A 72,089-nucleotide genomic window follows, 5' to 3' on the forward strand; every position below is an offset into this window, starting at 1 on the left:
TATCAAAGGAATTTCCACTGCTATTACATCTGGTGGTAGAATATGGTACTGCATATTAATCAAAGATAACTCACGTAACTGCATTTAGAATGAGCTGGGGAAATCAGTAAGAGGTTAGACTAATCAAGATAGGAAACACAAATGTCATGAACAGCATGCCCCACATTACCCACATGGGCAAGCTTCTATTTGCTGCTTGGCTGCCAATAAAACACTTCTTATTTCTCTGTCCTGGACATAGTAACTTGGTAATTAAATCTTTATTTTTCTCTCTTTTATTCCCTGTCTCATTCTCACTTTCAGCTGATCAATTTCTGCTCTCTCTTTCTAAGGCTGGGTACACACTACTGTGTTTTCAGACGATTATTGGGCCAATCAGACGATAAACGTCCGGTTGACCCGATATCACAGTAGTGTGAACCCTGCAACGAGGTACAGTTATCGTTCCAATGCCCATCGTATCGTTGAACGAGATTTTTAAACTCAACTAAAAATCTTGTTCAATGATGGAACCAGAAATGGAATGACAATTTACCTATAAGTAGGAAGCAGCATTGGACTTGGGCTCACCTATCAGTGCTGGTTCATACTGTGATGCCACACGGGTAGAAGTGCCATTCCAGTCTGGCTATGGGGAGACCATCTACAGTTGCAAAGAGGCGGCCCAAGCTCTGATCAGAACGGTTCGGGAGGTGGATTTAAGGAAAGGACAACATATGATGCTGGTCAACTAACTGACAGGCATGGGTGTAAATACTGGGGTAAAAGGGATTTTATGTAAATTAAATAAACGCTAAGTGGAACCTATGAATTTTCTCTCATCTATAATGGCCATTCTAAGAAGCCAATGATTCCTAACCAAAAAGGGGGTACTGGTGTATATAAATATATAATATATATATAAATAAATGATGATGATGATGATGGTGTCTGTGTTCACTTGGATGTCCAAATATGCAAGGTATCTCAGGAAACAGAATTGGACTTGGGCTCACGTTCCTCTGAGTTGCAGACGATGGTTATTACAGATGAAGAGCACATATATGAAGGTAAATCATATACAACAGGTATAGTGTGTACACATGAATCGGCATGCTAATCGGGCCTTTTTTTTTGTATAGTTAGAATTTTCTTGTAGTGTGTGCCCAGCCTTAACCTTACCCTCCCACTACCCACTACTTATGAGTTCCACAAACTCTCTAACCTCTACTTTCTCACCACTTTACTCCTGCCCCTGTCTCTTTATTGCTCTCCAGTAACTAATTCCCCTCCCACACAATTTTCCCATTGCCTTTGTATTTACTTCTCTACCATTATTTTACTTAAATTCTCTTTGTCATTGTACTGCTCTACCATAACATTGATGTGAAAAAGAATTGTTTTGACATAGTATTGCCTTACTGTTGTTTTACCACTTTGATTACATTGCCACTGTCATACCTCACTTACCACCATCCAGGCTTCTAAACTACCTATGCCCAGACACCATCATGGCCTCTGCACCTTCTATGCCCCTGCACGATAATGGCCATTGGACACATAGGCATCTGCACCATCTTGAGTCTCCATGACCACCCTGGCCTCAGCATCTTGCAGAATTCTGCACCATAGTGAACCCCACTATGCCTATTTGCTATTTTTTTCTGTAATTTCCCCTGCTATTTAGAATGTAAGCTCTCACGGGCAGTGTACTCTACACTATGTCTCCTATCTGTACTCTATGGGCTAGATTTACTAAACTGCGGGTTTGAAAATGTGGGGATGTTGCCTATAGCAACCAATCAGATTCTAGCTGTCATTTTGTAGAAGGTACTAAATAAATGAAAGCTAGAATCTGATTGGTTGCTATAGGCAACATCCCCACTTTTTCAAACCCGCAGCTTAGTAAATCTAGCCCTATGTCTCATGTGTGCCTGCTTTCCATCCACCTCAATGCTCCTGTATTGTCTTATGCTGAATTGTTTTAAATGCTTTTCGATTTGTTCTGTTAATTGCATCCATACATTTATTATTCTGCTTAGCTGTACCGATTGTTGTATTTTCTAACCCCCTATTTATGGCGCTGTTAAAGTTTTGTGGAGCCTTATAAATAAAAGATCATAACAATAATAGTGAATTGTCCTCACATTACATGAATAGCCACCAACTCCCAAATTACATTAATATGTCCACTACGTTACAATAACACCCCCATATTACATTAATAGCCTGACCATTATCTATGTTACATTAATATCCCCACCTCTCCAGTGGCAATCAAATCTGCATACAGATGTATGCATACACATTTTTGGTAGGGAAATAACAGACATATGTCAACTCTACATGAGCCCCTGTGTGTTAAATGCTAATGTAACATGAGATCCCAGGGATGTCAACATATGACATTGCAGGGTTTTCCATGCCGGGTAAAAACCTGAAACAGGCCTACCATATATAACATATAATAGTGATTAATATATTAATTACTGTTAGATTTGATTGGTATTGCATCTATTAATCTTGAAAAATAGGAGACCTCTTGGCGATAACATGTTTCTTGACTGAAAGAAAGGTTTTCTGCAAAAATGACATCTTTATGACACTACTAAATTACATATGATATTACCTTACTAAAGGTGGGGGTCTGAATAAGATTATGAAGCTGCTACCGTCACCATCTGACCGCCTTTGTAACCTGGATTCTACTACATTCCCCTTCTGATACCTCATGAAATTACATGACATAATAATGTGTCAGGACAAATGTTGACTGGCAGTACACTTTTATATAATTGTCAGTGTAACGGGACCGGGCCACACTGAACAAATAACACCCCCACGACCCTTCAATCAGCAGGAATTACATAGACAGGGGGGGGAGGGGGGGGCGACTTATTGTGGACACATGGGGGAGTAAGAAAGGACGGGCAGCTGGAAGCCCTGACACGTAACAAAGCATGAAAGAGTTTAATTTCAGATGACTTTGTGTGCTATCGAAGATCTGGAGGTGGGGAAAGATAAGTTTTAACCATTGTCTTCCATAGGACTGCCCAGACATTGTGGCAGCAGGGGAAGACCAGCTCATCGCCACTCCTTCTCCAACCCCCTGGCCCAGCACCCACCACCTATGTTTAAGAAGGAGAGACCAAGAGAATTGCCTGGAAGAGGTGGGGGACACAGTGGCAATTTGACAGTTGATGTAAGGAGCTACTCCAGGGGAGGGGGAATTCATTCTGAAGATTGATTCTTGGAAGACGTGGGGCTGAATGGTGTTGAGTCTCTGTTCTCTACCAACAGACCCGGTGTTTATCACTGTCCTATACCTAAGGAAGCAGGCTGTTACTTCATCTTGGGACCTGTCATCACCTCACTCCATCAGAAGATACTCGCCAGGTTCTGGGTAAATTTGTGCGCCCACAGGAGTGGGGAAACTGATAAGCCCCAGCACTCTGGTAGAGCCTTGGCCAAGCGGCCGGAAACAGCAAGGTACCAAGACTCCATGGACCTTCAATTGACAGACTCTTTTGCCTGTGGCACTTTTACGTGGCTAAGTTGAGTGGGGAACTTTGTTGGACTCCTATTGACACTGGAAATCCACTGACCTTGGTGTGCAGTTTTATATTCTGTTGTTTTAAAGTAAGAAAAGTGAAGATAGCATTGTAGCTTTCATTCTCCTCCTTGCCTGTGTTATTTCTAAACCTAAGGGGGATCTGGGTAACCTAGTGAACTTCAGTTCTAAAAACCAGGTATCCTCACAACCGGTAAAAAAAATTGTAAAGCAACCCAGATGTTTAACACTTTTTTGATATAATGCAATGAATTTTGCCATGCCTTATTTTGATATGAGTTGAAACACATTAATTATTTTATTCTACTAACACAAGCAGGATGCTACACATGCTCACATTGTTGCTTGGTCCCAGCTAATTGACTTTCTGACCAATGGGAAAAGATTTTATTTATTTGGCCAGTGGGTCAACTAAGATAGTCATAGGGAGCAGTGTGATATGCTGTCGTATAATGATACAATTACAATCATAGTTGTATTTACATGCATACCTGTAGTTGCAGAAAAGTCATTTTGTAGTGGACACATACCATGAAACAAGCACACTCCTATTTCTCAGGATATTAATAAACAAGAATTATACCATTTTACCACTGGGGACTCTGTCATCTTTGTTATTTAAGTGTACTTAAAGGAATTGCCTAACTAAAACTAAAAAATAACTTTATTTCACTGTGAAATGGTAGCACTATAGCAGCTGCCTCACATGGTCTTTTCACTTCCTGTGCCTGTTTTCTCACAGCAACTTCCTGTCAGAAAGCCAGGATAGGAAGCTGCAGTTTCAACAGACAACTAAGCTTAATTGCATTCTGTCACTGATGTGATGCACTGTAAAAACCCTGAAATACTACTTGTCTGGATAAATCCTTAGGAAGGTAAGTGGGAAAATGTGCCTGATTCATCTTTGACCATAAGTCCCTTTGCATGTCATATCTTGCATGAAATCGCTCTTCAAATGCTCAGAAACTGACGTTACATCAGTGAGCGCAATTGCATGCAATTTAAGTCCAACCGTAAGTGACACTTCTGACTGCCTATGGCTTGAAGGGCAGAAAGGGCAAGGGAAGGGGCGTATGCAACCAGGCAATGTACAGGAAGGGTGTGCCCACGTAAAGAGCACATTTATCAAATTCAAGCTCTGGGCATCTCTGAGGTATGTGTTTTTTAGCCATATCACTTGCACCAGCTACGGGGCAAGTGTAAGTGTCAACTGACAGTATGACTGACTCCATGCAGGCCAGACCATGTGTTTGCAAATAATAGAAACTATAAAAATGCATTTTATGTATAGTAGGCATTAATAACATCCTGATTTATGTGGAACAGAGAAGTGTAACTCACAGCGCTAGAGGGATCACATACAATGGAATGCCAGCATCCGTGGATAGCTGTAACACATAAAATAATACACACATAGAGCAGTAAAGTCCCAACAGATGGATAGGTATCTAGAGTGCCTTTAGGTGATTAGTCCCTCTTCCAAGTGTGATCTGACTGGCCAACTGATGTAAATAACCACGTGAGGGGATCCCCGCAGGGTGAGAGCTTACAAGATAATTTCTTGAGGCACAGCACATCAAAAACCCATCTGGTAGTGAATCCAAGATTATCTTCCACAAAGAACTCCAACGATATAAAATATATGTACAGAAAAAAGATCATAGCGTGATACCATTTTATTAAAATGTTAAAACAATATGCAAATATTGATGTGCTTCTAGGAGCGTACTCCAATGAAAGATTCAGATAGCATATTGAATGAGAATAGGAGTGGGTTTACCCGATGCCAATCCGCTCCCAAACAGCAGCAGTGAATCCTAGGGTAGTCCTGAAGAAAGGTCTTCCTATTAAACCAACGCGTTTCGAATATAAAATATTCTTTGTCAAGGTAACAGGAAGTACAAAGGAGTATCCTTTTAAGCTTGCACAGTCCGGTCATGTGATATGGTCAACCAATCACGCCGAGTGGTTCCAAAACAGCGATCATGTGATGATTGTCCGGAAGCGTCACTGTAAACCAGAACGAGGCTTGCATAATTCTCATCTTTCACATGCGCAGATGGAAGTTAACTTTATACCACTCGTGCCTCAGAGTCAATCATCAGAGTGGAAGCCAATCTTATTTCTCTCATACTCCCGATACATAGATATAAATAAAAGATGGGGTCAGTAGTTGTACATATAATTATATCTGAAGGAATGAATAAATCACACCAGATATATATAAAAATGGAAACAGAGCGATCAATAGCCGATACAAGATATATAGATATAGTAACATGCTCCATTGGATATATAAAAGTAACATGAAAAACAATCTGACATACATCAAGCCCAGGGTGAACCTAAAGCAAAAATATTCATAAGAACCATTTCAGCTCAAACTCTGCATTGAGCCCCCTAGGTGTCAAAGTCTTCAACTGGAAGAGCCACCGCATTTCTGCCTTTGCTAGCCTTTGGAGAGTGTTCTTTTATCTCCAATTAGGTATGATACGTTCTATCCCCCAAAAGCTGACTATGTGATTGGGATTACAATGATGTATGTGTTTAAAATGTTCGGATAAGGTATGAGTTTCCAACCCTTTCTTGATATTGTTCACGTGTTCCCTTAATCAAATTTTTAAAGGTCTTGTAGTTCGGCCAATGTATTAAAGATTGCAGGTGCATTCAATAGCGTACACAACGTTGATCATATTGCATGTTATAAATTGCTGGACACGGTAAGTGTAATTATATCTTAAAAAAGTATCCAGTTTCTTACAATTAGGGGATGTAATCTTACACATACTGCACATGCCACATCTGTAAAATCCAGTGCTTTTTACATTAGACTGACCTACATCAAAGGTCACACTTCTTACGATTTTATCCTTAATATTTGGTGCCTTCCTATATATAAAAGATGGTACCTCCGTAAGATTACCTCCTATGACAGGATCTTTTTTCAAAATAGGCCAGTATTTATGAAATATATTTTCTACCTGTTTGTGACCTACACTATACTGGGAGACAAAGGACCACTCAAACCTATTCTTATGTGATGTCCCTTTATCATGCTTATTGTTCGCTTAACCTTCCCATTTTTGAACTATTTTCTCAGATTTAGTTAGTAGATCCTCTTTGTAACCTCTACTCCTGAAACTGTTTTTTAGTTCATGAAGTTGATCTTTCAAAACCTCCTCCTCAGTACAATTTCTCTTCAGGCGTTTCATCTGTCCTATTGGAATATTTGAAAGCCAGTTTTTATGGTGATGACTGTCATAGTGAACATAGCTAGGTCTATCCGTAGGCTTTGTATAGGTTTTGGTATGTATGAAATTTTCTTTAACATAAACTGAAATATCTAAAAAGTTCACAGTCTGATGACTATGATTAAAAGTTAATTCAACATTGGATGTGTTGGAATTCAAATATTCAAAAAATTCCAACAAACAATCATCTGGTCCATCCCATATGAAGAAAATGTCATCTATAAAGTGAATCCATAGCACCAGATTCGCCCCAAAGCTACACGAGTCCCCAACCCACTCCTCCTCCCATTGGGCCATGAAGAGGTTGGCGTAGCTAGGGGCGAATCTGGTGCCCATCGCTGTACCAATACATTGCAGGTAATAACTATCAAAAAAACGAAAGTAATTGTTACGGGACTTCTTTGGAATTGGAGCCTGAGACAACTGGGTGGAGCACAAAGATAGTTCTCGGACTGTAGTGCCGGGTAGTGTTGCTGAAAGCACAGGTGACCCACAGGATGGCACTGCAGGGGTTGGAGAAAACTTTTGATGACTTCCTCAACAAACCGTTGTAAGTCAAACAGGATGGGATCTTGGGTTTCAATAAATGAATTTGCCCATTCCAAAGCTTCTCCTTTAAAATACGAAATAAGGAACAGTACCCATCCCTTAGGGTTGTTAACAAGCTCTGGTATGGAGGGAATATAAGAGGCAGCAAATTTCAGAAGGGCACAAAGTTGGGAAATGTGCCCCTCAAAGAAAGGCAACGGCTTAGACTTGGCACCTTCAGCACAGGATGACTCGGACTTGGCAACAGACTTGACAGGAGACCCGGACTGGGCGGCAGGCTTGGCAGCAGACCCGGACTGGGCGGCAGACTTGGCAGCAGGCCCGGACTGGGTGGCAGACTTGGCAGCAGGCCCGGACTGGGCGGCAGACTTGGCGGCAGGCCCGGACTGGGTGGCAGACTTGGCGGCAGGCCCGGACTGGGCGGTAGACTTGGAGGCAGGCCCGAACTGGGCGGCAGACTTGGCAGCAGGCCCAGAGTGGGCAGCAGACTTGGAGGGGACAGTGCTGTGAGAAGCCTCAGAAGGGACAGCACTGTGAGAAGCCTCATGGTAGACAGCCCTGTGAGAAGCCTCAGGGTAGACAGCACTGTGAGAAGCCTCAGGGTAGACAGCACTGTGAGAAGCCTCAGGGTAGACAGCACTGTGAGAAGCCTCAGGGTAGACAGCACTGTGAGAAGCCTCAGGGTAGACAGCACTGTGAGAAGCCTCAGGGTAGACAGCACCAAGTGGTAACTCGGGCTGAACCGCATAGAGTGGCAACTCGGGCTGAACCGCATGGACAGGCAACTCGGCCTGAACCGCATGGACAGGCAACTCGGGCTGAACCGCATGGACAGGCAACTCGGGCTGAACCGCATGGACAGGCAACTCGGGCTGAACCGCATGGACAGGCAACTCTGGAGTGGACTGTAAGGGCAGCGCCCCCTCTGGAGAAGGCTGTAAGGGCAGCGCCCCCTCTGGAGAATTATGTAAGGGCAGCGCCCCCTCTGGAGCAGACTGTAAGGGCAGCGCCCCCTCTGGAGCAGACTGTAAGGGCAGCGTCCCCTCTGGAGAAGACTGTAAGGGCAGCGCCCCCTCTGGAGAAGGCTGTAAGGGCAGCGCCCCCTCTGGAGGAGAATGTAAGGGCAGCGCCCCCTCTGGAGAAGTCTTTAAGGGCAGCACCCCCTCTGGAGGAGTATGTAAGGGCAGCGCCCCCTCTGGAGCAGACTGTAAGGGCAGCACCCTCTCTGGAGCAGACTGTAAGGGCAGCGCCCCCTCTGGAATGGACTGTAAGGGCAGCGCCCCCTCTGGAATGGACTGTAAGGGCAGCGCCCCCTCTGGAGAAGACTGTAAGGGCAGCGCCCCCTCTGAAGCAGACTTTAAGGGCAGCGCCCCCTCTGGAGCAGGCTGAAGCTCAGGAACAGAGACAGCGGCTGAAGGCTCGGAACTGGAGACAGCGGCTGAAGACTCGGAACTGGAGACAGCGGCTGAAGACTCGGAACTGGAGACAGCGGCTGAAGACTCGGAACTGGAGACAGCGGCTGAGGACTTGGAACTGGAGACAGCGGCTGAAGACTCGGAACTGGAGACAGAGGCTGGCACCTCGCAACAGGAGACAGAGGCTGGCACCTCGCAACAGGAGACAGAGGCTGGCACCTCGCAACAGGACACAGAGGCTGGCACCTCGCAACAGGACACAGAGGCTGGCACCTCGCAACAGGAGACAGAGGCTGGCACCTCGCAACAGGAGACAGAGGCTGGCACCTCGCAACAGGAGACAGAGGCTGGCACCTCGCAACAGGAGACAGAGGCTGGCACCTCGCAACAGGAGACAGAGGCTGGCACCTTGCAACAGGAGACAGAGGCTGGCACCTCGCAACAGGAGACAGAGACTGGCACCTCGGCACAGGAGACAGAGGCTGGCACCTCGGCACAGGAGACAGAGGCTGGAACTGGCGCCTCAGGACAGGAGGCTGGAGCTGGCAGATTGGGTCTCCTCCCAGAGAACTGGAATTCTGGAGCATAAACAGATTTGGAATGCAGAGAGGAAACAACAGGAGATGGTTCAGTAAGTTGACGAGGTCTACGGATAGGACAGTCCTGCAAGAAATGTGCATTGCTGGCACAGTAGAGACACAATTTGTTTGTTATTCTGCGCCGCCGCTCCTCTTCGGACAAATGGGGGCGTGGACCACCTGTGAAGCGGGAATTGGTTAAGCCATAGTTCTTAGTAAATGGCAAATTTGTAGGAGCACAATTACCAGGTGCTGCATGCACAGATTCCACAGCAGAGAGGGTTGATGGAGATAAATCACCTGTTTCTGCATTAGAAGAGACAGAGCCTGACAGCCTCCTGAGAGGGTCCATAAGCAAGGTAGAAAATTTAGCCAGCTGGGAGCGTAGCAGGATTATGTCCATTTGTAATGCCTGTAGCTGTGGCAATTCAAAAGCTGGTAAAGCAGACATGTTCCAAAAAATAAATAAAAAATTGATTGCAAAACAAAAAGGTCCCAGAATAAACTTTCACCTGACTCCTAAGCTGTTTGTGGGCTGGTCATACTGTCACGAATCAATGTAGAAATACAGCTAAGGAGCCATGGATAGGTGAAAAAACAAATAATGTTTATTGCTGGAGAGCATGAACAGTTATTGACATAGTAGCTTGCAGTATTACCAGATATACAGGAAATATTCCAGGCAGCATGTACAGGGAAATGCACAGATTAGTCCCAGGTTCACATAAGGAACAGGTCAGCAGATTGTATGTGAGATAGATCTCCAGCAGCATAAATCCAGGAGCACAAACAGGAGGAAGTGACAACAGGATATGACATCGGGTCAGCAGAATGAATTTTGAGATCCTAATGCAGCATAATCATAGAAGCAAGGCAGAAGGAAGAATCCACAGGGTGTAACAACAGGATATGACATCAATGACCAGCAATGTGTGCTGGGAGTGAAAGGTATATATAGGGGAAAAGAGAACACCCAGGTGCATGAGATAATTAGTAAACAGAAAGATAACTCCTAAAGCAGAAGAATAAGCACAATAGCAGCACCTCTGGTGAATGGAGGTACTGCTGCTAACACATAAAATTAATACAATAGCAAAGTCTGATAGTCCAGGTTAGGAGCTGCCAGGCAAAGCAGTATGCTGCAGGCAGATCGTGACACAAATATTAAGGATAAAATCGTAAGAAGTGTGACCTTTGATGTAGGTCAGTCTAATGTAAAAAGCACTGGATTTTACAGATGTGGCATGTGCAGTATGTGTAAGATTACATCCCCTAATTGTAAATTGTAAGAAACTGGATACTTTTTTAAGATATAATCACACTTACCGTGTCCAGCAATTCATAACATGCAATATGATCAACGTTGTGTACGCTATTGAATGCACCTGCAATCTTTTATACATTGGCCGAACTACAAGACCTTTAAAAATTTGATTAAGGGAACACGTGAACAATATCAAGAAAGGGTTGGAAACTCATACCTTATCCGAACATTTTAAACATGTACATCATTGTAATCCCAATCACATAGTCAGCTTTTGGGGGATAGAATGTATCATACCTAATTGGAGATAAAAGAACACTCTCCAAAGGCTAGCAAAGGCAGAAATGTGGTGGATCTTCCAGTTGAAGACTTTGACACCTAGGGGGCTCAATGCAGAGTTTGAGCTGAAATGGTTCTTATGAATATTTTTGCTTTAGGTTCACCCTGGGCTTGATGTATGTCAGATTGTTTTTCATGTTACTTTTATATATCCAATGGAGCATGTAACTATATCTATATGTCTTGTATCGGCTATTGATCACTCTGTTTATATTTTTATATATATATCTGGTGTAATTTATTCATTCCTTCAGATATATTTATATGTACAACTACTGACCCCATCTTTTATTTATATCTATGTATGAGAGAAATAAGATTGGCTTCCAGATTGACTCTGAGGCACGAGTGGTATAAAGTTAAGTTCTATCTGCGCATGTGAAATATGAGAATTATCCAAGCCTCGTTCTGGTTTACAGTGACGCTTCCGGACAATCATCACTTGATCACTGTTTTGGAACCACTCGGCATGATTGGTTGACCATATCACATGACCGGACTGTGCAAGCTTAAAAGGATACTCCTTTGTACTTCCTGTTACCTTGACAAAGAATATTTTATATTCGAAACGCGTTGGTTTAATAGGAAGACCTTTCTTCAGGACTACCCTAGGATTCACTGCTGCTGTTTGGGAGCGGATTGGCATCGGGTAAACCCACTCCTATTCTCATTCGATATGCTATCTGAATCTTTCATTGGAGTACGCTCCTAGAAGCACATCAATATTTGCATATTGTTTTAACATTTTAATAAAATGGTATCACGCTATGATCTTTTTTCTGTACATATATTTTATATCGTTGGAGTTCTTTGTGGAAGATAATCTTGGATTCACTACCAGATGGGTTTTTGATGTGCTGTGCCTCAAGAAATTATCTTGTAAGCTCTCACACTGCGGGGATCCCCTCACATGGTTATTTACAACAGTTGGCCAGTCAGATCACACTTGGAAGAGGGACTAATCACCTAAAGGCACTCTAGATACCTATCCATCTGTTGGGACTTTACTGCTCTATGTGTGTATTATTTTATGTGTTACAGCTATCCACGGATGCTGGCATTCCATTGTATGTGATCCCTCTAGCGCCGTGAGTTACACTTCTCTGTTCCATATTGTTTATTTAGGGAGTAGGTGGCTCCTTTTGTGTACCTCAGGCTGCTGTTTGGAGATACATTAGCGCTCATTCTTGTAATATTGTATTTATATCCTGATTTATGTGTTTCATCTGAAAAAAAAATATTTTTAAATGTGTTTTTATTAATGATCATGGTATTAAAACTTGCTAATGTATTTAATTTTTTTTCCATACGCTCTGATAGGATTTTATATCGCACATATGCTTTGCGCATATCCTGCAGTCTGTTCTGTATGTCTGCATATGGCAAATAGAGCATAGTCAGAGTATACTTATACCCATTTTGCCTTTGAATAAGCACATCCTAGCGAAATGCGCATCAGCGTTCTTGCTGGATGCACCTTGATCTCTATTAATATATATGAGGGGGTTATGGTTTAGGCCTTCAGCTCCAATAATCCCACAGTTAGCACGGAGCACTTAGGTGGTAGGCAGCAAATCACTCCCCATATATCCAACTCTATCAATGAACTTGGGGATCAGCCATTATTGTTACTCTTAAGAATTGCTCATTAACATTTGTTCGCAAGTGCATTCAATAGGCTCAAATGTAAGATGCAGTATGTAGCCTACAAGCAATGAACTATATAGTAGGAAATCCCTTGCTGAAGGGATAAAGCAGAACTATTTAAAGGGGAATTTTTGTCCCTACAATTATAGTACCTATTATCTGTATATTTGAATTTAAACCACCTGTCTAGTCCAGGAGGTAAAACAGAGTGCATCCAGTTATTTTAATATACAGAATTATTTTTTTTTCACTGCACATTTTTTTAAAATATTTCGCTGGTATTTTTAATTGATATTTAATTGAATTTATTAAAAGTTAAGTTTTATCTAACAGACACTCCTTGATATCTGAAATAGTGAATAAACAGAAACTTCAGTGCACCTTATTAACAAACCTCTTGTTCTGTTGGATCGTTATATTTTAGTTTAAGGTTGCACCCCAGATACTATATAAGAAATAATTGTGTTTCTGATTAATTTGTTTGATTGGGTATGTAGCTCCCACCAATTGCTGCAACAGGTCAAACTTCTTTTATCTACAGTCTGTTCTGTATGTCTGCATACGGCAAATAGCGCATAGTCAGAGCATACTTATACCCATATTCAAATGAAAGCATTTCTTGAGATCCACTTATACTTAAATAAAGATGTGCGTGAAATTTACGTCAATTTTAAAACCCACAAAATATGTTTACAATGCGTTCCAAGATGAATCATGCCCAATGTGAGCCGTCATTTAGAAGATATGGATTAATGTTCTTCTGTTTGTCCTCCCTAAACATGGTTATAGATCTAACTGAGAGAAACCGGAAAATGGTTCTCTCTCACAGGTCAGTTTCCATTTAAACCAGGAATGATAAGACTAGGATCATATATTCAGCACCACTCCAGCCAATTTCCCATCAAAACACTGCATAGAGTAAGGTTTCACTTGATATTAACAGAGCCCACAGCTGCTGTTGGCAGTTTGAAATTATTTGTACGGACATGACACAATATTTTACTTTCAATCTAAACCAGTGTTTCCCAAACCCAGTCCTCAGGAGTCCCTGCATGTTTTCCATGTCTCTTTGCTGGAGCACAGGTGTTCTCATTACTGACTGACACGTTTTGAAAGATCCACAGGTGGTCTAATTATTTCACTTGTCACCTGAAAAACCTGCACTGTTAGGGGTCCTGAGGACTGGGTTCAGGAAACACTGATCTAAACAGACAGCATAATGGTATATACAATATCGATTCTAAAAAGAAACCCATTACTAGTGAAAATGATATAAAATGTGGCAAGAATTATACATGTGAAACTCAGTGGTTGGACAAAATTTCCGTCTCCAGAGAGGATGTTGCTGACCCCAACACAGGCAAGCTGCTCAACCAAGACAAGACACAGGCAATCACAACACTTATAAAGGGAAGGTGTTTATTAGCAGGGCACGGGAAGGACAGGATAGGAGGTGTTTAGGCTTATACTGTGCTCTATCACTTTTCCCTTCATAAACGTTCAACCATGTTTTCTTTATTTGTTCCTCAAACCTGTCCTTTCTTTCCTGATTGTCTGTGTTTCTCTTTTTTCTTTGTACTGCTTGCTCCTCCACTCTCTTTTCCTCACTCTTGGCTCCTCCATGAGCTACTGATGTAAAATATCTCAATCAGCTGGTTCCATCCCATTTTGGTACTTGACAGTTACTAAATAGCTCTAGAAACTCCCCCCAAGCTCAAGATGACTGACAGGAACCCTGCTGTTTGATTAGACAGTGGAGAAGCAGTGGGAGCATCTTTTCCCGCACGCTGGTATTAAAGGAAGACTGAAATGCTGGAGAGAAGCAGTTCTCACAGCTTCATCGGCACATTAACCCCTCCAATGTATGCCAGCAACACTTTCTCTAAGTACAAATGTATTATAATACTGGATTTGTTCTCTAACAATTCCAATAATACCATAGCTATATATGAGCCAGAAAAGACCAGTATGAACAAGGGCAAGCTAGCAAATTTAACCTGGGGGCAATCACACAGCACTTGCCCATGAGCAGCAGCTCTTCCTTGAAAGGTGGGTTTAGATATAGAACAGAGGGGCTGATTGATCAAAGGGTGAAAAGTACTATTGCTGTCAAAAAAGCCCTACATGTCACCTAAGGCAATCTACACCAATCAGCCACAACATTAAACCACTGATAAGCGAAATGAATAACATTGATAATCTCATTACAATGACACCTGTCAAGGGGTGGGATGTATTAGGGAGTAAGTGAACAATCAGTTCTTGAAGTGTTGGAAGCAGGAAAAATGGGCAAGTGTAAGGATCTAAGTGACAAGGGCCAAATTGTGATGTATAGGCGACTGGGTCAGAGCCTCTCCAAAACAGAAGGTCTTGTGGGGTGTTCCGGGTATGCTGGGAAACCTTGGCTCCTGGCATTCATTTGGATGTTACTTTGACATGTACCACCTACTTAAACATTGTTGAAGACCAAGTACACCCCTTCTTGGCAACGCTATTCCCTGATTGCAGTGGCTTCTATGAGCAGGATAATGTGCCCTGTCACTGCAAAAATTGTTCAGGAATGGTTTGAGGATTATGACAAAGTGGACTTGGCTTTCAAATTTCTCATACCTCAATCCAATCGAGAATCTATGGCATGTGCTGAAAATATAAATGAGAGCCATGGAGGCCCCACCTCGCAACTCACAGGACTTAAGGGATCTACTGCTAACGTCTTGGTGCCAGATACCACAGGACACCTTCAGAGGTCTTGTGGCGTCCATGCCTCGATGGGTCAGAGCTGTTTGGTGGCACAAGGGGGATCTATACAATATTAGGCAGTAGGTTTTATTGTTGTGGCTGATCGGTGTATACATAGGAAATAAATATTTATTTTTTGTAAACTTGGTTTACTGTAAATTTCCCGCACAGCCTGTAGGGCACTGAATATATTAGTGAAATCATGGAGCAGCGTGAAATAGAATTTCATGACTTTTGCAATGTGTGGTAAAAGTTCTCCAAGCAAAAAGTAAAATTACAAAACATAAATGAGATAAAACTGTGTCACTACAGGTGTCCTTTTAAAGCTAGTTACATGTACAAGCCCATTTTATAAATTGGCTTTAAATAGTATCATTGTTGCTGTTTTCTACAGAAGTGTTTCACGGTTCCATATGAATGACTGGGAGTAATACATAAACATGCTTGTCATCAGCATTGTATGCTTACCTGTTAGTAATGTTAAAAAAGGCACAGGTCCATCAAGTTCAACCATTCATAAATTGTATTTAAACCTTTCCTTATATCTATAAGATTTGCTGACAATGTATATTAGTATAAACTGAAGGTGAATCATATATGTTTATTGTTTTTGCCTTACCAAATATAAGAATAAGCTGATGCCTATAAATAAAATAAAGTATTAGTCACATACTAACAATAACAATAATAAACCCCCAAAAGTCAACTAATAACTAATAAATCACATTTCAAACAAAAAGTTCATAAGGGGGAGGGGGGTCATAAGGGGGTCACCCATATATGTTTATTGTTTTTGTGTTACCAAATATAAGAATAACCTGATGCCTATACATAAACAGACATAAATAAACAGGGCACTATAGTTGGCCAGAAACCAGAGAATACATGGAGCGGTAGCACTCTGATTTTGGATATAATAAGAGAGAGATCTAATATTTAATTATTATTATTATTGAAAAATGGAGCAAAATTGGTCTTCACCACCTCAGATATGGTGGAAGAATTTGGTGCATGAAAGTAAAAAGTCCCGCAACACGCTATAGGGTAATAAATAATCTATTTACCATACGTGTGTACTCTCGCTCATCCCAACTCCGCCTCTGGGCCTACCCCTGAGGGACATCTGCGCAAAACAGGCGAGAGGAGGCAAATATGGAGTAAAAAGTGGAAATGGGCTGCTCTTTCCTAGATATTAGCTTTCCCATAGACCCCATAATACACATTGAAGATATTATACCTCAGTATTGGTCACTCTTTCCAATGCCAATATTTCTCCAAAATAGAATAATCAAAATCAGTTGTTATGTTTGTATCCCTACAACACCTTTAAATTCAGCCCTAAAGCTAACTTACATTATTCAAGAATGCATGGAAAAGCTACAGAAATGAAGAAATCCTTTACTGTATTCACATTTTATAGCACACATATGCACTCTGAATGAGATATATCCCTTGGAAAATTGTAGACCGGAAAGCAGAATAAATCCTATTTATGCTCAATAGATTGATTTTATCAGGTTCTAATACTGAAACAACAATTGACTAATATAAACTATCTAGGCAGATATAGTACAGCCTTAGCCACATGCCACTGTGTCTTTCTCTACTTCAGAAGGATTATAATTACAATTTGCTGAGTTTGATAACTAAATAGTATAGCACTGTGAAATGTTTATCATTGTACCTTGAAGGTGAAAGTACTCTCAGCCTGAGCTGTGTTCAACTTCTTGGTGCATACAGCTTACACATCATGTGGAATTGATTGATATTTGTGGATAAGTATACATGATGTTTACATTGGAGATTCAAGAGGCCATGACCACTAATTGGTGTATTTTCCAGTTGTTGTAATCCATGCAGTGTGCAATATGAACATTGTGTAACCTTCTTTGATGTCAATGCTATTCTACAAGATAGGTATACTGAAATTGCAAGGATGTAACTACCATGGGTGCAGCTGCTATGGGGTCACAGCTGGGGGGGGGGGGCACCTTCCCTGTCAAAGCCCCATGTATGTATGTGGGTTTTTCATTATTTGGAGGGAGAGGGGGACGCTTATAAAATTTTGAGTTGGAGACCACAAATGGCTAGTTACACTCCTGCACACATACAAAACATACTTGTATTGGCTATATATAGGCTATATATAGTGGGGTATGTTTTTACCCGGTGGTAATCGTGTTAATGGGGACGAGAACCCCGACACGATTTACACCTCCACTAAAATGACGATTCCTGAAAAGAAAGAAGGCAATTTAAGCAGACTTACCTTAAACCCGAAGATCCAGCTCTCCGACAGCAGCGCCGGCAGACAGCCAGTCATTCCGATGAGGCAGCTGTCCGGCATTTCACTTGGACGTCAGTGCGCCGTTCATTCATGTTAATTTAAAGTGGCAATGTTTGGACCCCTCAGGCTTACTGTTTAAGCAGTAAGCCTGAGGGGTCCGAACATTGCTGGATCTTCGGGTTTAAGGTAAGTCTGCTTAAATTGCCTTCTTCTTTTTCAGGAATCGTCATTTTAGTGGAGGTGTAAATCTTGTCAGGGTTTTTGTCCCCATTAACACATACCCAACCCGTTTTTACCTGTCTGCTCACACTAAGTAATTAGGCCCTGAGCATTTTCAACTGTTAAATGCATAAAATAATTAGAAAGTTAAAAAAAACCTAGTTATGATACCCCTACTCAAATCAGTGGTCACGCATTATAGTACTTACTATGCTAATTTGCTTCACATTACACATTTAACTTTTTACCATTAAAGGGCTAGTAAAATGTTGTGGTTCACTTTATTGGTAAGTATTGTGTGTTCAGTTTTCATCCCTGTTACATACTTAGAAAAATAATATTCACACCCAAGGACACAAATTTTTATTACATGTTCATTAAAAAAACAAGCCAAAGAAACAAAACATTTTAGTGCAAAACACAAGGTCTGTGATCATGTTCCAACATAGATAAATATATCTTTATTCTCTATTAAAGAAAAAATTAAATATTTAATTAAAAAAAGAAGTTACTCAGTATTTACATATATTTTTTTTCCCCTCACTTGTGCATCATGGTTAAAAGGATTAAATGTATGTTTCATTTTTAAGAGGGCGCTTAGCTAGCTTCAAATATGTTTAATAAACTGCAGATAACTCAGTAGATTTTGTTAAAAACTTTTCTATAGATGTCGAAATTACCGGAGTGATTTTGGGACTTCCACCTGCAAAATAAAAACATTGTTAGCCAGTTCTGTATGCCAGAAATGTTATTTCATTTTAACAAGTCTTAATTTTTTTTTTACATATTGCCATATGTGATAAAGATAATACATTATGCATATCTGAACATGCAAGCAATAATATAAGCATACATATTTTGCTCAACTAGCTGAGTATTTATAGCAACGTAATCTAGTGACAGGTGGGGTTCCAGTGGTTGCCAATCCCAGTCTGAGCATTTGCAATGTTAGGCAAATGAAATACTTCCATGCTTAAGATTCTTTCTAATACCACACAATGAATATCACTCTAGTGGGTATATTTACTAAACTGCGGGTTTGAAATATTGGAGATGCTGCCTATAGCAACCAATCAGATTCCAGCTTTCATTTATTTAGTGCATTGTACAAAATGACAGCTAGAATCTGATTGGTTGTTATAGGCGACATCTCCATTTTTTTCAAACCTGCAGTTTACTTGCGTTCCTAATGCAATTGCAGAGAATACAAATTCATTGAAAAATAAAACTTATTCCATGAATGGGCGTAGACATCAAAGGAGCTGCACAGAACTGGTAATTGTTTTCTCCCTTATTATTAGAGATTCAAGTAAGCTCTAAAGATTTGTGATCAAAACAGGGGGCCTCTGAGACTCCCATTAACGCCAACAAATTACATCACAGCTAGCATGGGAAACCCTCTTGTGATTTGCTGTGCAGTTAAGGGGAGTTTTGGTCAATTGTGTCACGCCGCCGCTGTACTTACCTTCTGGTCCCACAGATTGCAGCTCGGTTTCTCCTTCAGTCCCAGGTCCAGCAATGTATCTGATGTTATGGCAGCACAGTGGCTAATTGGTTAGTACTTCTGTCTTACAGCACTGGGGTCATGAGTTGAATTCCCGACTATGGCCTTATCTGTGAGGAGTTTGTATGTTCTCCCCGTGTTTGCGTGGGTTTCCTCCAGGGTGCTCCAGTTTCCTCCCACACTCCAAAAACATACTGGTAGGTTAATTGGCTACTAACAAATTGACCCTAGTGTGTGTGTGTGTGTGTGTGTTAGGGAATTTAGACTGTAAGCCCCAATGGGGCAGGAACTGATGTGAGTGAGTTCTCTGTACAGCGCTGTGGAATTAGTGGCGCTATATAAATAAATGGTAATCATGATGATGTCCTCCTCTGGTGCACCCGTTGTAAACAGAGCTCTAAACACTGATTTACACAAGCGACTGTCTCCCTATACTGTGCTATATTTACTTCCAGGCTGCATCTTGGAATGCTTGGTTTTGATCTCGTCTTAGTTGTGACTTTTCTTTGGCTCCTGATTCTGCACCTTGCAGTCCACTTGTGTGCTAGCCCCGGTTTGTCTGCCCTTCTCATCTCCTACATTTTGTTCACTTTTCTATGTATTACCATTCATGCGAGCTCCCAACAGCAAAGCCCATACTATTTTGCAGCAGTTTCTGATGAAAACAGGGGGGCTTGTTAGAGTCTGCACCTCTGTTTGTAAGTGCAAATTTTAGGTGATGAAAAGGAATCTACTCATTGTGGGATAAATTATTGTTCAGTCACTTTTTGGCAGGGCTCCAAGACGAGCAGTTTGTGGCATAAACTTTTAAATATTTTTCACTAAGATTATCTTTTGGATTAAAATTTGAAGACCTGTCCTGGTTTTCCCTTTGGATTAAAAGTAAAAGTGCTTTGTTGAATTTCCCTTTTGATTAAAAGAAGAAGAGCTGGCTTGGATTTCCCTTTGGGTTAGAGGAAGATATATCTTCTATTTCATCAATGACATTTATTTTTGGAATACATATTTTCCCCTTTGGAAGATCTGACTTGGGTTTCCTTAAAGTCATTCCCTTTTGGATAACAATTTTTTTCTCCATGAATTTAAAGAAGATTAAACTTGACATTTCCATTGTATTACAAACTAATGATATTTCCCTTTGGATTAATAAATGATAGGAATACCTATAGAACTATAGTGCTATAATAAAGTGATGAACAAAGAGGGTTTTAGTTAATTAAATACAAATATTTGAAAGTGTTGTGTTCACATATACCATATTTGTATATTTGGCAGGGGTTTTAGTGAATCTGTTTTTATTACACTAGAACCATTGGGGGTGCACATTTGCAACTCCAAGGGTGCCAGTTTTTCCCCTACCATGAGTGCCAGTGCCACTGTTAGTACCGGGAAAATATTTTTAGCATGGGACTAGTAGTCTTTCTGGCAGGGGAGGGGGCGTGCTGTATAACTGTGGGGCTATTTATGCTTTTTTAGTGGGAGGAGAAGGTGGCATGCTCTTTAAACAAAGCAAAAAAAAAAATACTATTTGAGTTTCTACTATTCGTTGCAATAGCCCATTGATATCAAATGGGTTTCAACATGCTGGAAATCCCGCTGAACTGAATGGGCTATTGAAATCATTGTCACTTGCATCTGGACACATTCACAAATGCATGTAAACATATCAAGCGCATAGCAACTGTAAGCTTACTGCATGTGCACTGCATATAGAATGCCGTCCTTAATGCGAACACTTGCCTGCAAATTATACAGACAAACCTGGTTGTCTATCTCCTCCATCTTTGATTATTGGCAATGTAGCCATCATCTTTGGGTGTATATTACACCCTCCACTTGTAGTTGAATAGAAAAAAAAGCAGCCTGCATAGACTGTGGAATTAGAAAGTAAAAATAAATGGACCAAGGCAGTTTGGTATCTGTCTGCATCAGGCCCTCTCTCCACTAGGAGTAAAATAGAAAACTATTCAGCCGTTATAGAGTCTAGAATATAAATAGAAATTGAGAAAGGCAATTTGGTATCTGTCTGCATCATAATCATCAACATCATCATTAGTGCCCTCGTCGCCTACACAAATCTCCCCCTCATCCTCTTCTAATTCAAAAGTGGCATCCTCAATTGGTGTATCACCGACTACACTCGGGCTGTTTTGTCACACATCAGCAGAACTGCTGAAAGGAACCTTCTTTATGGGTACACTGTCACTAACAGAGTGCTCACGATTAGACATACCACTGGTGGATGGACTCTCCACAGGGATTGGTGTCATTTTCTGATTCAGAGCATACATTATCCTCGAATGCCATACTGTTTTCTTACAGCTCGGCTTTCACGCGTAACAGTACTTGTGCACCACTTTTAGACTCCAAATTACTTGGTTTTGCTTTGGCACGAGTGTCCGTACAAGAAGAAGGCTCAGTAACATTTTTTGATCTGCCACTAATAGACAAAGGTGAAGGCCTCATTCTCTCTTTGCCACTGCGTGTGTAGAATGGGATGATGGTAATTTTTTTTTGATCGGCAGTTAACTTTTCCTCAGTTACACTTCTTTTTCGCTTTAACACTGTAAATTTTTTTTGGGTGTGTGTTTTCTTGCCTGATTTCAAAAGACGGTGTAGTTTGACATTGCCTTTTCCAGATTACGTACTGGGAACACTACCATCAGGACTGATAAATTTCTGCAAAAGAATGGGGGACACCCCAACAGCAAATGGGAGTGCTAAATATATTTTATTTACACTGCTGCAAAATAGGACTTTTTTCACAGCCAGATAAATTTCTGCAAAAGAATGGGGGACACCCCAATAGCACTTGAAGTGCCAGAAACTGAACAAAAACCCTCCTCTCTTCTCCTCTTACTGCTGTAACAACTGGTACTAAGCTTTCAATGGTATTGAATACAATCAATCACTGTCCCTGCGCTGATATAGCCAGTGTGACCTAACCCTGCTTTCTCCCTCTGTCAAATGGCGATGGATTGCTGTGGAAGCTGGTATTTATGCTTTTCAAATCTCATGAGATCCGAGCTCAGAAGAACGAATACGTCACAATGACGTTTTGCCTCGATTTTGAAACCGAACGGGTGGGAGAGTTCTCGGATACCCTAAATTCGGTAGAATTCGGATCTCGGGGAACCAAGCCCGCCCATCTCTAGTTTATATGCATTTTCGCTTGCAGTTTATTATGTGTCTCTTATCTCAAATGCAACACCAGTGAGTAAACGGCCTTATGGAGATGAGACACTTTTTCTTCTACATTCTAACCTGTGTTCACAATATACTGTATTTTTTGATACATAATATAAAAATTGTATAACACATAAGAAAACTTGTAACAACAATGTAACTATAGCTGAATTTTCTGGAATTAGAAACATAGAATTTGATGGTAGATAAGAACCACTTTGCCCATATATTCTGTCCATTTTTTAACCTATGGTAACTTGCAACCCTATATGATCCTTAGCTCTTTGTAAGGATACTGTATGTCTATCTCAAGCATGTTTAAATTGCTCTACTGTATTAGCCTCTACCACCTCTGATGGGAGACTATTTCACTTATCCACTACCCTATCTGTGAAATAATTAGGGTTCATCTGAACCTACTTCCCTCCAGTTTCAGTGCATGTCTTCGTGTTCTAATTTGAAGAATGTTTCCCTACTGTACTTTGTTAAAACCCTTGATATATGAATTATTTCTAACCACCATAACTAAAGACAATAGCTGAAATTTGCAAGTGAGTAGTTCCTAAAGTGCATTTCTACACATGTATGAATGATATCATGTCTCAAATAAAAAAAGTTTTAAAGTCGGAAACAACCTTGTTGCTGGCTATAATATATTACACACACATATATATTTATATATATATATATATATATATATATATATATATATATATATATATATATATATGTATGTATATATATATATATATATATATATATACAGGCCAGTAATTAACAATGAGCTTTGATTGGTAGTCCTGGCAGGCATACATAAGAATACAAAATATGATAAGAATATGAATCAACTCTGTTGCCCTTGAAAAGAATGCGTGTGGCCTTTACATAAACATGGTCTTCATTTTGGGTATGCTGTGTTACAAGTGTGGTGTTTTATTTAATGTACTGAAGTGTTAGCTATACTAAAGGGCTTAATGGTGTTTATGCTGTAAACTGTTTACATGATGAATGCAGAAGGCGTTTAAAGCAGACACCAACTCTGTTAATGGGCCTTGGCTTATTATATCTGTGCTGGACAAGGTTGCCAGGTCACCATGGCACCTAGAAAATATGTCCTGGCAACTGTGTCATGTCCTCTCTTCTGTGCTGTGCCGTTGGATCTCCCATCCCCTCCTCACATGAACCATGATGGAACCATGTAGAACTAACTCCCATCACAGTGTTCTTAAATACTGTCCTATTTCAGCAGCCAGAGCAGCATTCTACATAGAAACCACAGTTCTGACATCACTGAGGTCTTTGCTGAATGAAGGAGTGCAGAAAGCTCTAAGTGCTAAATAATGCCTGATCACTGCAAGTTTTGGGGTGGCAATGTTTTACCAATTATATATATATATATATATATATATATATATATATATATATATATATATATATACACATACCACCCTTTTTTAAAATGTGACCTACATTTTAGATTACAGAATCAATGGCTTCTGACATTTGACCCTAGAATCTACTTTGTAATTTGTCTAAAACTGCATTATACTTATGTGCATGGTTAACGTTATATAAAGTAGCTTTGAAGTAGCAACCACTTTGGGTTGCAAAATACAGTATTGTGTAAGCAGGATGATAATTGCATTACATTTTATAATTTAACATTTTTAAGGCAGTGTCTAGTCTTTCTTCTGGTATTGGCATCTGAATTGGTACCCAGCCATAATCTACCATAAATATTTGTATTTCATAACTCCCAACATTCCAGGTCCAAAAATTGAGACCCAATTGTGATGCCCTAAATTTGCCCCAATCATGCCCATATTTCCAATGACTCAACCTAAAATTGTCAAGCCCTGTGCCTTTTGAATACCCAAAATTGGGACTCTACTGTGAATATCAGGACTGTTTTTGGATAATGACATTAGCATAATGTTTATTATGTCATGCAAATATTGTTAATTATTATAGCTTATGTGATTTTACATATGCAATGTGTCTCGTCCTATTTTTTTATGGTTTGAAAATAAAAAGATTAAAAAAATATATATTATTATAGCTTACAAAAAATTAGAAACAACTAACGTATACTCTTCCAGCAAGGGAAGTAGCAATTTCTTTTAAAAGAAGCCTATACTTTACTAATGCCTGAGACACCTTTCTCATATTGCACCATTATATGCCAAGGTCCGATCATGGACTGTAACATAGCAATGTGCTTTATACAAGATATGTCTGATATTCTACTTTTAATGTATTTGACTTATTATTTAGTTGTAGTCAATTGCTTCTTTCAGTGCTTTTGAGAATATCTGTCAAAATTACATCAGCTACATATCACTTATATTAATCTCTGTAGATATCTTCTGATTGATAAAAACCACCATTTCAAAAACAATGAGCTTTTGTTGTTATAGTGCTCTGCTGTCCAGTATTTTCAGGTTATAATGTCTCCTAGGGGTAAATGTATCAAGCTGAGAGTTTTCCGGCGGGTTTGAACAACCAATCAGATTCTAGCTATCATTTATTTAGTACATTCTACAAAATGACAGCTAGAATCTGATTGGTTGCTATAGGCAACATCTCCACTTTTCAAACCTGCTGGAAAACTCTCAGCTTGATACATTTACCCCCTAGTATTCAAAGTGGAAATTTGGTATAGAAAATCTAAGTGAATGGAATTTGATAGTTTTGCTATGAAGGCAGTAGGAGAAATGGTGTTATGGTGTACCTCCATATACAGGTCCACTTCAGCCCCCAATGTCTCCACATTCTTGGCAAAAGCAAGTATTCTCTTATAGAGTTTGGTTCTAACATAGGGGCCTAGAGCAAAAATACACTATCCAATATAGATTATTTTTTCCCTTAATAAAGCACATATAACTCCTTTACTTCTTTAATGACCAGGCCAATTTGTGTGTTACATATGGAAAACCTTTTCTTGCTGTTTTACAAGATAATTGTAGATAGTTTTTGGAAACTTTCTGTTTGCAACATATGTACTGTATATATTTATTCATATTAAATAAATAAAAAGTTTCTAGAAAAAAATGCCTTAACCATGGTTCTGCTCTTATTTTCACGCAGGTACATTTATACACAGGTACATATACTTGTGTATCTTTACTTATGTGGTTTAGAATAAAGTTTGAATCTAGGGGGGGATTCTATAAAAGTGTAAAAAAACAGAACGTGGAGGAAAATTGTCTTTATGGTAGTTATAAATTAACTCTATATAGTATAAAATACTAACACTTTTATCTTGTTTAAAAAGTACATGAAAACTGGATGTAAAATTGATGTTTTTTGTTTTTTACACAATAGGGAGTCAATTACCACATAATATTGTGTTAATCTACCTCCATTGTAAGGACAGTTTGCTTTCACTTTCAGCTTTCGCAACTTTTATTCCCTGTGTTTATGTTTTTATTCCGTGAGCATTTCATTAGATACACTGGGCCTAATTCTTTAAGGAAAGTAAGGCAAAAAAATGAGTTGATCTAGAACATGCCTTACCCAACTATAATTCTGTCCCCACATTTTAAATTTGCCTCCCCTCCAATGCAACATGGTTTTGCCAAGGTGCAAAGTTACTCATTATTTTTGCCTTATTTTCCTTAATGAATCAGGCCCATTATGTTGATAACTACGTTATTGAACAAATATGCATGTAAATACACAGCCTAGATATTTTTCATCATTGTAAAACTTTTGAATATGCTCTGAAGGCTTTAGGCATGTTTATTTAGACATTATTATACATACCCTCTTCAACTGTTTTAAACTGCTGCCTCTGATAGCTTCCATAAGATCATCATGAGCAGATTTTTGAGGTGTAGATGGTCTCGAACCCTCCTCAACTTTGTTGTCTGAAATTGATCTTAGTGAATTTTTAATTTCTTTCAATATGTTATTTTGTTCTTTTTTACTTTTTTTCCCTTTTGTCTTACTCTGTCCATTTTGAATTTTTTTCGCAGATCTCTCATGTTGTTTGATAACTTCAGCAATATTCCGTGTTGGAACCTTTTTTTCTTGAGTTAATAGAAGTAGAGGAGGAACAGATGGTGGAGGTGGGGGTGGAGGTGGAGGTGGTGGTGGAGGAGGCGGTGGTAAGGTAATTGGTAAGGTAGACTGAACTTTTCTAGTAAGTTTTGGAGATGACCATGGTGAACTTCTAGGTGAAGGATATGGGGAGGACCCTGGAGTTCCTTTCTGCAAGGTCTTGGTCCTCAGATTAGATGTAGGATCATAACCAGATTCCTTTTGTTCCTGCATTCTCCTCTGTCTCTGCTTGTCCATATTTCTGGTAAGGATGCTTGTCATCGACATACGTGGTCCTGGAAGCTCAAAGTGATAACCTAGCTTGACAATACTTGTATTGTCTTTTACTAATTTCACTATTTCCATTTCCACTTGACTTCCCATAATGTGTCTCTGATTATGAAACCTTAGTTCAGTCAGCACACTGTTGGAATACTGAAGAGCTCTCATGATTGCTAATATCCCCTTCCCTGTTATGAAGTTTGATTCTATGTTTAGACATGTAATATTTCTATTAATCCTCAACATATTAGAAATAGCTATTGCAACATTGTCATCAGCATGAGTGTTTGCTAAACTAAATACTTTAACATTTGTGTTATTTTTCAGAGCCTCTGTAAATTCCACCAATGTATCAGCTTTAGCATTCTCCATGTTATTTAGGTTAACTTCATAAGTCTCTGGATCATTGATTTTGATACTTTCAAGAGCTTCCTCAATGACCGTTGGATTTGAGAGGACAAGGCTTGGAGTCTTCTGGTTTATAGGCTCATCTGCTTGTCTGCTATATTTGCCACTGTTTCCACTGAAGCCATTGCAGGTTGCATTATCAACAGTAACTCCATTACATTTTATAGTAGGTGCCTGGATGGGAATTTTTATAGCTTCACACGGTTTATTTTCACTACACATTACCTCTTCTTTCATTTTTTCTTTGTCACTATCCTCAACTTCACCCTCTACTTCTTCTCCTTCAGTGTCCTTCTCCTCTTCATCTTCTTCTCTTTCAGTGTCATTTTCCTCTTCTTCATCTGCTTCAGTGTCCTTCTCCTCTTCTTCATCTTCTTCTGTATCAATTTCCTCAGAAATCTCACTGTTACTCCCCATAAAGTCATCCTCCTCACTTCCTTCTTCTTCCTCTTCCCTAGAGTTCTAAAGAACAAGAGGAATTACAGTTAAATAGTGATTATAATATATATATATATATATATATATATATATATATATATATATATATACATACATATACAAACACATACTATAAGAAGAATTCACCCCTTTGCAAGTGTTTACATTTTATATTTTTACATTCTAGCGGTTACTTGAGAATTCAAATTGATTACAAAGTAGCAAAGTAGTATCGCTGAGATGCACTTACATTAATTCTGAAGCAATCAGCTTGGGCAGCACGGTGGCTTAGTGGTTAGCATTTCTGCCTCACAGCACCTGGGTCATGAGTTTGATTCCCAACCATGGCCTTATCTGTGTGGAGTTTGTATGTTCTCCCCGTGTTTGTGTGGGTTTCCTCCGGGTGCTCCGGTTTCCTCCCACAATCCAAAAACATATTAGTAGGTTAATTGGCCGCTATCAAAAAATTTACCCTAGTCTCTCTCTCTCTGTCTGTGTGTGTGTGTGTGTGTGTGTGTGTGTGTGTATGTTAGGGAATTTAGACTTTACGCTCCAATGGGGCAGGGACTGATGTGGGTGAGTTCTCTGTACAGCGCTGCAGAATTAGTGGCGCTATATAAATAAATTATGATGATTTACTTGAGAATTCAAATTGATTACAGAGTAGCAAAATAGTATTACTTTTACTGAGATGCACTTAAATTAATTCTGGAGCAATCAGTTATCGTCAGTGGTTACATAATTAATTGATTAAACTACACCTGTGTACAATTAAAGTGTTTCAATTGATCTCAGAATAAGTACACTTACATGTTAAAAGTTTCAGAGATCATCATCACCAACATTTATTTATATAGCGCCAGCAGATTCCATAGCACTTTTTTTAGCCTCAGGGGAATGGCAATGTGTTGGATGACTGTTTGCTTCTTTAGTTATCAGACATAGGGTGTTCTTCCCAGGGGTGTTCAGAGATGATTAGGGCATTTCCAATTAAGAGCTTCATCATGAAAACCAAACAAATGCAAAGCAAATCTGAGAAAAGATTACTGAAGATCACCAATTTGTGGAAGGCTATAAGAAGAAGACTTTTAAATTCTCCTGAAGCACTCTCAAGATCATCTTAAACAATTGAGGGCATAACTATAAATTTGCCTATTGTCTAGCTATCCTTTAAAACTGAGCATCTTTGTGAGGGCACTTGTTAGAGAGGTCAACAAGAGCCTATGGCAACTGTTGCTGCGTTATAGTATTCCACATTAGAGATGGAAGAAACTGTCCGTGGGACAACAATAACATGCACTTCACAAATCTGCTCTTTATGGCAGGATCCTTTTCCAGTTCAGGGATTGGAAATCTTGTCATGATAGAGGTCAAAATGGATAGAAAAAGTTATAATTAAAAATACAGGAAGTTAATCTGCTGCAGTCCACAAGACACGTAAAAGAACTGGGAAAAAATTTAATTATAGGAGGAAAATGACCCAAACCATACAACAAAAGCCATATGGGATTGGATTAGATAAAAAAAAATCCCCCTACAAATCAATGGAGCTCGAACAATATTGGGAAGAAGAGTGGGTGAAAATTGCAATGTTCAGATGTTCAAAGCTGGTAGAGGCTTATTCCAAATAGATGCATTGCTGTAATTGCAGCTAAAAGTGCTAATGCCCAAAAATTTAAATAAAAGGGGGGTTTATACTTACATAATCTGTTATTGTCTGTTTTTTGTTTGTCATTAATCATGAAAAAGCTTGTTGGTTTTTATTTGAAATTACAGATTATTTTTTGTTGATTAGTTGCAATAATTACCCAAAAAATTGAATTAGACTCCAAGATGGAAGAGATCATAGAACTCTATTAGACAAATATATGGACAACACTTGGATATGCAAAACTCTCACACACTGCCTGGGCTAGTGAGACATTCAGAGAAAAAGGCTCGGTCCCGGCACTTTGACTATGCGAGGATCACATTATCAATAGTAATAGCTACCAAGAGGAGTATTCTGAGAGGTAAGTAAAATATATAATAGAAATGAAATAATGGTGGCGAATAAACAGATAACCCTATCTTTACACCTGCTATGAGCCTATAAATTGATTGAGCAACTTCCACTTCTGTATTGAATAAACAGATATTGTCTATTTTTAAATTATTACATATAATACATGCCAGAATGTGTTATGTGTGTGTATATGTATGTATGTGTATATATATATATATATATATATATATATATATATATATATATATATATATATATATACATACATATACACATATACACACACACACACACACACACACACACATATATAGATACAGACACACACAGTATATATACTCTCTTCCTCTCTTACTGTTTGCTTGTAAATTCATTTCTACCTGTAATCACATTCTTATATTGTGCTTAAATATATTATTATTAAATATTATAGGTGTTATATGTATGTGTTATTGATATTGGGTTTGCTCATTACAAATTGTTGACTAGTGAAGAATACAGAGAAGCAATCACTTTGTCAAGAACACCCTGTGTCTGATAACTAAAGAAGCAAACAGTCATCCAACACATTGTCATTCCCCTGAGGCTGAAGCAAGATTTTATGATGGTTAAATATAGAAGCAATATAATAAGTGTTGATAACTACCATATTTGGAAAACAATCAAATACCACAGACAAGTGCGGGGCTTTGGCTCAGCAAAGGGAAATCTAGCAAAGTCAACAGGAGGGCTTTCTTTACACAACTTTTCCAATCATAAAATCCCACTTAAAGGCAACTAAAACAATAGCTTACATGTGCATATATAGGGGCATTGTACGGAAAAATTCTGTATTATGAAAACAGTTTGCTTGGCATTGGTGTCTAGTGACAGTTCAGCGGGATAATCAGGATAGTGGCTGCCACTAATAATTAAAAATTTACATAAGGTTATTTGAACAGTAATACTTATGCCCATGCTTTAATGAGCATATATTACAACAATTCTAAATATATTTTCTTATAAGTTATATACTATTTTTGAGCAGGTATATATACATTTCTCTGTACAGGGTAATTATTTACCTCTAAAGGAAATTTTATTAAAAATATTTTGTCCCCCAATTCACTACTTTATATTATATTAATATTTTATACACATTTTGTTACGCATTAATATACATTTTAAAATAGTTTCCAACTTAGTTTCCTATTTTTCATCACTTGGGTCCAATGAAAGCAATAGGCATACACCCACCTCAGTACAAGTGCCACTTTCCTTCTCCATTAACTTTTTGGTTTCTTTTTCCCAATAAGCCATCAGTGCTTCTCTGCTGAAGTTGACTGTTGGAGATTTTTCTGTTAAACTTTTTTGCCTCATTCCGACGGGAAGATTGTGGTCAGGCTCAATGTCCTCCAGTTCTCTTTCTAATTCCTGGAGCTCCTCTGGGGAGAGTGAAGCCAGTAGCTCATCTTCATCAATATCTTCATATTTACTGATCTCCCTCCTGTATCCAAAGGCAGACATGGTACCCTTGGGCACTTCACGAGTGTCTAAAACCAACCCAGGCAAACAACTAACAAGTATGAAGAGAGAAACTGCAAATAAATGAGCTGTGTCCTGTGTGTTGTGTAAGCAGCCACTGGCAAGTTAGATGAGAAGAGCCAGCCTTTTAAGAAAAGCTCAATGGGTGTTCCCATAATACAAAAAGAGATGAAAGCATACTCTATTTCAGCCTCAAACGTCAGCTGGACAGGGGGACAGCTACAAAATGACATCACAAGTGACATGCAGGCACTCAGACTGGGGGATTACTAGCACACTGAACATTGCCATATAAAGGTCACACTGATTAACTAAGAATTCCCATGTGCTGTCAAAAATCACATGTAAATATTGTATTCTAAAGAGTAACATAATGTAATATAATGTTCCTTGTAATAGGTACTCTAAGCTTCACACTGCTAAATTATATGCATTATTACAGTACTGTAGTGTATGATGGAATCCCACGGGGCTTTCTTTCTACAAGTGTAAGGAGATATCACTATGCCTGAAATGTATCCTGTAATCAGATACCCTCTCTACAAGTATATACATTGTCAGCCACAAATATATCTGAAACAAAGCAGGCTTGTGAGTCAATCATTGAATTCCTTCAACATTTGCTTAGTAGAGGACTATACTTTTTGAAAACAAAATTACATTACACAGGCTGATAGGGAATACATCATCAGTTATATAAAAATAAGCATAATAAAACCAAAATTGTGTGAAGACTATTGGCAATGTCTGTTGAATGAGTTTGTAAAGGATAACGAGTGCATGGGATTACCCACATGTACCACTATACATTATAGAGCAGTATACCAATGTCCATAAGTTAAAAAAAACATGCTGTGTCAAATAAACACGGTTAGATACTGTCCTTTGACCTGATCACTGACCAGTTTGCTTACACATGATAGGCCAAACTCACCACGTCTGATTGGTTAGTGATGAGGCTGAATGACCAGATCATGATGGGCTTAATCAGTATAGTTGGCCTATGGTTGCACAAACATTCTGAATATGGATGATGGCCAACTAGCTGTTCCAGCATACCCAATAATGTGATTGCTCCTGATCAGGACAGCTGGTCATTTTGGTTCCACACATAAAGAGATGTCTGGCTGGTCACTATGAGTAGGGTCACATTAAGATGCTGAACTGTATTATCTAGATCTTAAAAAGTTATTGATTTATAAAAACAAAAACCTGTGACATCACAACCAGACGTGTTTTGGCAATTACAATTCAGGCACAGGATTTAAAATGGTAAACTATACATATGCAAATAATATACAAACTTCTTATGTTTTAATCCTGCATTTCCATGCAGAGAGAAACCAATGCAAAGGCCCAACTTTGGAAACTGGGGTATATATTATTTTATTGAAAAACTTCAGGCATTTCATAGAGGGGCACGCTAACAGTCCCTGGCATAGACTTTGTTTTTCCTAAAATTCAGACCACTGGCATGCCTTGATTAACAGGCTGGGAACAAGTTTATAGAAGCACTTTACTACATTTGGTACATTGCAGTTTTAACTTTAAAAAGTTAAAAAACATACATTCAAAGTCATTGTACGTAATCTTCTTCAGAGTAAAATGGAAATGTGCTGCTTTAGGGCCCACTACAATTTTAAATCACATTGAATACATTCTAGGAAATAATGCTCTGCATTCATTACTTTAACAAATAGTATTTCATTGTCATTTATTATTAGAACAGCACGCTTATTTTGTCCGAACATTATCAGAACATCATGCTTTGTCTTCCATGTTACTGTACATTTCAAGGACACAGAGATCTCAAATGGCTTAAACTACTTTAATAATGTATTACTGTTACGGGATGTTCTGGAAAAGTGTCTGCTTTCTGGAAACTAATTTAACAATTTATAGCGCCTTTCAGATATGATCACAGTAATGTCATTGACACAAAAACCAGCTACTTAAGAGACGGTAAATTGCTATTATGTTAATCAAGCTATTCGCAATGTACAATGTTTATACCCCACATATTTCTGCAGTGTCCACACCCAAAAGCCTATCACACAAATTAACACAGTATATATTACAATAGTATTTCTAGGAAAAAAGACTAGGGAATAAATTTATCAAGTTGTGGGTTTGAAAAAGTGGAGATGTTGCCTATATCAACCAATGAGATTCTAGCTGTCATTTTGTAGAGTGTACTAAATAAATGAAAACTAGAATCTGATTGGTTGCTATAGGCAACATCTCTACTTTTTCAAATCTGTAGCTTGATAAATTTAACCCTAGGAGCTAAATTTACTAAACATTCTTTGCAGTTTTGATACCACTGCACCTCAATGAGAGATTGTTCCTGATTGGCTTCCTCTCTATTAAGCAGGCAGGCTTACTGTATATTAACTAATTTATCTATGGGAGATTCTCAGTAGCAGTCTGCTTTGTTTCTGTAAGGGGGGGTTTTCCCTATGGATTACATCTTACCAAGTAAATAAGTAGGTTGACATTTATTCCTTACTTTGCACTAGAGAAAAAAACTAAGATGATATTATTAAAAAAAACCAAAAAAAAAACCTCAGACACAATAATTAATCTAATTAAACATAGGGGGCACTATTATTTAATATAAAATATACAGGGGCACTATTAGTTGATATTAACTAGACAGATTTATTTTATTTCTCTAGTGCCCACTGGCTTTCTGGGAAATAGCATTGTACCAGACATCTCTATTTACTGGAGCCCGAACAAACGTTTCTTTGCCTCTTCCCCATAGAGGACCAGGCTCGATGCTGAGATACACAGTCTATTAAAGATGGGGAGGAAGGTTTATTGTTTTTTTTTATTTACATTTTATTTATTTTTAATATTGAGAGACAACATAACTATCTCTACTCTCACAACCACCTTTTTCCAGCTGGACTTTTTGCCTTTTTTTCCAGCGGTTTGACACAGCGCACATTGATAAATAGCACTGATTTCTTTTCATTAAAAAAAAAAATCAAGACTGCTATTTTGCATGTAGAGTTTTGTAAAACAAAGCTCATTCCCAATTTTTGCTGCGGTTTAGCTTTAGTAAATTTGCCATGAACAAAATCATCTAAAAAACGGCAGTATATACAAACCACACTTAAACTCTCCCCTACATTGTTATTTTATGTCAACTAAGCAATAGTTTGCACTCTTATTTTAAAGGAGATTGTCTGAAAACACCATTTTCTGCTAACTAATTCTAAAGATTACGACACAGATAAATGATATTATTCCACAATACAAGTGACAGAAACAATGTTCTTAAAATAACATGATCATTTGTTGTGTTCATAAATACTCTACATGTATCTTAATTTAGTAAACAAGCAGCTTTTTTGAGGTGAGCACAATTACATTTCCAAGAATAAACATGGTCTTTAGAAGAGTGTTTATCAAGAACCCCATATTTTATAAAATAAAAGAATTTGTTTTAAAATGTTATGAAACTTTATTTACAAATAAATGTAATGCAGTTAAATTCACATTAAATACAATTTATTTCAATGTCCTTTAGCTGGGATGTAAATCTTGCCTGGATTTTACAGAACTCCAGGATGATTGGTCAGCTGACACTGTTGTTCTAATCAGCTGCAACACAAATTCAACCTAGGTACTTCTCCAGGATCTTATGCCTAGAGCGGCGGTTCCCAAAGTGTGCGCCGCGGCTCCCAGGGGTGCTGCGGCGCTGTCACTGGGGTGCTGCGAGCCAGCCATAGGAAAAAACAAAGAGCACATAAACTTACAAATCCGTGCGGCTCCGGGACCCAGCAGACTCCTCTCTCCCGCAGCAGCTGTCACTGACGTCGATATTCAGTGACAGCTGCGGGAGAGAGGAGTCTGCTGGGTCCCGGCGCCGCGCGGATTGGTAAGTTTATGTGCTCTTTGTTTTTTCCTATGGCTGGCTCGCGGCAGAGGAGGGGCAGAGGAGTGTGACAGCAGGGCAGACAGAGGGGCAGAGGAGTGTGACACAGAGGAGTGTGACAGAGGGGCAGACAGAGGGGCAGAGGAGTGTGACAGAGGGGCAGAGGAGTGTGACGGAGGGGCAGACAGAGGGGCAGAGGAGTGTGACGGAGGGGCAGAGGAGTGTGACAGAGGGGCAGAGGAGTGTGACAGAGGGGCAGCAGCGGGGCAGAGGAGTGTGACAGAGGGGCAGAGGAGTGTGACAGAGGGGCAGACAGAGGGGCAGAGGAGTGTGACAGCGGGGCAGAGGAGGGGCAGAGGAGTGTGAAAGCGTGGCAGACAGCGGGGCAGACAGAGAGGCAGAGGAGTGTGACAGAGGGGCAGACAGAGGGGCAGAGGAGTGTGACAGAGGGGCAGAGGAGTGTGGCAGAGGGGCAGAGGAGTGTGACGGAGGGGCAGACAGAGGGGCAGAGGAGTGTGACGGAGGGGCAGACAGAGGGGCAGAGGAGTGTGACAGAGGGGCAGAGGAGTGTGACAGAGGGGCAGACAGAGGGGCAGAGGAGTGTGACAGAGGGGCAGCAGCGGGGCAGAGGAGTGTGACAGAGGGGCAGACAGAGGGGCAGAGGAGTGTGACAGAGGGGCAGACAGAGGGGCAGAGTAGTGTGACAGAGGGGCAGAGGAGTGTGACGGAGGGGCAGACAGAGGGGCAGAGGAGTGTGACAGAGGGGCAGAGGAGTGTGACAGAGGGGCAGCAGCAGGGCAGAGGAGTGTGACAGAGGGGCAGACAGAGGGGCAGAGGAGTGTGACAGAGGGGCAGCAGCGGGGCAGACAGAGGGGCAGAGGAGTGTGACAGAGGGGCAGACAGCGGGCAGACAGAGGGGCAGACAGAGGGGCAGAGGAGTGTGACAGCGGGGCAGACAGAGGGGCAAAGGAGTGTGACAGCGGGTCAGAGGAGTGTGACAGAGGGGCAGACAGCGGGGCAGAGGAGTGTGACAGAGGGGCAGACAGAGGGGCAGAGGAGTGTGACAGAGGGGCAGACAGCGGGGCAGAGGAGTGTGACAGCGGGGCAGACAGCGGGCAGACAGAGGGGCAGAGGAGTGTGACAGAGGGGCAGAGGAGTTTGACAGAGAGGCAGACAGCGGGGCAGACAGAGGGGCAGAGGGCCAGAGGAGTGTGACAGAGGGGCAGACAGAGGGGCAGAAGAGTGTGACAGAGGGGCAGAGGAGTGTGACAGTGACAGAGGGGCAGCAGCGGGGCAGACAGAGGGGCAGAGGAGTGTGACAACAGGGCAGACAGCGGGCAGACAGAGGGGCAGAGGAGTGTGACAGAGGGGCAGACAGCGGGGCAGACAGAGGGGCAGAGGAGTGTGTCAGCGGGGCAGACAGCAGGCAGACAGAGGGGCAGAGGAGTGTGACAGCGGGGCAGACAGAGGGGCAGAGGAGTGTGACAGAGGGGCAGACAGCGGGGCAGACAGCCGGGAAGAAGAGTGTGACAGAGGGGCAGACAGCGGGGCAGACAGAGGGGCAGAGGAGTGTGACAGCGGGGCAGACAGAGGGGCAGAGGAGTGTGACAGCGGGGCAGAGGAGGGGGACATTGTGAGAGGGGCAGTGGAGGGGGGACATCGTGAGAGGGGCAGTGGAGGGGGACACAGCGTGACAGGGGCAGAGGAGGAGGACATCGTGAGAGTGGCAGTGGAGGGGGACATAGCGTGACAGGGGCAGAGGAGGAGGACAGCGTGAGAGGGGCAGTGGAGGGAGACACAGCGTGAGAGGGGCAGTGGAGGGGGACACAGCGTGAGAGGGGCAGAGGAGGGGGACAGCTTCACAGAGGGCAGAGTGGGGACAGCGTGATAAAGGGCAGAGGAGGGGACAGCGTGACAGAGTGCAGAGGAGGGGGACAGCGTGACAGAGTGCAGAGGAGGGGGGGACATCGTGAGAGAGGGCAGAGGAGGGGGGACATTGTGAGAGAGGGCAGAGGAGGGGGGACATCGTGAGAGAGGGCAGAGGAGGGGGGACAGCGTGACAGAGAGCAGAGGAGGGGGGGACAGCGTGACAGAGGGCAGAGGGGGCAGTGTGAGAGAGGGCAGTGTGTCTGGATGCAGAGGGGGCAGAGTGCCTGAGGGCAGAGTGTCTAAATGCAGAGACTCTAAGGGTGCCGCGAACTGCAAAAGTTTGGGAACCACTGGCCTAGAGCATACTTACCTACTTTCTTTGGCTCTCTTCCGGGAGCCAGCCAGTGAAGGTGGACATGAGGGGGGTGGGGCGGCCAAAATCGCGTCATTTCGGCCCCGCCCCCTGTGACGTCATGATGCAACCGCGTCATTTGATTCACCGGGAATCGCGGCGTTTGGGATCTAATTCTGCCCACTTCATTAGGAAGTGGGACACTTCCTAGTGAAGTGGGCAGAATTCGGGAGATTGCCACACTCACCCGGGAGTCCGGGAGACTCTCGCAAAATGTGGGAGTCTCCCGGACATTCCGGGAGAGTTGGCAAATATGGCCTAGAGTAGTAAGCAGGGCCGGACTGTCCTTCTGGCATTTGCCAGAAGGGCCGATGGCTGTATGGGCCGGTTCGGTCCCTGCTCTTCAAGTCCTGCAGCTTTTTCTTCTTTTTATTTTTTAACTTCCGCGCGGCCGCGCAATGTGACGTCATGACGTTACGTAGCCGCCTAGGAGCTGTCGGTCTGTTGAGGGCGCAGGATGTTGAGGTGAGTTGGTGTGTCCGGGGGATAGTGACAGGTACTGCAAGGAAGAGGGAGGGGGAGGGGGAATGAGTAAAAACAACTGCACGGGAGAAGTGATTGAAAATGTCTGCAGGGGGCAGGGGTGGTGAGTGACAATGTCTGCAGGGGGATTGGGGGGGGTGAGTGACAATGTCTGCAGGGGGATTGGGGGGGGTGAGTGACAATGTCTGCAGGGGGATTGGGGGGGTGAGTGACAATGTCTGCAGGGGGATTGGGGGGGTGAGTGACAATGTCTGCAGGGGGATTGGGGGGGTGAGTGACAATGTCTGCAGGAGGATTGGGGGGGGTGAATGACAATGTCTGCAGGGGGATTGGGGGGGTGAGTGACAATGTCTGCAGGGGGATTGGGGGGTGAGTGACAATGCCTGCAGGGGGATTGGGGGGGGGGGTGAGTGACAATGTTTGCAGGGGGATTGGGGGGGGTGTGAGTGACAATGTCTGCAGGGGAATTGGGGGGGTGAGTGACAATGTCTGCAGGGGGATTGGGGGGGTGAGTGACAATGTCTGCAGGGGGATTGGGGGGGTGAGTGACCATGCCTGCAGGGGGAATTGGGGGTGAAAGTGTCTGCATGAGGGGCAATGGCTGTAGGGGGGGGAAAATAAAAAATGGCCAATGTGTGTGGGGGGACTGTATATGACTGTAATGTGTGTGGGGGGACTGTATATGACTGTAATGTGTGTGGGGGGACAGTATATGACTATAATGTGTGTGGGGGACAGTATATGACTGTAATCTGTGTGGGGGACAGTATATGACTATAATGTGTGTGGGGGACAGTATATGACTATAATGTGTGTGGGGGGACAGTATATGACTATAATGTGTGTGGGGGGACAGTATATGACTATAATGTGTGTAGGGGGACAGTATATGACTGTAATGTGTGTGGGGGGACATTATATGACTGTAGTGTGTGTGTGGGGACAGTATATGACTGTAATGTGTGTGGGGGGACAGTATATGACTGTAGTGTGTGTGTGGGGACAGTATATGACTGTAATGTGTGTGGGGGACAGTATATGACTGTAATGTGTGTGGGGGACAGTATATGACTGTAATGTGTGTGGGTAGACAGTATATGACTATAATGTGTGTGGGGGGACAGTATATGACTATAATGTGTGTGGGGGGACAGTATATGACTATAATGTGTGTGGGGGGACAGTATATGACTATAATGTGTGGGGGGGACAGTATATGACTGTAATGTGTGTGGGGGGACAGTATATGACTGTAATGTGTGTGGGGGACAGTATATGACTGTAATTTGTGTGGAGGGACAGTATATGACTATAATGTGTGTGGGGGGACAGTATACGACTGTAATGTGTGTGGGGGACAGTATATGACTATAATGTGTGTGGGGGGACAGTATATGACTATAATGTGTGTGGAGGGACAGTATATGACTATAATGTGTGTGGGGGGACAGTATACGACTGTAATGTGTGTGGGGGACAGTATATGACTATAATGTGTGTGGGGGGACAGTATATGACTGTAATGTGTGCTATTAAGTGAATGTGGGGCTGTTTGGGGAAAATTAGGTATATTTATTAAATGAAATTATGAATTATTTAATGCCTGAGATTGTTGTGGGAAATGGTTATTTTTATTAAATATAAATGCTATTTAATTTCTTGCTGGGGTTGTTTGGAGGGAGGGAAAGCTGTTTATTTATTAAATGGGAATACTATTAATTTAATGTTGGGGCTGGTTGTAGGGAAATAGATGTATTTATTAAATGGGAATACTATCATTTTAATGTTGGGGCTGGAGTAAGGCCTAATTTTAAAATGTGGGTGTTATATTGATTTAACACCGCTGCTGGTTGTAGTTTTCTAAATTTCATGTTACCATTTTTTTCTCCAAATAGGGCCCCCAACATTCCAGGATCCAGACAAGCAGCAACTGATCTAAAGACACGAGCAGCCACAAGTGGAGACATTGACAAGACAGGTAAGAGAGACCAGGACATTCTGCCAACTGTCCTGAATTTGGTGTGTGACTGTCCCGTTTAGTCAGGATTTGGTCTGACTACAAGGACAGTTGGGAGATATGTCCTGCTTCACATTGTACTGCTTGTGAAGGCAGAACTGTGTGCACCTAATAGTAGTGCTCACAGTATTGCCTGTGTATTTGTTGAAAATGTGTCTAATAACCATATTACATCATAGGAGCCCCCCTGTCTTAAGTGCCTAGGGCCCCCCGAGCCTTAATCCAGCTCTGGTTAGCAGGAGGGAGCGGATAGTTACTCCCAGTTCCCGTTCAGGACAAAGCCTGCAGAGCAAGCCGAGGAGCTCTAAGTCTCATGAGATTTCTTAATCTTGTGAGACTAAGAGCTTCCCTGCTCACTCTACAGGAATTTCCCACCCTGCTGGATGTCAGCAGCATCAGAAGCATAGATAAGTGCAGTTGGCTGGGGGTGTTGTAATGTGTTTCTGGGGTGGGGGGTGGCATGATAGGGAGGGCCTGATAAATGTAATGTTTTATTATAATGTATATATCAATGCCCCATGTGACCACGCCCCCAACATAATGTGGGCAAGCCCCTGCTGCGCAGCGGCACACAGTTTTGTCCTGCTCATCAACAGAGATGGGCCTGTATGCTTGAAATGCCAGGGCTGATTTTTAGTCCCAGTCCAGCCCTGGTAGTAAGTGCACACTTGCCAACTCTCCCGGAATGTCCAGGAGACTCTCGAAATTCGGGTAGGTCTCCCGGATGAGCAGGCAAGTATCCTGCATACTGCAACTTACTTGTGAAAATTACGCAATACGCGGTGAATCGCGTCATTTTGGCCCCGACCCCTGTGGAAAAACGTCATTTTGTTGCAGGCCCAAAATGACGTGATTGGCCGCGCCCCGCCCCTCCCACCCTCCGGCCATGCTCCCTGCCCGGGATCTCCCGGAATTAACTTTTCAAAGGTTGGCAAGTATGAGTAAGTGTGGAGGGAAAGGAGCCAGCTCTGTGGGGGTGCACCCCCAATGTTTGTGCTTTCACTAAGCACATCCATGCACGGTATTTTCAGTAATATGGGAGGTTATTTTATTACAATTCTCCTTTATTTCAGCTTTTATCTTTTTTATCTTTTGAAAAAGTTGAGCTGCTGTATGAATAAAACAGCTTCTCAATTAAAAATGTACAGGAAAGAGCAGAAAACATGTAACACTAATCTCATACACCTCTAAAGCACTGCACAGCTTATAAACTTCCTGATGGGCAAACAGTAAATTTGCGCAAATTTCCTGCTGAAATATTCCTGTGCAAACACCACAGTCACATTATAACAAAAGCTCAGTAAAGTGCTGTTTGAGCACCGTTCCCTTTCACATCACTGGTGTCACTTCAGTGCAAGAATCGCCTGCAAAATAACATGCAAACACCATAGAAAATATTATGCAAGCTTTGCGTGATTTTTACTTTTTTATCTTTCCATACTAGTTTTGTAAATGCTGCGTTGTGATTCCTGCGACTATTAGAATACTTGCATGGTGTTATCAAGAAATAATGTTTGAACTAAGGAACTCTTTAGACATACCCTTGTTTTACTTAGTTTGAATAGTGTCATTTATCATGTGTCAAAATGCAGTCCCTTCCCATATAAATCATACTCTTTATACGTTAAGAAGGACTTAAGAAGTGGTGGCAGAGGAAATCTCTTAATTGACGACAGACTCTGTAATTTCTCCAGTCCAACAAGCTTGCGTAGTTTCAGCCGGCACAAGTGCTTTAGTGGACGGGGATTTCCTAAAAATAGAGATCATTTTAAAACAGGAACATGCAAAAGCATAAATAAATTAATATCCTCGTCAGATATCACATGTTGCTATATCACATGTTACTTTCCTAAAAACGAGTACATTTTTATATTAAAAATACTAAAGTAATTGCGTCAATCTATTACCACCTTTAAAATTAAAATTTACTATACCCTGATAAAATGCCCTGAATGCACAATTTTAATATTCAGGAAACATCCTGTTTAATTAATAGAAATTCAAATCCTGTAAAATATGAATAAATGAAATGGTTGCACAGGGAACGCTGTAGGGTAGAGATAACTGCTGAGTCGCTATAAATCATCAGTAGCTTAGATAGAACAAAGCTGCTCAATGCTTTCCATTTACTACAGTGTAGAAAGGGTCATATCACTAATTCTGTATAAAGGCAAAACGCTGAGCAAAATTCGCAATAGTGTAAAAATCACATTTTTTAGCTGCCAGAAATGAGGGTATAATAGAGGATCCCATACATCTCCACTGATTCCTCACCATTAACCATCATAATACTACTCAACCTACTGCACACTTCTGTAAAACTAAGACAGAATTACATTGTTTAATGGGTACAATAATCCCATGCAATTCCATTGGTTATTCATAGACTACCTTATACCATAAACTATCTTATACTTTTACAAGCTAAATTGCCTCTGGACATGTACATGTACACCGTACAGTGGCGGATCCAGGGGGGGGCGATCGGGGCGATCGCCCCCCTAGCAGGGGCATGCTGCCAGCGGCTGCACAATATGTGCAGGTCCGCTCGGCAGTGACAGTGTGCTGCCCGGCTGCTCTGATTGTCACTGCCGAGTGGACCTGCACATATTGTGCAGCCGCCGGCAGCCTTGAAGTCAAAAAGAGGGCGGGGCCTAAATCTCCCCCCCTAAATCGCCCCGGGTAGGATACTTTTCTAGATCCGCCCCTGACACCGTATCTGATTTGTTTGTATCAGGTTGGAAATGGAAATTAGTTGACTTACCACATTTCTTTCTACAAATTATTTCAAACTACCAACCACATAGAATAGTCCATTTAACCTTGCTTTGATTTGAGCTGACAACCTTACAGTTTTGACATCACTTCCTTTTCCATGCTATGTATACATATAACACACACAGCCCCCAGCGAGGAGCAGCAGGAACAGAAATGATCACAAATGTAAACCCTTTCGTAATATTAGTTATTACTAAAATAACTTAATTTTATGAATCAATCTGACACCACCAAATCATTGAAATCTTGGTGAATTACTAGACTGAAGTCACTCATATAACTCACCTCTAGAGGAGCAGAGTATACTGAAGCACGTTCTATGCTTAGAAGACAGATGTCATGTTATTAAACGGTAATATTGCATTAGAATTAATTATCTTGAACATTTATGATTTGATGAAACAGTAAAGATTAAGCTTAATGTTTTTTTAAACATTGTAATGATATTATTGCAATAAATCGATTACAGTAAAAGGATTAACAAATACAAAAACAACATTTTTGCATGAGACATTGGAGTATTCAGGATTAATTAATATGAACAATATTTAAACGATAGTTGCTTTCATAAAAGTTTACTTCACTAGTTTATTACCATAGAAAGAGAAATACCCGAATATGCACTATAATAATAATAATAATAATAATAATAATAATAATAATCAAAACTGACTTGTAATATATAGTTTGTATTACATATTTCAATATAATGCACAATAAAAATGTATACACCTTATTGTTGAAGCAACAAAATGAATTCGCCCTAAACATGATTTCAGCAATATCATGAAATAAAGTCAGTGTTGAAGCAATAATGTGCAAAAACTCATAACACCATGACAAGGAAGCAAAATTGTACTTTGTATATAAAAATGAGCCTATAGCAGGTTAGAGATCTGCCATATGTGAGGAAGGGACTTTAATTTTCTAGCTACATTCCTTCCTCACTTAACTGGGTGGGTGTATATCCTTTATAAGGAATACTAGCTCACTGCTATAGCATGAGTATTGATGCTATTTCTGTGAAACCTCAGATAGACATATGGGCATGTTTATCATTCTGCTTATGGCATTGATAGAAAATCAATTATGGCCACAATGTATTGCTAAAATATAACTGGGACATTTGAGAGATACTCAGCTGCCCGGCGAATCTGGCTGAAAGCAGCAAGACTTAACTTGTTTCAAAATAGTAAACATATTTAAAAAAATAAATATTTTAAAAACTATTGACAAATGAAAAGAAATCTTTATTCGAAAAATTAAGTATTTTTTCATGCATTATATTCTGCTATCACCATTCTGAGATGGCAGAAGAAGGATTGTGGTAGTACCTGGTGTTAAGTCTTGATAGATTTGGAGAAGCACTATCTCTGTTTAGCAAATAGAGCCCTTAGTGCATGAGCCTGAGCTTTTGGAATGTTGTACGTTGTGTTCCTGATTGTCCTGCAGCTGTTGCTGTTGATGTGTTCTTGTACTCAGACAATAAAGGTCTCTTATTTGGAACATCTCTGTCTCCTCCAATTTGACTTGACAGCTACAGTGTCCCCATTAGAAAATATCACACACTTTAATCTGATTTCTATGTCATATGTACCCTTATAAAACAGGACTAATGTGAATTCAATAGCTACCTATTTAATTGTACATATATATATATATATATATATATATATATATATATATATATACACACACACACACACACACACATATACAGTGCATCCGGAAAGTATTCACAGCGCTTCACATTTTGTTATGTTACAGCCTTATTCCAAAGTGGAATAAATTCCTTTTTCCCCTCAAAATTCCACGCACAATACCCCATTATGACAACATGAAAAAAGATTTTTTTAGATTTTTGCAAATTTATTAAAAATAAGAAATCACATGTACAAATCACATGGAAAAAGTGAAGCACTGTGAATACTTTCCGGATGCACTGCATATACATATACATACACATACATATACACACACACACACTGATCAGCCACAACATTAAAACCACCTGCCTAATATTGTGTGTCACCAAAACAGTTCTGACCCGTCAAGGCATGGTCTCCACAAGACCTCTGAAGTTGGTATTTGGCACCAATATTAGCAGCAGATCCTTTAAGTCCTGCAAGTGGACAGGGGTCAGCATGGGCACTCTGACCGGTCTGCGGCTACACATCCCCATTCTCAGCAAGCTGCTATGCACTGTGTATTCTGATACCTTTCTATAATAGCCAGCATTAACTTTTTCATCAATTTATGCTACAGTAACTCTTCTGTGGGATTGAACCATACAGGCTAGCCCTCGCTCCCCATGCGGATCAATGAGCCTTCACCCTGTCCCCGGGTTCACCGGTTGTCCTTTCTTGGACCACTTTTGGTATGTACTAAGCATGCATACCAGGAACACCCCACAAGACCTGGGGCCTGAGTCATTAAGGCAAAAAAGGAGTAAATGTTCTCTGGGAAAAACCATGTTACAATGCTAGGGGTGCAAATTAGTTTATTATTTTGCACATAAGTTAAATACTGGCTGTTTTTTCATCTAGCACACACATACTTGATAGCTTTATTATTACACTGAAATTTAAAGTTGATCTAGGACATGTCCTACCCCAACTATAAATCTTTCACCACATTTTAAATTTACCTCCCCCTCCAATGCAACATGGTTTTGCCCAGGTGCAAATGTTACTCCTTTTTTATGTTTTGCTCTCCTTAATGACTCAGGCCCTGATGTTTTGGAGATGCTCTGGCCCAGTCGTCTAGCCATCACAATTTGGCCCTTTTCAAAGTCACTCAGATCCTTATGCTTGCTCATTTTTCCTGCTTCTAATACATTAACTTCAAGAACTGACTGTTCACTTGCTGCCTAATATATCCCACCCCATGACAGGTGCCATAGTAATAAGATAATAAATGCTATTCACTTCACTTGTCAGTGGTTTTAACGTTGTGGCTGATCGGTGTAAATACACACAAACGTTTCAGTTTATATCTCCCATTAAAATCGATACCAGAATGAATGTTGGCAATTAAGTAAAACCAATTCATGTTGATTAAGCTACTGTGCATTTAAAAATACACAGACATTTTAATTTTGTTTCTTTTACCTATAATCTCCTGGATCTCTGTCCACTCTTTTTGTTCTTCAAGTATAGCTTTCAATTTTGTGCAAACTGGAACATAATCCATATAGTCTACTAATATCCGAATGACTTTTCCAACCAAATGCTTCATCCAAGATACAGTGATGAAATCACAAAACTGAAAATGAATTCAACAAATTCAATATTACAAAATTAGCTTTTTTTTGTTCAGCCATTAAACTGAAAGACATGTCACACAGTCCTCCCTTATTTCTGCCTAGAATGTGTGTGTTTCTTGGTGCACTACATGCAGGTCAAGGTGAAGGTGCAGTTGCATCGTCTATGTGTATGGATGCATTGCGCTCCCTCGCGTCCTGCCATGACCCACACTTACCTATTAGCTAGACCTGGAGGAAGTGCACACTATGTTGCATTTATGGAGGGTTCATAGATATGCCTTGTTTTGCACAGGTTCACCTGAAGGATCAACCCAGCATACTTCAGCATAGCAGAGAAGTTCAATTTTCAGTCCTGCACTTAAACTGCCTGGCTGTTGTAGTTTACTTGAGGAGGGGAAACAGAGCTGCTATCACTGATAATTTAGGAGGCTGATAGCAGCTATTCAAATAAAAGATATCAGCATCATGGACAAGTAGGATCTGTAATATGGACTGGTCATCAGGGACTGGGTTCTGTATTGTACAATGTCCCCCAAAGAACAAACTATGTAATGTACTTTTATCCATCAGGGAATGGACTCTGTACTGCACATTGGCCACCAGGGTCTGGGCTGTGTATTGTATGCATTCATCATCATCATCATCATCATTATCATCACCATTTATTTATATAGCGCCCCTGATTCCGCAGCACTGTACAGACAACTCACTCACATCAGTCCCTGCCCCAATGGGGCTTACAGTCTAAATTCCCTAACACACACACACACACACACACACAGACTATGGTCAATTTATTAGCAGCCAATTAACCTACCAGTATGTTTTTAGAGTGTGGGAGGGAACCGGAGCACCTGGAGGAAACCCACACAAACACAGGGAGAACATACACACTCCTCACAGATAAGGCCATGATCGGGAATTGAACTCATGACCCCAGTGCTGTAAGGCAGAAGTGCTAACCACTTAGCTAAAAAGTAGTAAAGATAAATAATTTTTAATTCATTATATAAAAGCCTAAATTTATTACTAGCTAAGGTTACCATACCTCATATCTGCCAACTTTTGCTGTCTCCTCTCCGGGAGATACCAGAAGTTAGGTCAGCTGACAAGTGTGGGACGGGGCCTGGTGTCACCTACACGTCACAGTTGCCCTGTCGCATTTAACGGCATTGCATAGTGGGTGCAGGGCTAAGCGACATTAAGCTGCTCCTCCGCCCTGGGATCCACGAGAGTGTCTGCTCTTCTTGGAGTATGGTAGGACTCCCCGAAATTCAGGAGCCTCCCAGACATTCCCGGAGAGTAGGGAAATATGGCATATCTTGATTATTCTTTTGCATCTCGTGCTAATAATTACCAGCTAATACAGCATAAAAGCTGGTGTACTGAAAGCAATTCAACTAGGTGTTGTCTTGCACATTTGTGTACTTTTGGGACACTTACAGTGCTAGGTGAGATGTGATAGGACTCATTAAAATATTCAAAAATAAACAAACTTATAATTTAAAATGCATTTCATTTGAACTCTCCAAATATCCACATCTATCAACAAGGCAGGAAAGCTGCAATACTCCAAACAAAGTAACAGAAGCATTCTTTCATCTAGGGAGCATGGGGCCTATTTAAGCTCAGAGATAAAAAAACACAATTTATCATTAAATCTTGCCGAAGCAGCTGAACAACAGTGGCCTGGAGCAGTAAAGGGTAACTTATCACTTTGCAGAGCCAGTCTGAGGGTATATGTGCATGCGTGACCCAGCTACTCCGTTCATATATGCCCAGTGAAACTGAAAGCTAAGATTTGAGGTTCAGTTACAGTTAGAAAAAAAAAATTGTTACAAAAATAGAATAAAACATTTAAAAAATGTTAAAATATATTGATCACTGAAAAAATACTTTATTCACAGAATAAAGCATTTTTTAATAAATTTTCTTCTGTTAACAACATCCTGAGATAGTGATAACAGAACAAGGGGTACACCATTATGTATACTGACTATGGCCTGATTCATTAAAGCACGCAAAACATATTGTGCGTTTTTGTTAATACGGACATAAATCAGACATACACACGTCCGTATTCAACAAGGAGCGGATGTAAAGATATGTCTGTTGTTCCTCTATGTTGTTTATTCCATTTAGCAGATCCCCACATTCGGTCAACGCTCTGAGTAGGAACATCAATATCCGGATTGACAAAATTGTAGCGATGATTTACTTGAAATGTTGAAATCTTGAAATCTTGTAGGCGCGCCAACTATCTAAGTAAATTATAAAGCCTCTTTCGATATTGTCCAAAATCGTCGTCATTAACGTTTTCGCATTACGATCATCCACTTTTACAAAAAAGCACTTGTGCGTCTCCCGACAGAGTCCTCCGAAGATCCACTGCTGAGGAAGCACTCAGCCAACATTGTTCTTATGCTTAGTGAACAAGCTCTCGTCAATTTTGACGATTAATCCTTCGCCTCCAATCTTCTGTTTTGGCTGTTGATTGAGGTATTTGGCACAGATTTCTCGCACTTAGTTGTTCCAATCGACGGTTGTATTTTTGTTCCTGCCCAATTCCTGTTTGCACAACTTGATCGATTTCAATTCCTTCGCCCAGCAATAGAAGAAGCGAACAGCTGTCACAAATGGTTGACGTCTGTCAGTGAACTAATTTCCCTGGCGGATGTTGACCTTCTTTCGACAAGTGGATTTTCTACAATTCCGGGAAATACACGAACCAAAGTAGAGCATCATTTCATAATTTCTTTCACACAGCATCCTAGCTGGCAGTATTCCTTTCTTTTGCAAAAATGCCACGGCCTCTCTTTCGGCAGAAGGCAGAGTGAATAAATTCATTTTTAAATGTCAGTTGTATTTGATATTTTTTTTTTCAAATGACTCCAGATAACGGTAAAGTTTTAAATGTCAGTTGAATTATTTTTTTTCAAATAATTTGAAAAAAATAGCCAATTTTTTGAAATGGCTCCAGATAACAGGAAAGTACCCATTAAAGAATAAAAAAAAGTTTTTTTTTTCCATAAAATAAATTTATTAGGATGCTATGAATGACTACTGTAAATAAAATGCATTTTTACAGTTGCTTCTGGTTGCAAACACATATTCTAGCATGCATACACGGCCGTCATCACTAGTAATTGACAATTACACCAGGACTGTAGCTGGTGCAAGTGATATTGCAGAAAAACACTAACCTTTGAGATGCGCAAAGCTTGAATCGTATCGTGTCACGTGCGCTTGAGCTTGGCACTCAAAGATGAATTGGACGTTGCTGCATTCTCTGGTGTATGGTTAGTTCCTGGCCATGCGTAGAGCGATTTTACGCACATAACATAATTTACGTGCTTTAATGAAACAGGCCTTATATGTTTAGCACGGTGAAGCTTATGTCTGGCAAATATTATTGTTGGTGGGGGCTACTGCTGAAAGTAGCAGATCTAACGCCGGCAGTGACCCCTTCATTATAGAGTGAAGCCTATTGTTGGCAAAAACACAGTTTTTTGCTGGTTATAGGGCTTTTCGCCCTATGATAAATATGCTGCTAAGTCTGTTTTTTGTAAGCATAGTTGTAAACACCACAATTTGGGGGATCAGACAAGAGCTATCCCACAAATCAAAAAACAAAAAAAGTCCCAGGTAAGAATTAAGTGCAAACAATTTATTATTGCAAATACTTTTTTTTAGCTTTGTTACCTGGTGCTTTTTTTGTTTTTGTATGATTTGATGTATTGAGAGGTTTAGCAATTCCCTCTCACAAGGAGCTGACTCATAACACTTAAGGGCTTTTTTCATTAATAATGTAAGTAGTAGTTTTCCGGCCACATACAAGCGCCTAGGTTTATGTTCCTTGCGAAGAGCTATCGCACTGCAAAGTGTGACAAATTATTAAAACCGTTTCTACTTTGTGTTAAATAAAATAATACAATTAAATGTAAACCCTTACAATGCAAATCGCGTCTGAAGGACAGAAAGGAAGAGATGATGGAGGTCATTTACAAAGCAAAAATACAATGGTCCGCCAAGTCCATATCAAGGTGCAGCTGAAAGTGCACCTCAAAGTGCATAGAGGCAGAAAAATCTTTAGGAGGTGCACTGTGCACGTTGCAAAAGTGTAAATGTCCCATAAAAGTTCAACCGCCTTCCAATTTATTACCACAAATTTCAATTAAGTTACTTTTTTGAGTTTTCTTCATAAAGTACTGCTCCACTTTATTAGTGTAATGGGAAGTCTAAACATGTTGGAGTGTGCTTAGAAATGCACTTTTCTGCCAAAGGCTGGTGGAGATCAGGTCAAGTTTCATACTATTAATGTCATAGCAAGATAGTTCACACACAAAATTGCCACCTGGAATAAAACAGTTCCCATGCACAGTGCAACATGTAAAATATTATATTTGTCATAAAATAATTTCAAAATGTACTGCATACCCCCATAACCAAATCCACAGTGTCAGTGATAAGATTTGGCTGGCTTTCACTATAACACTGGTAGAGGGTTCCTCTGCTTTAGTGCAAACCAGCCCCAGGTTGGTTAGTGCAGTGCTGTTACCTCTATGGTGGTGCCAAAAAATGTTTTAAAATACCATTTTATTGAATACATTTACAAAATACCTTGTTCACTATTTTATTAAATAAAGAAGACCTTCTTTACTTCTTTCTGGATTTGTCATCTTCCAAAAAAAAATAATTGGAAAAAAGTCCTCAATATCATATAACTATAGCCGGGAGTTTTCCACCTCCAGACAATCACAACCATTAGCACATGCTGGCTGGTTGTGATTGGCTGGTGAAGGCGAGTTCTGGGCAGCCAAGAACGGCCAGTGTGGGAAAACCTGGTTACTTTTCAATCACAAGGTTTTCCCACCATATGGATTATGATGGATCAAGAAAGAAGAAAACAGAGAAGATTTTATTTTCTGTTTTCAGTGCCAGGCTGGTAGATTCTGGGGAAGCTATTTTTTGTGCCCCCTCCTATAGAGATAGCAGTCCTGTGCTGGTTGTTATTATTATAGCAGTGGGGACTCACTTGTGGTGCCCCTGTTATAGTGGAAACCAGCCCAAGCTCACTAGCACTGGGGTTGGCTGTTTTTCAATGATGTATTTATATTTTACACAACGCACTGGGCATGGAATCTGTTTTGTGTCACTAAAAGTATAAGACGATACCTGATCTCTGACAGCTCTGAGCCAGTGCAGAATTCAATCCTTTTGCAGAGTAAGAATGCCCCAGCATGGTATGAAGGCCCCTAAAATTGCAGCCTCAGCACCCCTTTATCTGATTACAATAAACTTCCTCCGCAAAATAAAGTCTCCTTTCTGCACTGCTCCACGAAACAAGTTGGCTACTCTGCTAGGAACGCATTTACTCCACCCAACTTCTCCCTTCTGCTGGTGGAAAATTCTGTCCCTCTGCAAATGTCGCCATCGGAAATCTAGGTGCACTTGTGGAAATTGAGTTGCACAGCAGGATCAAAGCTGCAATTATATTGCAGAGCGGCCATTTTGCAATTTGGAAATGACCGGCAATGTATAGATATATGGTGTAAAGATACTCACATGGCTATCTTTTATAACACATGATGTCCAACCTGGTAGCACTTCTTCTTCAGCGGTTGACCATACGAATGAGCCACCATAAATGTCCCCATGTAGGCAATCAAAACACTTCTCAACCTGGTATCCATTATTTAACAGCAATCTTAGCATGATTTCATCATTGAGGGCATACTGTATTGCACTAGGGAAGTGAGTGTCATTCACAAGCATGAAATAGCAGTTGACGTCAGCATTATGGGCTAAGAGCAGTCTCACTATTTCATGGTTCCCAGATCGTACAGCCACAAGAAGACAGTTTAGAGGGTCCACGTTTGGATTAGAACCAGCCTTTAATAACATCTCTGTGCACAAGACATCCTTGTTTGATACTGCAAAAAATAATGCCGTTTTCCTTTTATCACCATAGTTTTCAGACATATGTTCAGCCAAAAGTTCATTGACATCAAAGCCACTTTCAATCAGCAGCTCCAAGCACTGCACACTTTGTCCATCTGTTGCAGAATGAAGGGGACTTAATCCACTTTTTTTAATTGCATGTTGTGATGTTACAGGAATAAGGTACTTTAGCGCACTATGGAAAAATGTAGATGTAATTAATCTTCCAAAAACAACAACACACGAGTAGAAATGAACAATGCTGTTATTTTACTTATATTGTTTTTCTAGCAGATGAACAATTCACTTATTTCCCATGATATGTATAATATAAACAAAATGTTTAATGCTGGAGTGGTTGCAATTTGTACATTTACACAGTGGTCAAAGTTTAAATCTAAAAGTGGCAGTATGGAAATTTAGAAGTGGCAGTATGGCAAACCACCGTATACCAGCCCACTTCAACCACTGGATTTAGAAATATATAATTTAGGTGATGTCAACATTAAATAGATATTCAAGCAGATGATTGATTAAGCTTATTTATAAATCCTAATCTTAATAAATCCTTATAATCCTTATAAATCTTATTTATTTATAAATCCAGTTTGGACTTTTTGCATATTGATTCTGATCTCTATGTTCACTGATCCCATATTTTCAGTACTGTAGCTATGGAGATCGACACTTACATATGAACATCCATGCAGCAGCAAGCAGCTTCCAGCAGTAAATTGCCAATTACTATCATCATCATCATCATTTATTTATATAGCGCCAGCAGATTCTGTAGCGCTTTACAATTGGGAACAAACAGTAATAAAACAATACTGGGTAATACAAACAGAGAGGTAAGAGAACCCTGCTCGCAAGCTCACAATCTATGGGACAATGGTTTGATACACAAGGGTAAGTGCTGCATCATATTTGTCCAGCTAGAATGCAAAGGTTACAAAGTATTTAGTAGACTGTATGATCAGTCGCACAACTATGTTGGTCAGATGGTTGTTGTCTTGTGTTAGCTGTGTACAGAGATTAAGAGGGTGGTAGAGGAATACTATAAGCTTGTCTGAAGAGGTGGGTTTTCAGAGAACGCTTGAAGGTTTGAAGACTAGAGGAAAGTCTTGTGGTGCGAGGAAGTGAATTCCATAAAGTGAGTGCAGTCCAAAAAAAGTCCTGTAACCGAGAATGGGAGGAAGTGATGAGAGTGGAAGAGAGACGCAGATCTTGTGCAGAATGGAGTTGTCGAGTTGGGAGATATTTTGAGAAAAGTGAGGAGATGTATGTTGGTGCAATTTTGTTGATGCCCTTGTATGTTAGTAGAATAATTTTATATGGATTAGTTGAAAACCAGGCAACCAATGTAGAGACTGACAGAGTGACTCAGCAGATGTTAAACAATTTGCAAGGAAGATCAATCTAGCCGCTGCGTGCAAAATAGATTGTAGGGGCTTGAGTCTGATTTTGGGAATACCAGTAAGGAGGAAATTACAATAGTCGAGTTTTTGCAGTGTCTTGTGTGAGATGTGTACGTATTCTGGAAATGTTTTTTAGATGTATGCAGCATGATGTAAATATAGAGTTAATGTGGGGAACAAAGGATAGTTGCGAGGCAAAGATTACACCTAGGCAGCGAACTTGCGGGGTGGGATTTATGGTCAAGTTGTCAACAGAAATAGAGATGTCGGGTAGTAAACTTCTATTGTTGGATGGAAATATTATTAATTCTGTATTTGAAAGATTGAGAATGAGTTGGTGAGAGGACATCCAAGATGAAATGGCAGAAAGACAGTTGGTAACGCAAGACAACACAGATGGTGAGAGATCAGGAGAGGATAGATAGATTTGTGTATCATCCACATAGAGATGATACTGAAATCCAAAGGAGCTTATTAGTTTTCCTAGAGAAGTGGTGTAGATAGAGAATAGCAGAGGACCTAGGACTGAGCCTTGTGGTACACCAACTGATAAAGGAAGCGGAGTGGAGGTTGTTCCAGAGAAATTAACACTGAAAGAGTGATTAGATAGGTAGGATGAGAAATAGGATAGGACAGTGTCTTGAAGAAATAGGGATTGTAATGTCTGTATAAGGAGAGAGTGGTCAACAGTGTTGAATGCAGCAGAGAGATCCAGGAGAATTAGAAGACAGTAATCACCTTTAGATTTAGCTGTGGTCAGCGCAGTCTCTGTGGAGTGTTGCATGCGAAAGCCTGATTGAAGAGGATCCAATAGGTTGTTTGCAGAAAGGAAACGTGTGAGGCGAGTGTAGGCAATTTACTCGAGAAGTTTGGAGGGGCATGGGAGCTAAGAGATGGGGCAGTAATTTCAGAGTTTGGGTCAGAATTTAGTTTTTTTTAAAAATAGGAGTAATCACTGCATGTTTTAATAGTGATGGATATATACCAGTAGAGAGAGATATATTACAGATTTTAGTTAGAGATGGTATGAGCACATGAGACAGGGACCTACCAATTTGTAAGGGTATGGGATCAAGAGGACAGGAGGAAGAGTAGGAGGATAAGAAGAGAGTAGAAACTTCCTCTTCGTTTATGGATCAAATGAAGAGAGGGTGTCAGAGGATGCTGGGAAGGAATTGAGCTGATTGCTAGTCGAAGGAGATGATATAATTTAAGTCTGACTTTATCATTCTTGTCCTTGAAATAGGAAGCCAGATCCTTGGCACTGTTGGTAGTCAAAGGGTTTGGGGTGGGAGGATTAAGAAGAGATTTAAATGTATTAAAAAGATGTTTGGGGTTACTCTTACCTTTTGCGATAAATAAGTGTAAAACCTAAGTGTTTGCTTAAGGAAATGTAAGCCTGAGGTCAGATGAGGTCAGATGAGGTAAGAAAGAGGTCCATGGAACATAAAGATACAATTTTAGAGGCATTTTGGAAGAAAGAAAGAGGATCAGCAAATAAACAAATAAACTCTACATAGTGGAGGGGGTTCCATCTTTTAATGGCATTGTCAGGGTATTAAATGTCTTGCTGAAGCGGAGGAGTGGGGAGAAGGAAACAGAAGGATAATGGGTGGGGGACTCGGTGTGGAAAGGCTCACACAGCGTATGGAAGCAGACTTAATGCCCTACAAATTAAGACTATAAATTAGAGATGGGCGGGTCCGGTTCTCCGAGAACCGAACCCACCCGAACTTTGGGTATCCGAGTACCGAGCTGAGCAGCTAGGTACTCTCCCGCCCATTCCGAATCCAAATCGAGGCCGAACGTCATTGTGACGTTGTCGGATCTCGGGACTCGGTTCTCGCAATACTTCAACTTTATAAATACACGCCTCCACAGCAATCCATCGCCATTTGACAGAGGGAGAGAGCAGGGTGTAGTCATAGGCTAATTAGAGCAGGGACAGAGAATACAATATTGTTCTTGCAATTGCTCTAACCAAAATCGCTAGTGCAGAGAGGAGGATAGAGGTTTATTATTTTTTCTTCATATTTGGCACTCCCCAGCGCTTTTGGGGTGTCCTCCCTAATTGTGCATTAATATTTCTGGCTGTCAAAAGTCATATCTGTCAGCAGAATCTACTAAATAATTTTTAGCACTCCTCAGTGTTTTTGGGGTGTCCTCCCTAATTGTGCATTAATATTTCTGGCTGTCAAAAGTCATATCTGTCAGCAGTATCTACTAAATAATTTTTAGCACTCCTCAGTGCTTTTGGGGTGTCCTCCCTAATTGTGCATTAATATTTCTGGCTGTCAAAAGTCATATCTGTCAGCAGTATCTACTAAATAATTTTTAGCACTCCTCAGTGTTTTTGGGGTGTCCTCCCTAATTGTGCATTAATATTTCTGGCTGTCAAAAGCCATATCTGTCAGCAGTATCTACTAAATAATTTTTAGCACTCCTCAGTGTTTTTGGGGTGTCCTCCCTAATTGTGCATTAATATTTCTGGCTGTCAAAAGTCATATCTGTCAGCAGTATCTACTAAATAATTTTTAGCACTCCTCAGTGTTTTTGGGGTGTCCTCCCTAATTGTGCATTAATATTTCTGGCTGTCAAAAGTCATATCTGTCAGCAGTATCTACTAAATAATTTTTAGCACTCCTTAGTGCTTTTGGGGTGTCCTCCCTAATTGTGCATTAATATTTCTGGCTGTCAAAAGTCATAACTGTCAGCAGAATCTACTAAATAATTTTTAGCACTCCACAGTGTTTTTGGGGTGTCCTCCCTAATTGTGCATTAATATTTCTGGCTGTCAAAAGTCATATCTGTCAGCAGTATCTACTAAATAATTTTTAGCACTCCTCAGTGTTTTTGGGGTGTCCTCCCTAATTGTGCATTAATATTTCTGGCTGTCAAAAGTCATATCTGTCAGCAGTATCTACTAAATAATTTTTAGCACTCCTCAGTGTTTTTGGGGTGTCCTCCCTAATTGTGCATTAATATTTCTGTCTGTCAAAAGTCATAACTGTCAGCAGAATCTACTAAATAATTTTTAGCACTCCTCAGTGTTTTTGGGGTGTCCTCCCTAATTGTGCATTAATATTTCTGGCTGTCAAAGGTCATATCTGTCAGCAGTATCTACTAAATAATTTTTAGCACTCCTCAGTGTTTTTGGGGTGTCCTCCCTAATTGTGCATTAATATTTCTGGCTGTCAAAAGTCATATCTGTCAGCAGTATCTACTAAATAATTTTTAGCACTCCTCAGTGTTTTTGGGGTGTCCTCCCTAATTGTGCATTAATATTTCTGGCTGTCAAAAGTCATATCTGTCAGCAGTATCTACTAAATAATTTTTAGCACTCCTCAGTGTTTTTGGGGTGTCCTCCCTAATTGTGCATTAATATTTCTGGCTGTCAAAAGTCATAACTGTCAGCAGAATCTACTAAATAATTTTTAGCACTCCCCAGTGGTTTGCGCTCAGAATGGATTCAAAGCAGTCCACATATGATCTAAATGAGCAACCAGGTTCTGTCACCAGTCCTGATGTTAGTGTTCCCAGTACGTCATCTGGCCAAGGCGATGTCAAACAACAGAGTGTTTTCAAATTAGTGCAAAAAACAAAAACCAAAAAAAAAATTACTGTATTGAAGCGAAAAAGAAGTGTAACTGAGCAAAAGTTAAGTGACGATAAAAAAAAAATTGCAAGCATGCCATTCTACACACGCAGTGGCAAAGAGAGAATGAGGCCTTCACCTTTGGCTATTAGTGGCAGATCCCAAAAAGTTACCCAGCCTACAATTGGTGCACAACTACTGTTACGCGTCAAAGCCGAGCTGCAAGATAACAGTGAGGCATTACAGGAGAATATTTGCTCTGATTCACAAATGACAACAATCCCTGTGGAGAGTCCATCCAACAGTGGGATGTCTAATCGTGAGCATTCTGCTGATGTGTGCCTTAATAGCCCGAGTGTAGCCGGTGATACCCAAATTGAGGATGCCACTTTGGAATTAGAAGAGGATGAGGGGGAGATTTGTGTAGGCGACGAGGGCGCTAATGAGGATGTTGATGAGGATGAGGTTGTTTGTGTAAGTCCTGCACCAGTGGCAGCAGTTCTGGCACGTGACAAGAAAAAGGCCATTGTCATGCCTGGGCATAAAACAAAAAAATCCACTTCTTATGTGTGGAATTATTTCTACCCAAATCCAGACAACAATTGTATAGCCATTTGTAGTGTATGTGAAGCCACAGTCAGTCGAGGGAGGGACCTTAACCATCTTGGAACCTCGTCTATGTTACGCCATTTAACGAGAGTTCATGGCAAAGTGTTGGGAAAAGCTGAAAGTTCTTCCCAAAAGAATACAAGCACTCCCTCATCAGCTAAGACCCTCCGCTCACCGACATACCGACGGCTACAAAATACACCCACCACACCATCCTCATCAATATCCTCAGTAGCGCTCGGAGTTAGCCCGGCATCCCACTTAAGGCTGGATGACTCCGGCACTATTATTGATTCCTCTGAAGAAAGCGTTAGTCCTGCTGCTGCTGTTGCTGCTGCTGGGGGTGAATCGTCATCCCAGAGGCAGGTGAATAAAATGAGCAGTCCTACATTTCAGCAATTAACTGTGAAACAATCATTTGCGAGGGGAAGCAAATATGACAGCAGTCACCCAGTCGCCAAGCGAATCACAGACGCCATGGCTGCAATGTTAGTGTTAGATCTGCGTCCAATCTCCACAATAAACGCAGCTGGTTTTTCACAGTTAATTGAGGTTTTGTGTCCGCGTTACAGAATTCCATCGCGACACCATTTCTCCCGTAAAGCTATTCCACAACTATACCAAAAAGTGTGTAAAAATGTAGAGATTGCGCTGAAAAATGCCATTCTGCCCACTGTTCACTTAACCACAGATATGTGGACAAGTGGAAGTGGCCAAACCAAAGACTATATGACTGTGACAGCCCACTGGGTTGGTCATTCACCTTCACCAGCAGGAACAGCAGCAGCATGTACACCACTACGTAACATTTGTCACAGGCAGGCCACTCTTTGTATCACCGGCTTCACTAACAGGCATACGGCTGACAATTTGTTACGCAAACTGAGAGATGTGATTGATGCATGGCTTATACCACTCAGACTCTCCCCAGGGTATGTCATTTCAGATAACGCTAACAATATAGTGCGAGCATTACAGCTGGGTGATTTCCAACATATTCCCTGTTTTGCTCACACCATCAACTTGGTGGTGCAGAGCTTCCTACGAAATAACCGTGAGGTGCAGGAGATGCTTTCGGTGGCCCGTAAAATTTCAGGCCATTTCAGGCATTCAGCCACAGCATGTAGGAGATTACAGCAGCTCCAAGAGCAGTTTAACTTGCCCTGCCACCAACTTAAGCAAGAGGTGGTAACTCGGTGGAATTCCACCCTGTACATGCTTCAGAGGATGGAGGAACAGCGCAAAGCCATCCAAGCATATTGCACAAGTCATGACATTGGGAAAGGAGGGGGGATGTATTTCACTCTTGCACAGTGGGGAATCCTTTCAGTGCTGTGCAAGGTGCTGAAACCATTTGAAGTTGTGACATGTGAGGTCAGTGCTGACTCTGCTAGTTTGAGCCAAGTCATTCCTTTAATTAGACTATTGGAAAAGCAGCTTGAGAAAATGAAGGAGGAGCTGAAAGCAAGCAATTCAGCAAAGTATGTTGGCCTTGTCGATCAAGTACTTAATTCGCTTCACAATGATCCTCGAGTTATTAAGATCTTGAACTCGGATCAGTACGTTTTGGCCACTGTGCTTGATCCAAGGTTTAAAACCTACATTGAGTCTTTACTTGTAAATGAGCGAGATGTGAACTTTTGCAAGGAGCTATTGCTCAGCAAGTTGGCCGCTGAACTGGGCCTCGGCTTGACGACGTGTCCTCCTTCACTTTCTCAAGCTGTTGCTCGTAAAAAATTAAATTTCCAAAAAAGAAGCAGGGAAGACACAGGGGGCAGACCAGAACAATTTAACATCTGGGCTGGTTTGAAGGATTTTTCAAAAAAATGTGTCACTTTGCCCATAACTCCATCCAATATGAGTATAAACATGCAAAGGATGGTGGAGGATTACTTTCAAGAGGTAGTTGATATGGAAATGTCAGACAGTCCCTTTCCTTACTGGGAAGAAAAGCAGGCCATTTGGAAACCCATGTACAAACTTGCTTTGCAATACCTAAGCTGCCCACCCTCCAGTGTGTACTCTGAACGAGTGTTCAGCACAGCAGGGAACTTAGTCAGTGATCGCCGTAGAAGGTTACTTCCCAAAAATGTGGAGAAAATAATGTTTATAAAAATGAACTACATCTTCCACGAGGAAGGCCTTCACCATCCAAGACATCCAAGCACTGACTGTTCTCTAATGGCGGATTCAAGCGGCGATGAATTGATAGTCTGTGATGATGACGTACACACTGATGAGGGTGAGGATTAAGCTGAAGATGATGCCGATAACATCTTTTTAAAACTTTCTATGTAAGTGTAGGGTGCAATCTACCCCCAAAGAGGAAAGGGACTTGTGGCATTTCCATATCACATACCATCTTGAAAGGCTGCTGTTAGGGCAATTTATCCTTAAGGGTAGGGTGTCATAGACAGAGTGACCCTAAACTGGCTTTGTCCATTTTTCATAATATTGTACAGTCTATAATGGCTGAATTTTTGGGTATTTTATACAAGTGGAGGGGGGCCTAGAGAGACAGAAACCAAACTGGCTTTTTCCATGTCAATTAATATTGTACAGTCTATAATGGCTGAATTTTTTGGTATTTTATACAAGTGGAGGGGGACCTAGAGAGACAGAGTGACCCCAAACTGTCTTTCTCCATGTCAATTAATATTGTACAGTCTATAATGGCTGAATTTTTTAGTATTTTATACAAGTGGAGGGGGGCCTAGAGAGACAGAAACCAAACTGGCTTTCTCCATGTCAATTAATATTGTACAGTCTATAATGGCTGAATTTTTTGGTATTTTATACAAGTGGAGGGGGCCTTGAGAGACAGAAACCAAACTGGCTTTTTCCATTTCTTTACATATTTAACTATAAGTGTAGGGTGTAATATACATTCAAAGACGATGGCTGCATTGCCAATATGCATAGATGGAGAGGAAGACAATCTGTTTTGTGTGTAGAATAGGCCTACCAACGAAGAATTAAACTGTTTTTTTGGATGATTTATTACCTCAACAATTAGATTACTTGTCTCTGAAACAGTTGGAGCACTAAATTGGGTTAATTTAGGCCCAAAAACATGGATTTTCCCAAAAAATAGCAAAACAAAACCAAACAAAACCAAAACCAAAACCAAAACACGCAATGGCGGTTTTGCAAAACCAAAACCAAAACCAAAACCAAAACACGACGGTAGTCCAGATCCAAAACCGAATCCAAAACCAAAACACGGGGGTCAGTGACCATCTCTACTATAAATCTTTCAAGAGGAGGCAAAGACAAGGGGATGTTGATTGAGAAGAGAGGTGTGACGAGATGGACGTTCACCTACGCATACATCATCTGCACCTTGTCAGTAAAGATCATACTTGCAGAGTTTCCAACCTCACAAATATTGTGTCACTGAATTATTCCTCATTTTGGACATCCCTTTCATGAAATATATTTTTGACTATCAACATCCGCACCGATAAAGATGCATATGGAATAGCTGGGGGAGATGGATTTTGCTTCCAGGCGGACCACCACACTATACCAGTTGGCTGGGTTTCCGTTACCCTATCTTGTGTATTCCTATGGATAATAAAATGCCAGGGGGTAAATGTATGAAGCTCCGGGTTCTTCAACACCCGCGAGTTCGGCGTCTTCAGCGCTTAAATTTAAAGCGGCGCTGCCTTGTAAAGGGAAACTTCCCTTTACAAGGCAGCGCCGCTTTAAATTTAAGCGCTGAAGACGCCGAACTCGCGGGTGTTGAAGAACCCAGAGCTTCACACATTTACCCCCAGGTGTCAGGACATTTCCCATGAACTCTATATATGAAACTATGACCTAATTGTATGCTTTCACATGGCCTGGACTAATAGGTATAACCTGATGATTTTACCAATGCTAAGCCCTGCTATCCATCAAAGTGGTGCCCAAAATTTGTGATCTGTCAAATACTAGTGGAATACTGTCTATTTGTTATGCTATGAGCATATTGTAATATTCAAATGTCATCAGCTTAAGTCTTAAGTAGAGCCAGGTGGGTCCAATGGGAGTGACAAGAAGTTAGCATCCGCTGAAGCCCCTGCCACATCACAAAATAATGGAAGAAGTTAAAATTGAGAGGCTTTCCTGAGAGGCTTTCCTCATCAAGGAGACCAAACCTCCTTATCAACATGATTAAGTGACCTTTGTTTTCCCTTGGATCAAGCCAGACCAGTAAGCACGAATGCAGCAGGGGGCAGACCCATGTGGTGCTGCTTTACATCCACTCCCCAATCCAACCATTAGGGGTTGTTTAAGAGATCTGGACATCTGTACAATCTTGATAAAATCTTGTACTGTGTTTCGATCACTGAGATGTTCAATTAGTAAGTATGGGTAAACTTAAAAACTTTTGGCCATGGGATTGGATTGAGGGTGCCACTCAGGTCCTTCTCCCAAAGCTGGTTTTGTGGGTAAATCTGTTCTATAGGATGAGTTTGTAAATAGTTGAGATGGAATGTCTTGGAGGGTCAGTTAGGATGCAAAGGGATTCATAAGGAGTAAGCTGCCTGCTAACTGCTGCCAGTTCAGTCCACTTCTGGAGGTAAGAGGAAAGAAAGATAGATTTACTTTCGGAGTGTTGAAAAGACATGGATAATAGTACCATGTAATAACTGACTGAGCCCCTTTACACCTATGTTGGACCATTCTGTGAACAAGCCAGACAGGAGCCCAGGTGGAAGTTATGGGTGCACAAAAGAGATGGTAAGAGTAAGACAAGAAATACTCTTGCTCGCCCTCCACCATCATTCCAGCATCCCATTTTAGAGTATGTCAACTTGGGTAGGTTAGGGAACCAAAGCAGTAGCTTAATTGGAATGAACAATTTAAAGCTTTTACATGTACCTACTGTTTATTCTTATTTATTCTAGACACTCCAGGAATCTACTAAGTATTGACGCTTGGTAGTACCAACAAAGGAGAGGTGATTACAAGCCAAATAGGTGTTGAAACTAGATTGTCTTTAAACTGGGACCATTTGGAGAACACATAAAACTTTAGTTTGGATGTTCAATAATGTTTATGCTTCCTCATCAAGCAAATTTGAAGAGAGTCCAGTATTTTAATTATTTGTAAATTTTTGCAAGGAGGGGAGAGATGTTTAATTTGAACAGCTAGGAGTTATCATTGGCCAGGACAATCCCAAGATATTGGACATAAGATGGATGCTACTTGAAGGGAAATGCAGTTTGCAGGCCACCTACCATATTCTCAGAGAGCAAGACGTTAAGGGCAATTGATTTGGAGCAATTCATTTTAAAACTGGATAACTCCAAATTTGTTGAACTCAGACATCAAATTGGGAAGGGACGTAATGGGGTTCGTGATAATGGCTAGTAGGCCATCTGTGAACAGAGCTGGTTTAATCTTCCGAACCCCTGTCTGAATACTGATGTCTGGGTTCAGTATACTGCCCTGACCAAGGCCTCCATACATAGTATAAATATTAAGGGAGACAAGGGGCACCCCTTGATCTCCAATGGCACCCCTGCCGTGTGCCATTGGAGATTAAGACATCGAAGAGCGGTCCATTTATCCTAATCTTGGCTGAGCGGTCCTTATAAAGTGATAAGATTTTGTGTGTACACTAGAGTCACAAATATTTTTAATGCAGAAAATGAAGATTGCAACTCTTATTTACACTTAGCTTTCCCACTGGTACATTTCTATGTCTATTGTGACAATGCAAGATATCAGAATTGGGTCTAAGCCCTTATAATTTAGAACACTTTGCACAAACACATATGTAATCTGGAATTAAGAATGAATTTGACAGCAGTGATATTATCATATAAAGGATACCATACAGATTAAAATAACAAATGTCTAACCAGTATTACAATGCTGTAGGAAAAACTGTGGTAGTATTGCTTTTATGTTATCAAATAGATATTTGTCATTGTAAAATAGAAAGGACAAGGTTTCCCCAGTAAGACTTTGAAGAGGTACCGCAATAAAGAGAAGATAAGTAACACCTAAAAATTAAAGAACTATGACACCAACGTAAATATGGCATCTGTGCAGAAAATAGATGTGCAGATCATCTGTTGAACATGCTCAATGAAATGCGGAACCTAAAACAGTATAAATATATGTGAAATAATAAAATCAGTGACTAAGAGGATACAATAATCAAGTGTGAAAGGAGAAAAGCTTATATATAATTGGCTTCATAAAATGACTCACCTGCTGGAAAGATGTCCTTCTACTATGTTTTTCCTGTAAACAGTACTTCTTTAAACGATTATGTAGCATAAAGAATTATCCCCTGTAGAAATAATAATGTTACTCACAGATAATGTCCTCCATAGGCTGCTTTGTGTATAGGGAGATATCCTTCCTTATCGGGCACATTTCCACTAGCACCATACTCCAAAAGAAGAGCGATGCAATCTGGATTTCCTCCAACAGCTGCATCAGAGAGCACTGTGCACCCATCATATGCTTCTATATTGATATCTCCACCTAGGAGAAGATATTAACGTTAGTTATTCTACTTTGTAAATGACAAAAACAAGAATAGTCTGTAAATAAAAAAAACAAATGAAGGGTTGTATTAGGAGGACCTTGGCAGACTATATAGACCATTCATTATCAACACCAAGGGCTAGATTTACTAAGAATCGAGTTTGGTGGCAGTTTGAAACCACCACCCAACGCCAGCGGTTTTGTGGTCCAAACCACCACATTTACTATAGGGTGACTTGAGGCTTCAATTTAAAATGACTGGCGATGTATGGCAGATTGAAAAAGCTAAACCGCAGGCGGTTTGGATGAAACCGCCATCAAAACCACCATCCAAAAGACAGGACAGGACAGTTTTAACACCTGCTTCAGAATGGCTGGATACCTTAAACATGCTGTTTGAACTATTTTGCCATTCAGAACATAAGAGAAGCACCACTGACATTTAAATTATGTTGGCAATCATTATTTATTGATTAAGGGGCAAAATGAATTAAATATTAACTTATGAGGGGAAAAAATTAATTATATTTAGGGGATAAAATTATTTAATTATTATATTATTTGGACAATATGTAATGACGAATAGTGCGACATAAGTAATTATATCCACCATTAACAATCAGTTAATAATATTATATATTCGCATTTCCCACTTAATATAATGCTATAATAGAGTCCCTTTAAAAAAATCTATAAAATAAATTTCTCTCATAAGTTAATATTAAATTTATTTTGTTACGTTATCAATAAATAATAATTTTCCAAATAATTATAATGTCAATGATGCTTTCTCTTATGTTCTGAATGGCAAAATAGCTCAAACAGCATGTTGTGTGATCAATTTCACCACTGTTTTGCGGCGGTTTTCAAAACTCCAGCTTAGTAAATCCGGCTGTTTGTATGTTTATCATTGTTAAAATCTGGATGGCAGTTTGTAAAGTGGTGGTTTGGAAAAATGTCAATTCTGGCTGTTTTAATGGCGGTTTGGGCTTTAGTATATCCGTCGGTTTCAAAATCGCCGGAAAAATAGCCAAAAAGTGTGCGGTTTGAGCAAACCGCCCTTAAGTAAATCTAGCCCCAAATGTCTGAAAAATATTGTAAATAGAGGTAATATTTTGTTGACAAAAGTCGTATTCTGTGTGCAATTTCATGTAACATAAATATCTCTGGTAACAGCCATTATGTTGGAGCTAAATGTTATCCAGTGATTTTCCTTCCCTCAATCCTGTAAAAGTTCTCATAATAGTGTGTAGACTACGATTTACGTAGCTGGCCCTCTTGATGGTTTTCAATTATTGTGACTGGGATGCACATCTCTTGGACTGTACATGTTGTAAGGCTAAGCAGTTCGCACCTGGTTCTTGCATAATCACATCTTCCCCACTATAAGGCAGGGTACACACTACAATGTTTTCATCTGATTATCGGGCCAATCAAACGATAAATGACCATTCGGTCCGATATCGCATTAATGTGTACACTGCAACAATGAATGATTATCATCATTCCGAAGCACATCGTACCATTTCATTTGATTTTTAAACCAGACTAAAAATGCTGTTCAACAATGGAATGATGTTGTTCCAATTCTGCAGTGTGTATGCACTCATGGCAGTGTCCATAGATCTCTATGGAGTGTGCAGAGTCAGGATCTTTTCAGCCGATGGTTATGACAGATGAAGAGCACAGATCTGACGGTAAATCTTGTAAAACCTGTATAGTGTGTACACATGAATCAGCATGCTGATCGGGCCTTTTCTTTTTCTGTCGTTGGTGAAATCGTTAAAGATATCGCCCTGGGAGAAATTTTCTGTAGTGTGTACCCAGCCTAAGGCATCACTTAATACTATTGATTAAACTATCTATTTTTTTGTTTTGGGCAACAGTATATTATACACTATGAAATAAATATGCCACTAACAATAATGTGGCCTATAATATGCACAGAGTCCCAACAAAACAGGGGGGAAAGAAAAGTAAGGGTGAACAAATTGCACAAACACGTGCTACAAAATATTATTTCTCATCTCTCTTAGAACCTGGGAACTACATTGTTATGTTATAAAGGGCAAATGCATAGTTGTTAAATGCTTTCACTACAACAGGTTTTAATGAGGTCTTTGGCTAACATATGACTAAACATTACCATATATTTAGCAGGAGCCTTTTCTTTAAGACATTCCTCGACGTACAGGAGAGCAAAGACATTTGAGTTAAACGGTCTGAAAAATGACACACCATGAGAAATATCCAATGTACAGCAATTGTAGCACCATGACATGTAGTGCTTGTCACTTGGGTTCCACAAAATAAAAATTGGCAGATTAATTCTTTCAATGCACTAGTGTGTCCTGTAGGTTTCTTTCAATCAATATAGTACGTTGCGCAAGTGATTAGATAAATGTTTTACCCAGAGAGCTCTGCACCGTACAGTTCTTCATTTATATCACACAATTAGAAAAGAATAGTGTCAGACGTAGTATTTAAAACATTAAAAGGCCGATTTATTAATGGCCTAATTCCCCCCATTAATTATCTTCTCTTAGTGCAACAATAAGGGATGATATAACGTAGCTATTTATTAATAAATCATGCCGGGACAACGCATCCGATAAGAGGCTATCTCAGCGTTGACTTTACTTTAGCAATAACTCCGGGATCTTACTCGGACTCTTTAGTTCGTAGAGTCATGAAGCCTATCGGATGCTTCCCCATAGAGCAGACCAGCTTAAGATGGAGCTAGCCATCAGGTCAAGCTCCGAAAAGCTATGCATTTGGGTGCTTGATAAATTGGTCCAGACCACAATCCCCATTGAGAATTATGGGCACTGTGGTATAATGCGATTGTTAGCCTAATGCAGGAGATATCTATAATAGGCTTTAGAACAGCTAGGATTCTAAATTATGCCTAAACCACGTGGAAACAGCAATTTTTGCATGGTTTAAGGGTTAATAAATAGGCCCCTAAGACTTTTTTAGTGTTAGTGGTTAGAATACAGTAAGGTCGATTTGAAATATTTCAATATATCAAGATGCAAACACTGTGCCACCATGTGGCCGCACAGAGGTTAGCATGGCTGCTTCACAGTGCTGGGTTCTTCCCATAGACCAAAAACATAATGTAAGTGTGTGTATGTATGTTTTATTGTGTTCATGAATTTGTACTATAAGACTGTAAGCTCCAATGGGGCTGTGGTGGTGCTATATAAATAACCACTAATGATAATTATTGGTTCACTATTTACTTTTCCTTACAAAGCCAAGCTTTATGCAGGCTAAGTAGTCCCAAATAAAATAGTGCAGTCAATAAAACTAGAAGGAATGTATAAATGTATGTGGCTTTCACAAGAGAAAGACAGAAGAAAGTTGAGTCACAGTCATTCACAATGCATTTCATTTCCACTACAAAGTGCTTAATTTGAACACTAGGGGGTAAATGTATCAAGGTGCGGTTTTGCAAATCCAGCAATTTTCTCGGGAGAGTTGAAAGCTGCAGATGTATGAACCTGAGATTTCATGAAAAATCGCCAAAGTTGTGTTTCTGTCAAAATCGCTATTTCCAAAATCGCTAAAGATCAAACTCCCGACTGTTTGCCACTCTAGCTATACAAGTCTCAAATATATGAAGCTGCGATTAAGGAAACTCTCCTGAGTTTGCTTTAAAAATCATTAGATACAACACGCTGCTTCCTAGCTGCATGATTAGTAAACACATCACTGTTACACTGTCTGACTATACAGCCGGAGGTCCACACAGCTGTGGCACCCGTTTATTTTTTTCACATTTTTTTCGCCATCATTACTCTACACCCACCGCCCAGGGGTGTAGGAAGAGCCCTAGTGCTTTCAGCACCGGCTGGATATTCCTAGAGGGGGGGCCGCTCGTTTTTTCGGCGGACCCCACTCCCTAGGGAATCCAGCCCAGCGCTGAACAGCCTGGGGTTGGCTTGTCACTATGGCAGGGGGACCCCTGCCGCGTGTCCGCCTGCTCTAGTGCCACCCATCCCAGGCTGGGGTTGCCTAGTGCTGGTTGTATGAAAATAGGGGGGACTCGACTCCAAATTTTTACCCGATTTTCACGCAACCAGCAGTAGGCTGGCAACACTAGGTTTAATAGTGGCCTTTTTTTTTAACTTCTATTTATTTTTACACTTTTGACAGCTGCCGGGACCGGCTGTATAGACAGAACAGTGTAACAGTGATGTGTTTAGTAATCACACAGGAGAGTTAGCTAAAGACAGGAGTGTTTGACATCGCAGCAAAACGCCAGAGATGACCAGCGATTTTTAAGATCAGAGTAAAAATTGCAGTTGAATACATCTGGCAACTTTGGGACTAAAATCGAGGGGTTTTAAAACACTGAAAAAAATTGAACCTTGAAACATTTACACCCAGGTATCTTAAATGTACTTTCACATACCTTTATGTATTAATTGTTCCAATGCCTCACAGTGACCGAACTCAGCAGCAACTCCCAATGGTGTCACGCCAAAACCGTCTTTAAGGCTGACGTTTCCCCCATTTTTCAGAAGTAAAGAGATAATAGCAGTGTTTCCCTGTTTTGCAGCTTCATGTAATGCTGACCACCGCTTCACACAGGGTTGGTTAATGGTGCAGTTGTAGCTAATTAGAGTAGTCACCATATCATAACTGCCAATCCGAGCAGCTGAAAGTAAGATAAAAGCATTGTGTAACTTCAATGTGTTAGAAATATGTCTCAGTAAAGTAAAAGAAAGCATAATATTTTTAAGGTAATATTTTTATGCAAACAGGATACATGTTTACAAACATATAGCTATTATTCATCAAAGTGACCACAGTACCCATGCAGAGAAATTGATCAGCTTTGTGCATTGGCACACTTAAAAATAAATTATTTTGTGAATATAGTTAATTAAAGATGCATTTATTTATCACTTTCAGCAAATTCAAGAACTATAAATCTGCCCATAATATGCAGCAATTTGGTCGTTTTGGATCAAATTGGCACCTGTCATTAAATACTAGCATAACATTAAATTATCAAATGCTAAACATACTAGACTTTTGGTCTGAAGATAGGCATATGCAAACAGGACACAAACAGGACACAGGGGTATATTTACTAAACTGCGGGTTTGAAAAGGTGGAGATGTTACCTATAGCAACCAATCAGATTCTAGTTATCATTTATTTAGTACATTCTACAAAATGACAGCTAGAATCTGATTGGATGCTATAGGCAACATCTCCACTTTTCAAACCCACAGTTTAGTAACTATACCCCACAATGTTTAAAGCAGTAAAAAATATTTTTGTTTATAATTTGTATTATTTGTAATTACATGGAAGAAAAAAATCAGTGCCATAATTTACCAATAAGAAGAGGAGATTCGCCCCTACTGTTCTTGGTGTTTGGCCAGACCCCTTTTTCTAGAAGTGCTTTCACATTTTCAATTAGTCCAGATTTTGCAGCAAGAGTCAGCGGAGTTTCGCCGTCATTAGTTTTCTGTTCGCACTGTGATTTATTTACTACTGCATGAGTTAAGCACAAATTATTTAAACAATAGGTAACAAGGTTACTACAGGCAATTTCAGCGGCTGACAGACTAAGACTAGATACACACTGAAGAATTTTCTGACCGACGTGTTATCTCAAACAATTGTACCAATGACTGAAGGTTCGATCAGACTGGTGATTCATACATACACACTGACATGATTTACCTTCAGATTTGTGTTCTTCATCTAGTCCTCTACTCTTCAGAGAATGACAGCACAATATTAATTTATTCATTCATTCGTGTCACATTATCACACTGATTAAAACCGCCTTGTTATAGCTATCCACATGTCCTAACGAATTTTATTAGCTTCTGTGACTCTAAAACAAAACATTCTGCCTCAGAACGAACAAATTAATTATTCCTTCTACAGCACTCACTACATTTATTCTCCGGGACATTCAATGCTAGCATCGGCTGAAAAGAGCACAACTCTAAACTCTATGAATATTGTGAGCATGAGTACATACATACTACATGATTGCTAGGTGATTGGTTGGAAAATATGAAACAACGACCAACCAAATAAGTCGATAATTGACACTTTGGAACGACTTTCCACCATCGTGTCTCTATACACACTAACACGTCTTCCAACCAAACGCTCTTTTAATACTTTTACCAATACAAATACAGTGAAGGGTCTGTTAGCATTAAAGAAAGCTAAATATCATTAGAACTTATTGTAGGCACAGATAAGAGGTGATCAAAGAATTTGTATTGTACTTGGAAGTCTGAAACGTCATCCTCATGGCAACCTTGTCTGACTATAAGTATGTTTGTCTTCAGCTTTATTAGGGAAATTTTCTTATAAACTTATATAATTGCACATTAATGAGCACAGCCCATATTCTTGAAACTTACCATCAATAATGATTTCTGTAATTTGCCGGACTGGTTGAACTACTGCTTCATGTAGAGGAAACCACCCTTTCACATCAGCTTCATCAAGTGCATACTTATACTGCATGTATTTCTGCAGTTCAGTAATTTCCCCTAAAATGCACAAATTACATGTCAATTATATGCTATTTTATTACACTACAAAAGTTAACCAAATGTATAACATTTTAACACATACCTTGTTTTATAGCAGCTACAATTTTTCTGTTTATGTCACTTGTTGGTACAAACCTATCAAAAATATTTCAGTGTTAAAATTATTTATGTTTTATTATTATGTTACATTTCCAATACAGTACTTAACAGCATAACTGACACCTACAACATTGCTATGGACATATTAAATATAAAATATTTTTTTAATTAACAAAATGTAATTTTAAATATATAACTTTTTTCTATTCTTATATTATTAGGATGAGGTTTTAGCCCTGCTTTCTACAACTTAGCACAAAGTTGAGGTCCCTATCCTGGGACTTTCCATTAGGTATTCACTGCCAGGAGAACACTCCAAGTGCACATGACTGGGTGGGTGCTTCAGCCACCCTTTTTTTCCCAAGTGTCCTGTTGGCATAGTTTTGAGTGGAGATGTTTGGTACGTAGAAACTGCAGCAAAATCTGGTGGTTCTGTTTCAGTAACAATGTCAATTCTGTGAGAGTTGATGAGAAAATAAAATCCTAGGGCGAACATCCACAAAACAGGTTTCTGATTGTGTATAAAGATAGACATGATTATTACCGAACATTATAGTGAGGATGGCTGCCCAACAGGGCCTGATTAAGGGTTCAGACTGTAAAAGGTCAATGTAGCTACCCCTTGCCTTCCACACCAGCCTAATACACAGTAGGTAAAAAATATTGTGTTTGAGGATTCACAACACTAGCTCCAGATGAGAGGTCTGTCAGAAAACAATTACTGTTAGGATTCACAACACTAGCTCCAAATGACAGCTGTCAGAAAACAGTACACAATAACAGCTACAAACATATTCTCTCAATTCCTGTAATCAGCACTCTGCTATGAACAGCAATCTAGCTAGTCACCTCACCTGCAATACTGCATAGCTTTCTTTACTCTGCAAACAGCCATTTAGTGAAAAGGTCAAATTAATCGGAACAATGTATCTCAGCTGTTTGTAGCCTTTATATAGTCCCTCAGTTCTACCAAACCTTTGCAGGTGCAAAGTTTTGTTTTGGATGTTTCTGTTTGTACTTTGAAGAAGACTTGTTTTGTTTGACTGCATATCATGATTTTACCTTCTCCAATTCTTTGACCTCGGCTTTCGTCCATCACTTTTCTACCTTCAACAGTCCTTTGACTTTAGCCTGTATCTCACGACCAGTCCTCTCAGGACTATGCGGTTTGGCAAGACATTGTGTATCTCAGATAGCTACCCTAGCCTAGTGATTATTTCCTGGGAGCTGCCAGCACTGTGACAGTAAGTCACATTATGTTATTATTATTATTACTATTATATATAATCAGAAAGTCCAGTAATGGAATCATAAGGAATGTAGTGTGTCCCCTTGGATTTAAATGATGTTCTGCTGTGAGCCATTTTGCAGGCAGCACTGATCTGGGCCGCTGAATCTTGTTGTGGTAGGCCCAAGTGCAGACACAGTTTACCTCCTTTTCTCCCCTTGCAAGATGGT

General features: G+C 40.4%; 2 protein-coding genes across 2 annotated transcripts; both read right to left on the minus strand.

Moving 5' to 3' along the window:
• Positions 1 to 18,221: 18,221 nt before the first annotated feature.
• LMOD2 (leiomodin 2) lies at positions 18,222 to 31,332 on the minus strand. The gene is made up of 3 exons (XM_075208931.1): positions 30,939 to 31,332; positions 26,294 to 27,721; positions 18,222 to 18,541 (listed from the first exon to the last, which is right to left on the minus strand). Exons 1-3 carry the CDS (start codon positions 31,206 to 31,208, stop codon positions 18,515 to 18,517), a joined length of 1,725 nt encoding a protein of 574 aa, XP_075065032.1. The 5' UTR covers positions 31,209 to 31,332; the 3' UTR covers positions 18,222 to 18,514.
• A 9,752-nt stretch (positions 31,333 to 41,084) lies between these two features.
• ASB15 (ankyrin repeat and SOCS box containing 15) lies at positions 41,085 to 70,522 on the minus strand. The gene is made up of 7 exons (XM_075205290.1): positions 70,398 to 70,522; positions 69,346 to 69,504; positions 68,411 to 68,656; positions 63,816 to 63,987; positions 51,502 to 52,072; positions 45,782 to 45,935; positions 41,085 to 41,643 (listed from the first exon to the last, which is right to left on the minus strand). The coding sequence occupies exons 1-7, from the start codon at positions 70,501 to 70,503 to the stop codon at positions 41,468 to 41,470; spliced, it is 1,584 nt and encodes a 527-aa protein (XP_075061391.1). The 5' UTR covers positions 70,504 to 70,522; the 3' UTR covers positions 41,085 to 41,467.
• Positions 70,523 to 72,089: the final 1,567 nt, after the last annotated feature.

This window comes from Mixophyes fleayi, chromosome 4 (assembly GCF_038048845.1).
Source record: "Mixophyes fleayi isolate aMixFle1 chromosome 4, aMixFle1.hap1, whole genome shotgun sequence".
NCBI lineage: Eukaryota > Metazoa > Chordata > Amphibia > Anura > Limnodynastidae > Mixophyes > Mixophyes fleayi.

Coding starts and splice junctions, on each gene's coding strand:
- LMOD2 (XM_075208931.1), bottom strand. CDS start 31,208: ATGTCTGCCTTTGGATACAGGAGGGAGATCAGTAAATATGAAGATATT. Junction 27,722..30,938: donor AAAGTGGCACTTGTACTGAG/GTGGGTGTATGC, acceptor CTTGTTCTTTAG/AACTCTAGGGAAGAGGAAGA. Junction 18,542..26,293: donor GTTTAAAACAGTTGAAGAGG/GTATGTATAATA, acceptor TTTATTTTGCAG/GTGGAAGTCCCAAAATCACT.
- ASB15 (XM_075205290.1), bottom strand. CDS start 70,503: ATGCAGTATAAGTATGCACTTGATGAAGCTGATGTGAAAGGGTGGTTT. Junction 69,505..70,397: donor TACAGAAATCATTATTGATG/GTAAGTTTCAAG, acceptor TAACTCATGCAG/TAGTAAATAAATCACAGTGC. Junction 68,657..69,345: donor CGAATCTCCTCTTCTTATTG/GTAAATTATGGC, acceptor TCTTACTTTCAG/CTGCTCGGATTGGCAGTTAT.